Below are 72,089 nucleotides of genomic sequence, written 5' to 3' on the forward strand. Positions count from 1 at the left end.
TACCGTAGAGAATATTGTAACATCGCCTACCTTAGACAAATTCAATAGAATTAATGACTACCTGAAAGCATGACCCCATCCATCAAACCTGGTGTCTCTTCTGTGTGCTTTTTTTATATATAAGGTTTTGCTGAACAACTGTTTTCACCCTTTTGTAACTGTAACTCTTCCCAAGTGTCTCATATATTTGTTGGATGGTACTGCTAGTGCTCTGATGGTAAAAAGATGTTTTATATTGTCAAAAGTGCGATATACCCGACTATCGCATATTTTTTCTGAACGTGGCAGTATGTTAACGTTGTATCTTCCATTCCTGTAATAGCCCTAAACAAGGGCTGAAAGTATTATTAAATACCTGAAATGAATCAATATTGTACAGACAGCGTGGTGAATTTCGCCATAAGTATGAACAACAAGATTACCACGTTTGACGCCAAAGTGGACGGACTCGCAGTGCAGCTGAACAACTTATAGCATACATGAAGAAGACCTACGTCACCAAAGAGCACCTCGATATTTCACTAAACTACGTTCATCCTGACAAAAAGCGGGCACGAGCAAAAGGCCGAAGCGCTTCTCATTCAGTTTCACCTACTCGCGAGCGCCAGCGGAACCTGAACAAATTGAAGATGGCGTTCTCTATCAAAAAGCCAACAAACACGCTCTCAACTGCCCGCATCTAGCAGAGGAACTGTCGTTCATACCGTCCACGTTTTGCTATTTTGCAACAATTTTTCAAGCAAGACCCACCCCACCTCAGAACACTCCAAGAAACAAATACGCATAATGTGCGGCTACAAGGATACAACGCCCACGTCCAAAAAAAGCATACAGCAATCTTTACAAGAAAGAGTGTCATGGTACACGAATTAGAAGCAGTCAACACACTTATCGAGCACATCATGATAGAAGTAATACCGGAAAAGAAATCGCAAAACAGACTCATTGTTGCGAGCGCGTACAGCCCCCCATAAGACCAACTGCCAGAATTTGACCTTCTGGTTCGAGAACTGAAGGAACGCGCTGATGTCCATCAAATTGTTATGATGGGAGACTTTAAGACCCCTCACACGGCTTGGGGCTACCATACCACAACAAAGAAAGGTGCCCGAGTACACGACACAGCTCAGCAGCACAGACTGTCTTTGTGGAACCATCCACTCCACACAAGAAGAGTAGGAAAAGTTGTCGCCAGAGACACAAACTCCGATCTCACGTTCACGTTACATGTGCTTTCAGCGGAGGGGAGCTGTCTCTTAGAAACCCTGGGAAGCGACCACCACATCATTCAATTGATCGTAGCGCACACTCGCAAGCCCAGGAAGATTGGCACGGCCCAAATAATAGAGTGGGGTTCATTCTTGGGTGCTCTAAATGTGGAAGTCACCGTCGATGATGTAGACGATTGAGTGAGGAAGGTCCTCGACATTGCGGACCATTACACCAAAAGAAAGCAGCAGAATGAGGACGCACAAGCCGTTGGCACGCACTTCCTTCATCTCTGGGAAGCAAGATCTCTTCTCAAGAGATGGAAGAGGCAGAAGCTAAATAAGAAACTAAAGAAGAGAATCACCCTGCTCACGGAACAAGTGCTGGAATACGCAGAAACGTTAGAAAAACAGAAGTGGTCTGCATTTTGTGACGCACTATAGGGAACTTCAAGCAAAAGAAGGCGTGGCACACTCTGCGCGCTCTTCTCGACAACAGCCCTACAAGGACGGAGCAGCGACAAAATATTTGTTGGCTGATGCACAACTATGCCGGATAAGAGGAGGACCTCCTTCGGGGGCTCCAGAAGAAGCTGTCTGGAGACGCACCTATAACCATGACGGCACACGACAAAGCCTACTACGGAAAACCAAACCCCTAGCTTGTTGAACCATTTACACTGGCAGAACTAGGTGCAGCATTACCTACACTCACCAAAAACTCGAGCGCAGGGAAGGATCGCATTATGAATAAGCATCTCCGCATCCTTCCGCAGCAGGCCACTGGCGCCCTACTTGAGTATCTCAATGCTTGCTGGGAAAGTGGTGAGATACCGGCTACCTGGAAACATTCAAAATGACTATGATCATTTTGCTGTTGCTCTTCAACGTTGCATTATTCAGGTTACCCCGCCTCCTCTATGCTATACAAGACCTGCGACATGACTTTTATGTGGACGACATTACGTTATGCTCAAGGGCATCAAATACCTGAATGCAAGCAATGTGCTTACAAGAAACAGTAGATATCATCAAAAGATACTTGAAAAATTGTGGTCTCAAATGTGCTCCCGAAAAGTCAGAACACCTCATCCTGAAGTGTAGAAGGAGAGCGCAGCCTGCCGCCTACATTGAACCTGATTTCAGTGTCACCCTCAACGTAAAGCCCATCAAGAAAGTGGAAACATTACGAGTACTGGGGCTCCGCATCCACGAAGACGGGTCAGGTACAGCCACACTCCCTCGTCTACACGCGCACTATCTCCACTCACGCATCTCGTCAAGTGAATCATGAATCGTAGGAGCAGCCTTAAAGGTCAAGACACACTGTACGTTGCGCAAGTTCTCCTCAGCAGTCGAATAACTTATGGCACTCCCTACCTCGCTCTGAAGAACGCAGAGGTAGAAAAGCTGAACATCATTATTCGTAAGGCCACCAAAATCGCTTTAGGGCTCCCATTCAAGGCTTCCACTGGGAAACTACTGAAAATGGTCATGCACAATACCTGGCAGGAACTAGCCGAATCCCACAAGGCTAGCCTGCTAGAACGACTAACACTCTCACCCACTAGAAGATCAGTGCTACAACGGCTCGTCAACCTTTAGAGGCTACACAGACGCGGACCGAAAAAAACGAATTCCGCCAAACATCCGTGAATCTGTCTGTATTGCGTAAATTCTCTGCCTTATGCACCCCACACATCACAAGGAAAGAAGGCAGGCACGAGGGAATGCGCTACGACATTATCACCGCCAAGATGCGGACGCCAGATATACAGATGCAGCCATGTATCCTGGTAGAGACGTCTATACTTTCAGCATCGTTGATACTCGGGGCGTAGAGCTCACATTTGCCACAGTACGCACCAGAAGCCCTGCAACTGCAGAGGAGGTGGCAATTGCCCTAGCTTCCACAACATGCTTGGATGCAGCTGTGGTATTCACAGACTCTCAAGCAGCCATGCGAAACTATAGCAAAGGTCGTGTGGCTACCCAAGCAATTGAGATAATGAAGCGCCGAAGCACTCCGGCGGTGCCATTCACTTGTGTTACATAGGTTCCTGGGGACTAAGGGCTAGAGGGAAACAAGGCGGCTCATGCTGCAGCCCATGATCACGCCTACCGGGCTACCTCTTTCCACTTTCGGGACGCCAGGAATGTGTCCGCGGAGGCTGAGTCTGTACCTAAGACTTACTCTTCAACACTTTACCACCATAGGCTGGCACGCAGAGAGTATCCGCCACCACAGTCGAAGCCCAACAAAGAGGACAGTTATATACTGAGAAGACTGCAGAGCAGCACATACACACTCGGCATACTAATGCACCGATTGTACCCAACATTACATCAATATGTTTGCCTGATTTGCGTCATACGTGACACGTTGATCCACCTGATCCCCGAGTGGCCATGCAATACAAATACAGATCTATCACCTCCGCCGGACACCCGTGACGCTGGTAAAGAACATGAACACCTTCTCTAAACGTGGGAGGCCAAGCTCGCCTTAGAGGACCTGGACCAACAAAGACAACTGGTCGCCAGGGTCAAGGAGGCAGCGAAGGCCAGAGAGTTACTGGAATAAAGAGACCTCCACCTAAGGTGAATGTGGAACCTACACCGCTACACCGTTTCGAAAATAAACGTTCATTCTTTCCTTCCCTTCGTCCTCGTGACTTTTGGATTCGTAGTTGTTTTTCTGCAACCCCACAAAGATTTTTTTTTAGAACGCGGTTGGCAAGCGTCTAAGAATATTGTTTGGTAAGTGAGGAGAAGTGCTTGTAGACGATGAAATATGTGCTTAAGTCTACCTGCTATACCTTTTCCTACTGTTGGCACACATGACTGCGGAGTGTGATACTCACGAGTGTTTCTCGTCTTGGGGCCACCTGCCTATTACTAAAAACTTTGAATGCTATATACGGCCCCGCCGCGGTGGTCTAGTGGCTAAGGTACTCGGCTGCGGACCCGCAGGTCGCGGGTTCGATTTCCGGCTGCAGCGGCTGCATTTCCGATGGAGGCGGAAATGTTGTAGGCCCGTGTACTCAGATTTGGGTGCACGTTAAAGAACCCCAGGTGGTCTAAATTTGCGGAGCCCTCCACTACGGCGTCTCTTATAATCAAATGGTGGTTTTGGGACGTTAAACCCCACAAATCAATTAATCAATCGAATGCTATACACGGCCACATTCGTCTTACAGAAATATACGAAATATCTCGTTGTTGCCAGGCGTAGTAGATAAATTCAAAACTCCGTGATTTGAAACTACGCATTTGTTCGTCATAGTTGGAGAGTGTGGCATTCATCATACATGATGAGGGATTCACCACATATGTCGCACGTGGGTGCATCACCACTGGACAGAGTATGTGCATGTAGACTATCTATGTGTCCTATTCGTAGCCTGGTAATGTTACTTGTGGACGGCGTTACTTGGATACTGCTAGCCAGTTTTCAAGGCTCGGCTTGATGACAGGTAGTTTATTATGTGTTTGTGTGCTACATAAAAGCTGCCAATACACTTTGAGTTTACGTTTTACCAGAAGTTTTCTGTCTAGTGCAGGAACAGCTACGAAAGCACCAGCAGTGTTTTCGTGAACTGATGCAGCAAGCTGCCTCATCGATCAATTTCCCCTTATGTCACGATGCTCTGGTACCCAGACACCACGAAATGCTGTTTCAGTGTGTAGGATGTACATAGGCGTGAGTAATGTGAGGCAAGGTAAAATGTTTTATGTTTTTCCAGGGGTTTCAGCTCTTTTACTTCCTCTTGCAGTTTTAATTCCTTAATGCGTTTGAATGCCGAAAGCATCACTTGAGACTCTGTGGGAGATATGGCTGTGTTGGGCTACAGAGTGCCGAAATCCGAAAAAGATGGCTAGCATGCAGCATAAAACACGGTAGTGTGATATTTAGAGGCGTCAGTGAAAAATTTTGGACAAGTGTTTTTGTGCCGCAACTTACAAAAATATGTACATACATGTGCAATAGTGCATGTTCGGTTACTTCTACGAAAGATGTGTCACAGTCTATAAGCTACGTCTGCCATGGTGGGAGTTGCATCACAGGAGCAATTAGGTGTTTAAGCAGCGGAACGTTTGTTTTTTCAGTCACCTCTTTAATACTCCGGGAGAAAGGCCGTGCCACTGTGGGTAGATTGCGAAAGATTTGAGCACTGGACAGGTCCTTGATGGCGGAATATGTGGGTAGCTTAATAATTGGAGTCACTTTTATGAAGTACGTGAAAGACAAATTTGTTCAGTGCAGATGCAGTGACCAATCGTATGATTCGGCATAATAGCACTCAACAATGCTTGTTCTAAAGGTGCCAGTGTAAAGGCGGCTGCCTAAATTATGAAGAGAATTCAACATCTTCAGATCACTTAGCGTAGCTGAATGATATGCTATAGCCCCATTGTGAAGCCGTGAAGGTACAAGGCTTTTTAGAGAGTAATGAGGCACTTTCTTTCGCTGCTTCATAATGTGCGTGACAGTACCATCAGGATAATAATTGTTTTCAAGCATTTATTTTCAAGGTGTTTGATGTGTGTTACGATGGTTAGTTTCGCATTCTAAATTATACCTAGAAACTTATGTTCTGTGCTTACAGTTAGACATTCACTTTTTATGACAATCCAGGGATCAGACTTCAAACTTCTTTTTCGTGCAAGAAGGACACTTGTGCGTTTAAGACGACAGTCTTTCTTGGGGACCTTTGACGCCAAAATTTTGGTCTATCGATCTGTGTTTTTGTCTGTTTGTATACTTCTAATGGTACACTGAAAGGCACCCGATGATATCCCAAACGGCCAACCACATCCACAGCGTCCACCAACATTCCTCAAGATTCAGCGTTCATACGTGTGCGATTGTCGCTAAAAAGCAATGTGAGGCACCAATATCTTAGACACCATAACAACACGTCAATATTCTGCATGTGTGTCGTTTACGAAAAATGCATACATAAGTAACTCTCAGGACCAAAGCGTTTATCACGCTGCACGGACTATGCAACGTTTTCACGAAAAGGCAAGTGTTTCCAACGGTTTGCTAAGGCTACATGGTGGTGGCACCTACCCGATGCCTTGAGTTATACACCATATCACCTCCGAGATGGGCACGCACGCCGCGCGCTTAGTTTTCTAAGATAACTGTCAGATAGCGCTCATGTCTCACGTGTGACGTGACTTGGTGCGCTTGTTCCCCTATGCTGCACCCTCTAGGCACTCTAATGCAGCGCCTGCAGAATACCATTCACCAATTTGCTTGCGAAGGACATCAATTAAACATTTATTTCACTCTATCCAGACGCAAGACTATCGTCTTTCGACGACATTTGCAGTGTAACGTGCAGATACAGGGCCAATCCTTTAGTTGGTGCATTTTAACCTAATTTCTTCAATAAATATACACTCCTTGTTGAGATGAAGGTCAACCTGTCGCTCACAGATGCCGAGGGAACACGAATGTAAAGCAATATGGAAATCGTCAGCAAATGTGAAGGGAAATATGCTATGAGGAAAGTACATACGCGGCGAGCTTAACTTTTCAAAAAACAGCGTGCAACTCAGTACCCCACCCTGTGGTACTAAGATTTCCTGCACAAATGTTTGGGACAAGTGATTGCGCACTCAAACGCAGAATCTATGACCAGACCGATAGCATTGCATGATAATAAACATAGCACCACGTATACCTACATGCGAGAGGTCTCACAATATTCCGAAACTCCACGTACTAGCAAAGGCTTTCTGCATATCCTGGAATACAAATAGGAAAAAAGACAGATCCCACGTATAGAGCGATCGATGGAACGCGAAGCACGAAGGACAAAGGTTGGATTGTCCCTTTAATATCAGCACAACGACATGAGGTTCTAGATTCAGGTAAACAATAAACACAACTATAAGTGTCATGTGCACTCAGGTATCGAGAACACTAGGAAGTATTTTGTTTATAGTCGCATAACGATGGCATTACCAGCACCAGCAGTGGCAGGCATGTAGGTTATGCTCTAGATGACATTAATAGTATGGTTATCATGTTTGCGTTGTGCATTTGTGTTCGTCATTCATTCGCGTCACGTAATACCAAATTTTGTATATGTGACGCTGGCGAAACGGCCGCGAGGTATCTGCGGAGGGCCGTTGTAGGGCCTCCCCTCGTTGCACCACTTCACGTGGCGGAGGCTCGTGCCATGCTGCCCCCAGGCGTGCCACATCAGCATAGATTTTGCAGTAGAATGTTGAGCACCTCCTCCTAGCCTCCCTGAAGGAGGTGTTTACAAGACTTTCAATGTATATACATTTTTCTTCCACGCTGCACAATATCAGGGGTATGCTGGGTGGTGACCCCCGCAGTTAGCAGTGACATGGAAAATTGCAGTTTTTGAAGAGGTGTTCATTTGATGCACATTAGGCACTTGTGATTTGCCCTCGGCAAGCAAGGGAGCCATGACTATCCCGTTGACATTTGAAGCACTTTCGCAGGTTTGGTACGCATGGCCGTTCTCGGTGTTTAATGTTCGCTGTTTCAATGTGATCTGGAAGTTCACTAGACTGAAATGTAAATATAATAGGTTTTCTTAGTAGTTCTGAATTGTACCTTCTGACTTTTATTCTCTGGACGCTTACAACATTTGGCGCTTTCAATCTGTCGAGCAGTTCAGCTTCAGTTAGGCTCAGGAGGTCATCAGAGACAACACCTCTAACGGTATTCATAGACTTCTGTGAACTTAATTGACATGGTTGTTTTCAATGAACTTCAGTTTTTTTGGGGGGAGGGGAGGTTCAATTGCTTCCTGTTTCGCAGTTGAAGACATGACTGCCACTAGCCATCTTACAAGCCTGATAGCCAGAATCTGGTTTCTATGCTAGGTTCCTTGCTACCGAAAATAAAAAGATAGTTCTGAATTTTTTATGACTGTTCACTATTTATTAGCTGATAATTTGGAAAGGGTTTGTTGGTGTTTACAAAGAATTCAATGAATTCTTCGGTGCGCAACCCATTTGGGTTACGATCAGCTTTGAAATATGATGCGCTTAACATAACGGGTGGTTTAAGTTTGACAAAGGTGTCAGCCGCCCACCACCGCGCCCAACTTCCTGCTAACGCTAGCTGTAAAGTGGTTCTACAGCGTAATAATGAATAGTTTAGACTGGGCAACCACACAAGGTTAATTCTTACCACCAGGAAAGATCGGACATAGACGGAAAGGATAAAAAGATAAAAAGTGAAAAAGAAAGACGAAGAAAAGATGACTGCCAATTTCCCCAGGGGGGGGGGGGTCAGCCCAGGGGTGCTGCCGTGTGGCCGTAAAGGTCCAATCACGTGGCGTCGGCTCAACTTACAAGATCCGCTTTTTCCTGGAGATGGCAATGCCACGCACGGTTAAGCATGAGAGGGAGTGGAAACTCCCTTTAGCTCGGGTCCGTGGTGTCGCCACACACCAAACGCCTGCTTGTGCAGATGCACCCTACGGGGCCCTCCGCGGTGAAGTCCCAATACATACGAATCCTGAATTTTGTTGTTTTTAGCTTAAAATACATATATGGTGGTTCAGCGAAACGAATAATTTTTTCTAGTACAACGTCAGGTAGAGGGTGAAACATTAGTTACAGGTCTGTGACTGACCACAGTAACCATATCTCTCCGTAGTGGGAATACGACGAACGGAAGAAAGGACCTTTAACAATAGAGATATGTCTCATTTCATGTATGTCTTATTTGCGCTACAAACTATTCCTTATGCCCAATCAATTATAACTGACCAAATAGCCAGAACAGTGATAAACATCGAACGCTATCCTGTCCAAAATCTTGTTTTGCGATATTTCTGTATAGCGCCAGTAATGGTAGTTGTGAGCATAAGCGTGTGAAGGGGTTCCCTTTTGGTGGCTGTGGCGAAGGTTTGTCACAGTGGCCCGCCTCCCTACTATATCAATGTAAGGGGCGATTCCACACTCACCTTGATAAGGTGACATAGGAAAGCAACTGTTCTCTTTACCATGCCTCTCCCTATGCTCCCATTCATGCTTTTGTTCAGAAAAGAGTAACATCCTGATGATGGCGGTCACGGGCTATATAGGCATGACTTGTTTTAAACATTTCTTTTCTTTGAGGAAACTCTTGCAGTCAACATGTGTTCATACGTTACAGTGAAACACAAACTTCATATTGTAAACTTTGATTCAGGTTATAGTCATTTCGGTGATATATATAAGTTAGTGAAATCTCGGTACCAGGTTTCTTTGATAAATGGCCCTAGATGAGAAAGAAGAAAAGCAAGTCAAGAGGCAAATAATATTGTATTTGAAACAATAGCCTTGTTTTTATGTATTTTGTGCTTCACCCGAAGTCTAAAGTGGGGACCCATTATCTTTTACTGTCTCCCACCTCATGCTCACTGCTGAAGAGATGCTGTGAGGAATATCATTGATCTTTGCGTGCGATTGGCCGCTGATTTGCCATAGTGCATGATGATTTCATAATTGCAGCGATGAATATGATTGCAAACTTTTAACCTTACGCCAAATATGTCAACATACAAGCAGCATTGCATTTGAGTGATCCTGCAATGATCCCACTTACCTCACGGTGGTGGTAGATCTTTCTGCGTACGATGGATGTCTCCAGCTGACGGAAAGCAAGACATTATTTTTGTCAACAGCATGCGAGGTTTCCGATTGATAAATATTGTTCGCGTACATGCATATCTAACTTTTGTATTGTAACAACGCTACAACGTTAAAAAGCATGGTTTGCAAAAATGCTGGCGCTGGCATCACTGACGGAGTCATCATCATTAGTTTTGAGAAAAAAATCTTCTGCCTTGCCAGATCATTGAGAAATATGCAAATAAATAAATCATATTTATTTGCGGGTGTGTCTTAAAGGGGGTATCCCGGGCTTTCTGCGAGGCAAGCAGGCGTTAGAACACACAACCACGCGTCTGCTTGGAAATACAGTGAAAACGATTCATGCTATACAAACACACATGTCCTCTATACAGGATTCACAATACATCTTGTAATATAGCAGTACTGTTGTGTGTGCGACGTCCCTGCAATTGTGGACTGGACCCCGGGTCTTTCAAGATGTTTACGTCTACTTATTCAACCAACGCCTCGGCAAAAAGAAAAATTTCCGGGGTATTGATTGCGCATTTCGCAGTGGAGTTCCTGGAAGAATTCGGTTGACGGTTTCGTGAGCTTACCGCGCAAACACCACGACCGTGTGGCGGCTTCGTGTCTGCGGACTCTACGGTGGCGATACAGCTTGCGCGCCCTTTAGTATAATGGAATGGGAGCATCGGAGGACCTTTTGTGTGGTTCTAATCATGCAAGCTTGCTGCAGTGCCTGTACCGGGCTAGGCCTGACATTCCGTCAGCCTCCTCGGCTCCCAGGCTCATTACTGCGTTCTCCCTGGATGGTCTCCTGTCGCATTCAAAGACGAAGTGATGGTGACTGCGGAGAACTGCACGGGACACCCAGGTTGGAGGCGTCAAACCTCAATATGAACATCGGGTTTTCAGCCACTGGGAACTGGGGAAACGGGTTCGGCCAGGGGCTTTTTGGCGTAGCACTGCAAACTACGCGCGTCAGTCAGTAGAGACGGCGAGCTTTGTCTGAGCTTTGGGACTCCTGGTCGCGTATCATTCACGTGTCATTGGACAGGTCCTTCATTTCCCTCTACAAACATGAAGCTTATACAATTCGTCTGCTTTACTTTGCTTGAGAGAGGGTTCACCTATGGCGTTGGCGTCTGGGGCACTCGTCGAAGCTGACACACACCTTCTGACAAAGAAATATGTCGCGTAGACAGTGGAAAATTCGTTAGATGCCATGGAGGAGAGGAGGGGGTCTTACGAAAAGGAACCACAGAACCGTGATCGGGAGAGTAGATGGTGTGGTGAGATGGACATGGTATAACGACGTAATGGAATAGGAAGACATTACGGTGTGAAGAAATAGCGATGAGAGTCGATGAGACGATGACAGAGGCAGAGGCGGTATGATGAGGAAGTACTATTAAAATTGGGAGACGAAGAGGCGAGTTATTGGGACGTTATATGAGAGGGGACGGAGATAAAAAATACAAAAAATACCAGAAAGTCGATGATAACGAAGGCGATGAAGACCTTGACCAGCTGGACAACGACTTGATGGAAGACGCCCTGAGCCCCGACTCGAACAGCCAACTCTGAAGCTCCGACAACATGGACTTTTCGTGAGACGAACTTCATCTCCCTTAGACGAGTTCTGCGGGAAGCAATGCGGCTCAATTTGGGATGCCCACGTTGACTTAGAAAGTCGGCTTCAATCAATCAATCAATCAATCAATCCATGTTTCTTTATTAGCATCAGAAGTGTTCATTGTAAGTAAGTATGCAGGAGGAGGTCCCAAGGTAGTAAACCGCAGGCGGGACCTCCTATGTTAATACAATGAAAAAGCTAAAATATGAATATCGAAAGAGCAAGTCACGGAACATTTTGAACTTTTTTTTTACAAACAAAGCAAGATATCACAACTTAAAATCTAGCAGTTATACGTTTAATAGAGACTTTTTCAATTTCCTCTTAAAAACATGAATGTGCATTAAGTCTTTCACATCATGTGACAAAGAATTCCATATTGAAATTGATTAAAAAACAATGCTCATTTTTCCATAATTTGGCGAACTTTAGGTAATAACAGGTTATGGGAGACCGCGAATCTAGTATTATTGAATTATCCAACAAGGTAATAGGAAAGATGTCGATAGTGAGGGTACGGTGGAAAATTTTGAAAAACAAAACACACACATTGTAAACGTACATTTGGGAGATCGGTAATACGTCAAGCTGGCGAAAAATCTCATGTGATGGTGCTTGACGTTAAGCGAAAGTTATGAGTAGAATTGCTTGTTCTTGCAATACCTTTAGCGGCCAAATGTGCACTGGATATGAATTACCCCAAGATGTAATGCAATAACTGAGATGACTGTGTATGAATGCATAATACAATGCCTTAAGAGTTTTGATGTTAAAACACATACGTGACTTGACCAATGCCCTGATACCGTACGAAATCTTTTTACAAACAGAATTGATATGTTGCTGAAATTTCAGATGTGTGTCCATTATAACTCCTAAAAATGACGTATGATCACCTAAAGGAATAACTACTGAGTTCACATTAAGGGAATGAATAAATGATAGTTTTTTGTTTGGTGAATAAAAAAGCATAAAACAGGTTTTTCAAGGATTAATCAACAATCTATTACTTGCACCAGTCAACAAGACAATTAAGGTCAGCTTGAAGTCTTGACACGAGAGTCGCTAAATCCAAGTGATGAGAAAAGAGAGTCGTGTCATCAGCATAAAGTAAACAAGAAGAATAATTAAGGCAACGTGGTAAATCATTTATGAATAATAAAAATAATAATGGACCCAAAATTGAACCTTGCGGAACACCTCTTGTCATGGGGTTGGGACTGGATGTAAAATTATCGACCGAGACCACCTGCAACCTATTAAGAAGAAAGCTCTGTAATAGCGTTAATGCGGGACCAATTATGCCATGGTACTCAAGTTTGCGAAATAGGATGAAATGATCAATACTGTCAAATGCTTTAGTAAAGTCGACGAAGGCAGATCCTGTGATGTTACCATTATCAATGAATGATCTGATTTTGTCAGTGAAACAAGCAATTGCAGTATCAGTGGAAAGACCAGCCCTAAAACCAAACTGACAAGGAGAAAGTATGTTAAATTTGCTTAAATATTTAGATATACTTATTTCAATTATATTTTCTAAAATTTTATCCAGGAAGGGAAGGACAGATATGGGCCTGTAATTGCACATACAGAGGGTATCACCTTTTTTAAATACTGGCCCTACCTTCGCAACTTTTAATTTATCCGGGAAAACACCGTTCTTCAAACAGCGGTTAAAAACGTGGCTTAATACAGGAGCTACAAGATATCTTACAAGTTTAATGTGCTTTGAATGAATGGCTTCAATTAGCTCGGCTACATAAAAAATATGCAGCTTTAGTTACCTTAGACATCGCTAAAGCATATGATACCGTGGAGCACCATATTTTGATAGATCGATTAGAATACCTTGATTTTCCATCATACATAGTAGCGTGGGTTCACAATTTTTTTGCAGACAGGAAATTTTATTGTTTTAAAGATGGGTTTTCATCATCTACTCATACCCAAACGAGGGGAGTACCGCAAGGCTCGGTGCTTTCCCCGGTGCTATTTAATTTACTAATGAGCACCATTCGACGTAAACAGGATATAACAACTTATGTTTACGCAGACGATATCGCAATTTTTGCAATGACAGATAACATTTAGACCTTATATGAACGGCTGCAGACTTACCCTAAAATATTGGAGAGCTGGCTCGATGGCAACAGCTTTTTACTTATTCCGAGTAAATGTGCCCTCCTTGTTTTCCCGCTGCAATACCCTGTGAACATCTCTCTGTCTTACCGTCATGAGGATATACCACAGGGAAAATCTGTTAAATACCTTAGAGTAATTTATCACACATCGCTTAACTGGCGACCTCATATCGAATATATCGCCGGAAAAGGTGTGCAGGTCATTGGAATATTACGTAGGCTAAGCAACTGCCGCATAGGTATGAGAAGAGACACATTATTAATGATATATCGCATGTACGTTCGTCCCATTTTGGAATTTGGTTGTGTACTTTTCTCTGGAGTTCTAGCATAGAAGTTGCGGCCTCTAATTCTTCTGGAAAGAGAAGCTTTGCGCTCATGCCTTGGCCTTCCCAAAACAGTTGCCAACAATGTGTTGTATCTCGAATCGAGGGTCCCTCCGCTTTCTTGTTGAATTCGCCTTCTGACTGTTCAGACATTTTTAAGAATTTATGAATCACCATTACGACATTCGGAAACAGCCTTTATTTCCACCCTGGAATCATTTTTTGCTTCTAGATGGCCGCGATTTCACATGCCACAAATTATATTTGTGCAAAGTTCACTGGAGCCTCTAAACGTACGTATATGCGACATCATGCCGAGTCGTAATAATTCAGCTCCGGTGGAAATTCAATTCAATGACTTTTTTCAAATAATGCCAAATTACTTTCCCATAATATTTTGGATGGTTTACTACAAGATCACTTGCGCCGTATTACAACGAAAGTTAATATTGCTACAGACGCATCGCAATACGACGAAAAGTCAGGGGTTGGTATTTTCAGCTCGATTTCAAATTGGTTTTATTCCCTTCGACTACCCGATTTCATACCCGTTTTTGTGGCTGAGTTTCTGGCAGTAGTGCTCGCCTTACGCAAGTTAGCTACAACAATTACATCAGCTCTCATAATAACAGATTTCCTATCTCTCTGTGTGGCACTTTCTGTTGGTGCTGATAATCACGTAACAAAGGCGTTCCGTGCACTAGTACCTGCGCATTTGAGAAAAGTACGATTAGTTTGGGTGCCTGGACATATAGGTTTGTTTCTAAATGAAATAGCCGATTCCTTAGCTAAGTCGTCAATCAGCGAACCAATTCTACCGCTCTGTCCATCATCCGCTTATGTGACTGCTGTTCGACTCCGCAGACGTACGCTTATGCATGTCTTTAAAGGTTCAGCACTAACAAACTCTACAGAATATCGCCATTTATTATATCCCTGGCGAAGAGACTTTTGCTGCACTCGAAAACAAGAAGTAGCTATCACAAGGCTGCGTTTCCGGGTACCAAATCTATATTTCTATAAACACAGGTCTGCTCAGGCACCATCGCCACTGTGCGCATTCTGTGATGAACTGGAAACAATAGACCATTTCTTTTTGACCTGAAGGCGGTTTAACACACTACGAAAAACCCTATTAGAAATACCTTTGCGTGGTATTGGTATGAACTTATCTCTGCTGTCATTTTGTCTTTCGGAGCTTCCATTTCTGGTTTCTCTAATGCGACAGTATGCGCGGCCGTCCGGGACTATATTGATGAAGCTAATAGGTTGGCTAATAAACCAGTTTCATTATCGTGACATGTCCACATAACTATATATGTATAAAATCAGGTTATTGCTCTATTCTCAGAATAAATTCGTTTATGTAAATATTTGTATGCATTACATTAAGCACCACACTTTCCTAGGCTATCGGTAATCTTTCTGTTAAATTTCCGGTGGAGGCGGAAATGTTGTAGGCCCGTGTGCTCAGATTTGGGTGCGCGTTAAAGAACCCCAGGTGGTCTAAATTTCCGGAGCCCTCCACTACGGCGTCTCTCATAATCATATAGTGGTTTTGGGACGTTGAACACCACATATCAATCAATCAATCTTTCTGTTGAACCTCCATCATTCCAAATCTGAAAAGTAAATTTTAAAACCACTCGATTCTTGGCCGATCCCCCACAGTAGGTATGCGCCACTAACAATAGGAGAACAACAACAACAACAACAATGCGGCGCGTTGAGTCAATGCGTGGCTTCAATAAATAATATCTTCACCATTTTTGTCGTCCTGTATTTTCTACTTACGCTGGTACTCTTCAACTGTTCAAGTTAATTTGCCTATTTATCCTGTCTCGCATGTCGTTAGTGTTCTTCTCATGTATTATAACTTGGTGCAGCAGATATTTATGTGAGCTGCATGTGAGTACGCTATTTGTATTTGGTATTATTAAATGAAATGCGTCAGTAAGTAGGAAAAGGCCATAGTGTCTATTACTTCCCGGGCCCAGCACGGATCCTTGTGTGTAGAAAGTGGTTTAGACGTAAAGCGAAGAGGGAACCTAGAAAAGTGGTTGAGTGGTGCGCCCTGTCTTTGGCGGTTAGTCGGTGGTGGGGAACGTCTCATGTGCTCCAAGCATGCATTTACATCAGGCGTGTGATTATCGTAACGGCTGCGTCGTTTAAAACGAAGCACCCTTTACAAAATCATACATGTTTTTACGCATATTCATTTAAGACCACGTAGTGGGTGCATAGCAAGATTCCAAATATAACACCAGCTTAATTGGTCGTGATTTAAAGCATGCTACCAGTTATAGAGAAAGCAGCTATATGCGAAAGCTTCACTGGCACAGGCCAGTCTGAGTTTTATTGATTCTATTGTGGTAAATGCAGTAGAGTCCATCGAACCAATGTGATCAAGCACTAACATATGTACGGTCTACAGACACTAATATAAAATGAATTGGTAAATTACACAGAACTGTCGGGATTAGGCACATGATTTCTCACTATATGAATCACGCAGCGTGAAATCTCGATATGGCCTGATAATAATAGTTCAGAGCAGCCGCATTACTTTGTGTGGACGATAGACCTATATTTCATTTACGTCACTCTTTCATTCAACAATGCACAATGGGCAAGCGCACATGGCATATATAAATAGGAGTAACATGAAACGTGGCCGCTTTTTTACATCTTAGTATTATTGCGATTGTTTGCAGAGCATACCTTTCTCTATCTTAGAAAGCGTAGAAATACATGCAGTTGTAACTACTTGTGCATGTGGCACACATAATTCCTGAACAAGGACGGTCCCGAAATAATTTTTCTTGCATTCCAGTTCACAAAAATTTCTTCTCAATCACGATGAATAATTTATTTGCAGTTTAAAACACAGAACAGGAGATAAAATTCCCCAACAATGGGCCCAGTATTTAGGCTGGTCATTCGAAGGATATAAATGCGGTAAAGTGTAACGCCCCTTATCTATTTCATTGTAAGTTCACGTTTCCATGCACCATTTTCCAAAATGTGTGAAGCAGAAGGCTGAGCGATGATAACTAAACAATTTATGGCTGTGTTGCAGCTCTCTTGGGGCCTGCACTACATATTGGGTAAGAGGTGGCATTCATTTTGAGATTTTTGGAACCAGCTTTACACTCTTTAGAAACTATTGCAAAACTCTGTCGCAAAAGAACAATATAGTCTGAAAAGGCGATTTTGAAGCATATACGCCAATGCTGCCCCACACAAGCCTGAGGCCACTCGGTACAATATCTTTGAAATCATGGCACTTCATTCAAAATTATGGTTCCTCATCAAATTGAAGTATTGAAGTGACAATTCAATGCTATACCGCGCACCTTTTTCGTTTCGACGGTCATCACTTTGTGTGACACTGCCGTAATTTTGATGCCCACGTTTAGACAATTTATTATCACTAGAGGACAGAATAGAAGGAACATGGCTTGGACCATGTGGAGCATATACAGGTAACGGTTGTAAGGAATGAGAGCAAGAGACAATGTCCGTACGCTGGGCTGGCTGTTCTTATTCTGACTTCTTTTTCTTCCTCCTCTAGCCATGTATGCAACCATGCCTGGACACTGCTTCAATGATTATTGCACTTGGCCATACTGCGTGCATGAAGCCCTGCCAAAGCTGGCTCTTCACTGCAACACGTCCTCTCTTCGAAAGACATCAACTACCTTAGTTACAACTAATGCCTCTGCTGGGTGGCGTTAGCTTCCTCGCAGAGGTTGGTCATGGCCACGGTGCGTCTGGCGTTTAAAGTAAGGTGATGATGGCTCTGGTGCACGCCATTACTAGGTCATGCAGCTTGTTGTGCTTTGCTTTGAAAGCCTCGCGACGATGGCTCTGATGGGAGACATTTGTGCTTTAGCATTGGCTATTGTCTGCCCGCGGGCCCTGAGCCTTGAGCTGCCAACTTAACCGAAACCGTGCCTGGCACTTGCTATTGGCTGTGTCTGTAGGGTCTCTCACCTGGACGCCACGAGTCGCCTTGCGGAGCTGACGAACATTCTGGTGAGCGACCTAGGGTATCTCATTGCAGCCGCAGCACGCTTAGCAGGCAATTCAGCTGGCACAGTTTGGAGCACCGGCCTTCATTCGCGCCGGTGTTCTGGACAGGCAAACGCTTGCACAGCGAAGAATGAGCACAAGGTCGGACAAGCTATGCCGCTTGATCGTGATCCCATGTAGCAACGTCTATGCTCCTATAGACCTGGGACGCAAGGCTTCCGGGGTGGTCGATGCCAGCCACGTCTGCTCCGGGTGCATCGACGGCTTCCGTGTCGAGGTCCGCACACTCAGCCAATGAATGTGGTGCGCGTGGCCTCCGAAGCCATGGCTGCAACATGGGGGGGAGAAGGGGTGTATTTTGTTGGCATTGTTTGTTTGGTCCAGTTGAGCGAGAAGTGGATTGTCCTTTACGGCAGCAGTCATTGTGTTCACGTGTTTAAGTGATGATGAACGTGAGAGCAACTTCTCCGACTGACATCGGTGGAAAATGCTCTTAGTCTCCGGCTATATAGCATTCGCATCACGCACTGACGCTCACTAAGAAAGCTGTAATGGTGCGCAACATTCGAGGTCAGTTTCACCAGCAGGGAAGGCAATGGCGTTTTTTGCCGAGGAGACGTAGGGCACAGCTGCAGCGTCGAAGTGAGGCCCTTCCCTATATGGATGTCTGAGGGAAGACACAATGATTGAAGCCTTAGCTGCATGATCGAGGTTGTGAGCCGCGCAGCTCTCATGTGGGATAAAGAGTTGGTTGGCGTAACAGGAATAGCAGTTTTGAAAAAGCAAGCGCAAACACGCGTCAACGTCGCACATCATTCAAACCAGGACTGCTGTTGTGCACCTCCATAGTTGTTCTAATCCTTCGCAGCCACGGGTCGATGGCCACCAGCCATTTCAACCCTCGCGGGCGCCGAGAGCCTTCAATAAGTTGGCCCACAGCGCCCCATCGTCTTGGATTCTTCGAAACTCCATTAGCTCTGACGACACTGTAAATGGTAGTGTCAAGTACATGGGCCCGGTAGTGCGCACGAGGAAGCGATCTATCTCCTGGGAAAGCAAAGGTGTTGCCCGCATTACGTCCGTACGTAGAGTGTGCGAGGGGCGTGAGGAGCCAGGAGCGATGAGCGTGGAGTTACGGAAGCTCTGGTACTCATGGCGGCTGAGACTCCGTAGTTAGAAAGTGGCAGTTGCTCAGACAAGCATGCGGCCTCAGTGATGATCCTTGCAGCATCTTCGGAGGAGCCACCCGGGAAACTATTAGCGGTGGCCGAAGGATATCCTGCTTTTGCAGCAATAAGTGCAGCGATGTCCTGAATTATAGAAATGTGGGGAAAGCGATAATTGAAAGTCTCGGTAAAACACCGTCGAGCCAAAGAGGAGACCTTAACGCCGTCCCTGCATGGTGATTGAGGTGCCATCGGGTCAGCAGGTACCCAGGAGGCCTGTACGCCATCTCCCACTGGGCTCCCTGCGGCAGCATTTATCAGCGTACCCTGGCTTAAGAAGCATTCCAGAGTGCCGGCGTGGTGGGTCCGTAAAGTCGCAGACGCTGAAGCCCAGGTGGCTTCTGCGGGGAGGTTCAGTTATCGTAATGCACCAGAGTAGTGAGTGAAAGCAAGAGACAACGGTCGTACGCTGGGCCAGCTGCTTTTATTTTGACTTCTTTGTCTTTTTTGTGCTTGGACACTGCTTCTGTCATTATTGCACGGTCAGTGTATAAAAAGTTTACTAGCACGATACGGTTTATTGGTAGCGTAAGCATTGGACATTTGGAAAAGCAAACCTAATAGCATTTGTTTAGACTTGTTAATTACAGGATACAATATATTTTCTGAATAGCGTCATTTTTATAATCAGTTTCCACGGTAGAATGCGTAAAAATCGGGACAAGTACTGTTTTACTTCTTGAATTTCGAGAACGCACGTAGCCCAAGTGTTTACGTGAATCCCTGTGTCCCCAAGCGCAAATGCCATTAACCTGCCATCACCGGGATCAGATCGGTAGGTTTCTAGGCCGGGCAACTGGGGATACATATATAACCATTTGTAGGTTGCTTACTCCGATAGATAATTTTTATTCTTTTGTTGCAATGGACCTGTGTATATTTATTTCTATCATTTCAGTGTTGTGGTTGTTAATCATTTAAGCATAATTTTGTGAAGAGCTTACTATCTCACACCTGAACTGCATTAGTTCAGCTGCAACTGCGTTAGTTCATTTCAGATTGCGTAATTGTTGATGGCCAATACAGCAAAACTTAGCTTTTGAGTAAAATTTTTGTTTACGTGAATAGCAGTTAAGGCATAGCTTGCATTTGTGTAAATTAATTCTTTTTCAAATGGAGCCTAAAACACGTATAATGTTGTGCCTTTAGTATAAAGGACCATTTTATGAGGAAGAAATGCTTCATCATCTGCTTGCACACAGCTGTCTGCTCAGAAATAACACTCACAATACGGAATTTTATTCCTACATTTCTATTTGAAGGTTGGCGACTGCTCATCTTCGTAGATACTGCATTTCCTCTTTACACATAAGCTCAATATATATATATATATATATATATATATATATATATATATATATATATATATATATATATATATATATATATATATATATATATATATATATATACATATATACACGGTGGTAACAAAGGTTGACAAACGTGCGAAAACACAAGTTTCACTAACGCTTTGGCAGGTGGGCCTGCCTTCGTCCGAGTAAATCCGTGATCAATTTTTCCATAATCATTCACTCCGACGAAGGCAGGCCCACCTGCCGAAACGTTTGTAAAGCTTGTGTTTTCGCACGTTTGTCAACCTCTTTTCTACCGCATTTTCTACCGGATCCATTGAATTTCACCCCACGATATATATATATATATATATATATATATATATATAGTGCAGTAGATCCTCCGAGAGTGGTCACCACGTGATTTATTTCCACGTTTTGGCCTAGAGTCTGGCCTTCATCAGGATTAAAGGTACAGTTTGTTGGTGCTCAGCTTTATACAATCTCAAATCAGAGGGAAAGGAAAGAGGAAAAAGACAGAAAAAAGAAAAAAGAAGAACAAAGAAAAAAAGAGAAAAAGAATATAAGGTGGACTCCCCCCGGGCGCCCCCCTTCCACTCTTCCTTCCACTTCCCCCTTCATCTCTCCCCTTTCTCCCCTTCACCTTTCTGATATTAGTGGTCTGTGTATGCTTCCTTTCACTAACGCATTCTTCCCGACCAGACGGCGCCTCTTGGCACTGGCGGTTCGGTGTGGGGCAAAAAAGATCTTTTTTAGGAAGTTCTAAGCCTTTAACTACTCGGAGCCCCAACAACAATTCGTCGTAGAAAGAGGGGTACCGCGTATTGGGGCAGAGACTGGTAAGCGGGCATTTTAGGAAGTTTTAAGCCTTTAACTCAGTGGGGTCCCGTCAACATTTCGTCGTAAAAAGAGGGGTACCGCGTGTTGCGGCAGAGGCTGGTAAGCGGGTGCAATGCGAATTCCTGGCCCGCTTCTGGATTACGCGTGCAGTGGGGGCCTCGCGGCTGTGCACAGGGTTGCTGTTGGGCATGTCATGCATGACACAATTGATTGGGTAGTAAAATAAAACAGAAAACAGACGACAGCTGCACTTAGGAAGAGTTGTTACACTTGGAATTGTTTTGAGTTGTCCAGTGCCCTTCGCAGCTGCAGTGCCGAGAACTCAGTTACAATTTTCATTATTGCCGCTATTGTTTTCTAATGCTTTAATTGCTGCAAGTGTTCCAGGATTCTCATTTATTCCTCTATCGAGGGTGTTAAATCGGCGGATAAGGTATGACCCTCGTTGTTCACGTTCTCGATTTGATTTAAATCCCGTCTCTAAGAGCGTTACTGATAGTTTGTCGAATGCATGGCCGGGAAGATTGAGATGTTTTGATAGAGATAGACTTGGGGCTGATTTCGCAAGGGCTCTGTGATTATTGAAGCAAATCCTAAATGGTCTTTCTGTTTGTCCGATGTACTGCATACCACACACGTGGCGTTCGAGTAGGTATACCACATTAGAGGAATCGCATGTTAGGTTTCATCGAATGTTAATCGAAAACTTGGATAGTGTGCTGGTTGCTTTGTGTGTTTCTCGCATCACCTTACATACAAGACATCATGGCTTTATACAAGGTTCGCATGAATTATTGGGGTGTGATGTGTTCATTTGAGAGTGGACAAGTGTGTTTTGAGGTTACGTGGTCGTCTGTAAAAGACGCCTGGAGCGGATGGAAAGGCGCGTTTTAGACGTTCACTTTGTTCCAGGATGTTGTAATGTCGTTTAAAAATTTTGTTTACATTGGGAAAGTTTGTGCTGTAAGTCAAGCAGAGGTTTGTTCGTTGTGGGTCTTCTTGCGGTGGTCACTTCATAAGTAAGTTTTCACGCTTTAGTTTTCTCGCTTTTTGAACAGCGTCATTAATTACATGTGGGGGGTAGTTTTGTTTTTCAGGCATAAGGTTTAGCCTCTGTGAGCTCGTGTCAAAGTCAGCGTCTTTAGAGCAGATTCGCTTAAACCGGTGAGCCGGGCTGTATGGAATACTGTTTTTACTGTGGCCACTGTAATAGCAGTATACACCGTGAAATAATACACCGTGAAATCCTCTGCGAACATGATCTGTGTAATCATCTGCGAACAACCCGATGGTTATGTCTTCACTTACGTCATTAGCCATATCATTTATGTAAATCAAAAAAGGCAGAAGTCCCAAAACGGAACCCTGTGCTACGCCTGAAGTTATGTTTAGCAGATCTGATTTGCTGCCCTTTATTTCGACGTATTGTGTCCGACCTGTGAGGTATGAGCCGCGCTACAAATTAATTATTTATATTCATTTTCATTAGCTTAATAATCAAGTTGGTGTGCACAACACGGTCGAAAGCCTTCGATAAATCTGAACGTATAGCGTCGATCTACTTTCTGTTATTTAGTGCAGTCGAAAGTCAATAATTCTTTCTACCAATTGTGTAACAGTGGATAGGTTCCGTCGAAATCCGTGCTGATTAGAAAAAAACGCCTTGTTGTTTTCAAGAGAACCGTAGATTGATTTCGATATAATATGTGCTTTTGAAGCTTGCAGCCCATGCACGTCTCTGAAATGGGCCGGTAGTTTTCTAAGTGTTGCTTTCCAGCTGATTTGTGTACTGGAACATTTTTTGCAACTAGCCAATTATCTGGGATTCGTTTCTGTACTAGCGATGCCTTAAATATAATTTCAGGATAGCGGCCTACCCATTCCAAATACCTGCGTAAAAACGCATTTGGTATACCATCAGGACCTACAGATTTCTTAACTTTATTATTAAGCAAAAGTGCTACAATACCTTCATATGACACCTTTATCTCAGGCATTGTTGACTTGTATGGGGATTGTAGCGCAAAGGGCGAAAAAGTATTTGCAGAACTATCAGTAAACACAGATTGGAAAAAGTCTTTAAAACAAGTTGCAATACGAGAGGATTCCGTCACGAGTTCATCGTTAGCGACAACGTCTCTAGGACCCTCATTATCTTGTGACAAATGGTGCCAAAAACGGTGTGGGTCATCCTTCATAAAACCAATCAATGTAACATCATAGAAGATTTTTTTAGCAGCAGTCAGCTTCGTACGCGAGGCAGTGCTTATTGCGGAAATTTTTTCGTGATCGTTTTTTTAACTTTTTTCGTGCACGGCTAATTTCTCGTTTTAAATGTATGATTTCATGGGTCATCCATAGATTCTGTTTATTTTTGTTTTTCTTTTCTATTGGTATAAACCTACCAATGCAGTGAGATAATATATCCTTAAATTCAGCCCAAATTACATTGACGTCATTCGTCTCACTGAAGCTATCTAAACATAACGAAAGGTGATCGATAATGCTCGTGTCATCGGCTCTGACAAAATTTGCTGTCAGTCCTTGAGCACAACGTTGTATGCTTTATTTCTAAATAAACTAACTTATGATGTGCAATGCCAGCCTCTACTACGATGAAATGGCAAGTTGAAGTCACCAGAAATATTCATTCGGGAGCTGTGTATTTTCAGGCTTTCTAAGTAAAGCTGCGTATTTCCGAGATACGAAATAGGGCTGTTAGGTGGTCTATATACTGCACAAACAATTATCGTGGTTTTACCTACTTTAGTTTTGATCCAAACACTTTCGTGTGTTTGAATGCCAGCCATTTGTACACAGCATATATCAGCCTTGATCACTACATCAACTCCCCCCCCCCCCCGCGCATCGTGGTCCCTGCGAATGATTTTATAGTTTGGTGGCACAAGCTCTTGGTATTTTATTTGGGGCCGCAGCTTCATTTTGGTAATTGTGATGACGTGAGGATCATACTAAGCCAGGATGTATTCCAGGTCTCCAACCTTGTTATCCAGACTTCTTGCATTCAAATTGATCAAGCTTAATGTGCTCGAATCACATTCTTCTTCCCGTCAGCCATTCTTAACAGAAGCAGCCTGTCTTTTCGGACGCTGAACCTTCATGCGGCTGTTCTTTGACTGATCTCAGGTCTACACGTCCGAGTCTACGTGCAGCTTGTCATAATTCAAGCGTACATGGCGCCTACTATCCCTTTGCTGTTTCGCGGAATCCCAGAGCCTTGCCAATGTTTTCTTCGAAGTTTTATTCGATATAGAGATGCCGCTGCCTTTCAGCTTTCTGCAGTGCTTGTAAACTTCATCCTTTTCCCTGCAGTCATACAGCCTGAGAGTGACAGGTCGAGGCCTAGAGCTTTTCTTCCCTATCCTGTGTATTCGTTCCACGGTACTCAAGTTTACACCAAGCCTATTCTAGAATACGTTTATGAGCACCTTCGCTTCAAAGTCGGCAGCAGATTTCTTGTCGGTTTCCAGTACTCCAAATACCATTAGTTTATTCCTCCTACTTCCGTCCTCGAAGCTCTTTATTTTTTCCTGCTGCTTACGAAGAGCAGTCTCTAATTCCTTAACTGTTTTTTTTACAATTGAGCTATTGTACGCGCCTCTTCTTTAATCGCTTTAAGGCTGCTTTATTTTACCTTCATTCGCCTGCTCAAGCTTTCTAGATCAGCTTGTATCGCCTTTTGCCTATCACACAATTCTTTCAACATTGATTTCGTTTCTGGCCTGGGGTTCATTTCTACATTGCTGGAGAGCAATAGACACAATGATGCAAAGCCAGAAAAAACCACTTTGGGGCACGGTAGCACAACAATAAACTGATCATCATTTTTGTAGCCACAATAATCGTAATAACTAACCTGTTCAAGGAACAGAAGGCGATTAGGCGACATTGCATAAGCTGTTCCGCTGTGCCCACTGAGGCCGTAGGTTGAAGCTGGCTAATTTATAGGGTCAGCCATGATATATATATATATATATTGTACCGGAGCATAGCAGCGCAAGCTCTGTGCCAGCGTGAAGGAAGACGTTGACGTCCGTGTGTGGCTCGTGCTTACCGGGTTCCTGCTTGTACCAGCTCGTTGCGGCTAAGGCTTCTCGAATGATAACCTGTGTTCTTACGTAACCTTTCTCTTTGCATTTGCTGGAAACGTGCTGGGTAACGTAATGTAACGAAACATGCTGGGTAGCTCCGCAGCCGTAAGCTACCATCTGAGTCCACGATGACTGAGCGCCTCGATCCCCCACAAGCCTCATCCACCGTGCCACCTGTCATGTGCCCTGGTGCACTTCGTCTGCGTGACCCGCCAGTATACTACGGCACTGAAGATCAAGATGTCGAGGACTAGCTGGCAGAGTACGAGCGTGCCAGCGTGATTAACAAGTGGAATGACCCTGCGAAACTGACTCACGTCATCTTCTACCTGACGAATTTGGCCAACCTATGGTTCACCAACCACCAAGCCAACATTCCCACCTGGTCAGTTTTCAAAGAGGCCGTGACCTCGTTTTTCGGTCGTCCAGCCATGCGCAAGCTTCGCGCTGAACTGAGCCTGTGCGGATGCTTTTGGCGAAATGGTGAGAGCTTCGCGAGCTACATTGAGGATGAGATCAGCCTCTCTATAGACGAGTTAATGCAAGGATGACGGGGGCTTACAGAATAAAGAGTATATTGAAAGGCATTGATGACGACGCTTTTCATATGCTTGTGGTCAGTTCACGGCCGTGACCCACAGACCGACACGGCCGTGATTCAGCTATGTCAAAGTTACGATGAGCTGCGCAAGCAGCGTATTTCTACACGTTGCGCTAAAACGCAAATAGCGGATATTTCGGCTTTGAAGTGCAAAAGCAGTGGCCCCGACGACAGTGTGTTAATGCCTCAAATTCAACCGTACATCCGGGAGAAAGTTGCTCGACAGCTCTCTCTTGTCTCCACCATCAACAAGACCCCCAACATCACTGGACCACTCACTTCGCCGTGCTATTCCGACGCAAGTTGCCGAGGCTCTCGCTTCGCCCGCGTTCCCAATATCAGTTGCTGCACCGCTGACTTATGCAAAAGCCGTCCGCCAACCTCCTGCGCAACCGCCGCTCCCTTCATACAGCACGACATTCATAGATCTCCGTCGCTCATCCAAAAAGGTTATCGTCGCCGCTGCCATCGTCATCTCTGCTTTTTCGGTCGCCGCAGTATCTCCTTTGTGCAACTCTGTTCCCGATTCAACTGCCCTCTGTATTCCGTCACAAAAATGCGCTCGTCGCCGGAACCTTGTCGTCCCGTTTGCCGTCATAACACTTGCCGATGGCTCCAGTGCCGTGTACATGTGCTATTCGTTCCGTTGTCCTGCTAACTTATTGCATTGATTGATATATGTGGTTGAACGTCCCAAAACTACCATGTGAATATGAGAGACGCCGTAGTGGAGGGCTCCAGAAATTTCGACAACCTGGGGTTCTTTAACGTGCACCCAAATCTGAGCACACGGGCCTACAACATTCCCGCCTCCATCGGAAATGCAGCCGCCGCAGCCGGGATTTCCACCCGCGACCTCCGGGTCAGTAGCCGAGTACCTTAGCCACTACACCACCGCGGCGGGGCTACCTTATTGCATGGCGAATGTATTGGGAGTCTCGACAGTTATGACATGTTTCCTTTCGATGCCCCTTCTTATACGACGCCGATGTCCGTGGATGCTGTCACAGCTGCCCCAAGCCCTCACTACCTGACGAAGATAATCTGTTGCGCAGCATAGACACCGGTCTTACGCAAAACCAGCGCAATCAGCTCATTCAACTACTTCCCCGTTTCCGCGCCTCCTTCGACCACGGACAACCTCCCTTGGGACGAATGTCAGTTGTCGCTCACCATATCGACACCGGTCATCATAATCCACTTCGTCAGCGCCCCTACCGCATCTCGCAGGCTGAGCGTGACGTCATCACTCAACTAGTTGACAAGATGCTGCAACGTGGTGTTATTCAACACTCACACAGTCCTTGGGCTTCGCCTGTTGTGTTCGTGCGAAGAAAGGTTGGCTCCATCAGGTTTTGCGTAGATTATCGTCGACACACACAAGGGTGTTTATCGCCTGCCACGCATTCATGACGCGTTCTATTGCCTTCACGGTGCGGAGTTTTTCTCTTCACTGAATCTGCGCTCTGGATGTTGGCAAGTGCCAATGGCCAAACCAGACCGTCCAAAAACGCCGTTTGTGACCCCTGACGGCTTATATGAGTTTAATATAATGCCCTTTGGTCTTTGCATTGCGCCTGCGACTTTTGAACTGATGATGGACAATGTCCTCAGGAGACTTAAATGGAACATCTGTCTTTGCTCTTTAGATGACATAGCTGCATTCTCGGCGAATTTTGAAACCCAGTTTTCCTGTCTTGAACAAGTTCTCCAGTGCCTTACGGCAGTCGGGTTGCAACTAAACTTTAAGAAATGTCGTTTTGGCGCCCGCAAACTTGCAATTCTCGGCCACGTCGTTTCAAAAGAAGGAATATCGCCAGACCCTGCCAAACTGCGTGCCGTTGCCGAGTACCTTAAGCCTACTACCCTAAAGGAGCTCCGAAGTTGCGTAGGCTTGTGAGCCTGTGTTAGCCTTAGCCTATATATATATATATATATATATATATATATATATATATATATATGTATATATATATATATATATATATATATATATATATATAGGCTTGTAGGCCTATATATAAGCCTACAAGCCTAACACACTGTTGGTGACTTACAGGGATGTTCAAAATGCTTGTCTTACTAAATCAAAACTATTCAATTAGTACTTGATTCATGTTCATATTCAAGAAGATGACATAGTTGTTCAAATGTCATATAATTATCTACGAAAGTGAAAGAATGTCAGAGCACTAATACGTCGTTTCAGGAAAATGCGCAGCCACGTAGCAACGTATAATATCCGAGACTTTTACATTTTGTAGTATTTGTGCGTATCTTAATTCATTACTGTTATGCTACTCCTAATGCAAATTTTCAAGGGCATTCGTGCTTCTATGCTTCCTGTAGCATTAAGTTATGGATAATAGGAGTGTAGGTGCACACCATGACTGCTATCTTGCACCCTTGTGTTTTTCCCGCATCAATCATAGAGTTTTCTAAAATTAACTAGAAGGTACTATGGCGCTGCGACCGATCAGTGACCAAGGGAATGATGGGTAGTACACAGATCTCCCTAGACTTCCTACTTGCGGGTTGCAAATTGTACTATTGGCTACATTTGTTACTGTGTATCGGTTTGCTTTCGAAATAATAAACGAACTCTTTAGAACTTTGTGACTTTATTTGAAAAGGTACGCCTGAATGTCTAAAGAGGTGAAGCACAAGCGCTGAACATTTCCTGATTTTTGTTTCGTGAGAAAACAGCCCCAAGTCACAAGAACACACAGGGAGCCAGAAGTACGAAGATTACACAAATACGTGTACTCTCCATCATTCTCATGTTCAATGAAGCGCCTTGCGAATGAGCTGACATAGACACTAGCGTCTAATTTCTCTCGAGTCAATCTTTAGGAAACTATGATATGCACAACTTCAAATTGATTGATGAAAACAGCTGTAGTTGAAGCTTGGTTATCAATTTTTCTCGTTACAGGTGACGATTGGAATATGGACTGGGGTACGTCGATAATTCGCTGTATGCTACGTGCTGGTCCTAGTAATTGATTAAAAAGGTGCCCAGCTGCAGTAATAACTAATTGATGGTCGGCTACAGTATGGCTCTTTCGGTTAAAAGTCGGCGTGGTGCGTGTTTCTGTGGAACAGCGTTCCAACCGTATTCTCAGTTGAATAATTGATATGTGGGCTTTAACGACCCGAAACCACTATATGATTATGAGAGACGCCGTAGTGGAGGGCTACGGAAATTTCGACCACCTGGGGTTCTTTAACGAGCACCCAAATCTGAGCACACGGACGTACAGCATCTCTGCCTCCATCGGAAATGCAGCCGCCACAGCCGAGTACCTCAGCCACTAGACCACCGCAGCGGGGCTATTCCCAGTTGACAATCGGTGGTGTGTGTGTGTGTGTGTGTGTGTGTTTGCGTGTGCGTGTGTGTGTGTGTGTATGTGTGTGTGCGTGTGTGTGTGTGTGTGTGTGTGTGTGTGTGTGTGTGTGTGTGTGTGTGTGTGTGTGTGTGTGTGTGTGTGTGTGTGTTCTGCTCTGCCAATATTGAGTAGTGCTATTGAAGCTTAGCATAGAAGGAGCGAACGTTACGCAGCACAAACCTATTTCACCCAATAGTCCCTGGGCCCCTGTATATTATTCTCGGGGCTATTGCTCACACATGTGACCCTCGAAATAGCACTGCCAAAGCTGTGATGTCGACTTTCGTGCTCCCGTGCAGCAGAACAGAAAGGAAGGGACCATCCTGCTCATTAAAGAGATAATATATAAAGGCGGCTTCGTGGAAGTCATCGGCGTATTTCAAAGTGAACGAAAGAGACTGAATGTAGCCTGACTTCATTGTCCATTAAAAACCTGGAAATATGAAATATGAAGGAATACATCAACACGTACATCACACACAAAAATGAACACTTGGTACTAGAGAATCTAGTGGGACTTCAACAGCTGAAAAAAATAAGAAAAATTGGGACAAAACAAGAAATACAAGGCAATACGCTTTGGATATATGAAGAAGCATAACTCTAAAGGTCATTACATGATGTGTCGAAAGACGCACAAAAGTGTGATTTATTTGCTTGGCTAATAAGACAGAAATAGCTGTTTAACACTTTAGAAGAAAATGCGCAGTTATTTTGTTGGTGACCTTTCTGGTGCAATGTTATTGCAACTACACAAGTGCAGAAGCTTCGGAAGCTCATGCTTTAGTATTTGTGATCCGTAATAGGGGCGAAATTGTGGTGCTGTCTATTTCTTCACATTAGGAACTAAATATACCTGTATCCTCCTTTCTAAGCAAAATAATTGAGCTAAAAAGTGGTCATTATTTTTATTTCTGGTTTGTATGCTATGAAGAGGTGGTAAGGATACATACACGAAAGTTGTAGGATATATGAGATTTACAAAAAAGCAATGGTGAGAGATGATCGAAAGCCACGTTATATATGTGCTGTAAAATTTTTTTTTCGGAAGTGAAGCTAGTATCTCTAAATTCGTAAAAGTAGTAGCCCCACACAAGATGACAGTATGGTACGCGCGCGTAAAACAGTGAGTTATAAGTGCGTAGTTTCAAATTTTCGGGAGGACTTCGTCTGGTAAGATAAATTATTCCTACAATGCTAAATAATTTTTTGCTAGGTAGCTAGTGTGGTAATCCTGAGACGTTGTTTTCGAAAATATTACTCCAAGCATCCTAAATGATCGAACGTTTTGTTTTTTGGCGCCATTATGTGAAAAAGCTGGATTGGTAACCACATCCCTGTGTTTTAGCCGGATAATTACAGCTTTAATTTCAGTGATATTTATCTCTACTGCATTGTAATTGGTCAACTTACTCAGTTGCAGTAGTGTTTCGTTTGCTCTATTAATTATATTGAATAATACTGCACCGGTGAATAGCGAGTCGTGCCTTCTGCGTTAATTACTAGTTAGAAGGTTTTATCAATATACACATTGTCATTTATATACAGAGTGAATAGAAATAGATCAAGGATAGTTCCTTGTGAAACATTCGACAAAATTGCTTTTATGTCAAAAGAATGGTTATTTGTATTTACAAATTTGTGCATGTAACCTAAATGACAGCTGAGGAAGCTAAACAATTTACCTATTAAGTGACCATCGGTAGCATATTTGCAGAGGCTGTCAACGAGATATATTTTTTTGCAGGCTACGTGTGCAAGTCTTTTGTGGATACTCAACTAAATTTGTTCAATAGATGAATTTACCTATTCTTGTGCACCCACATGCATAGCTGAGTTAAGCCAAATTAATTTTCTTTTATCAAAGTGGTGTGCAGTCTCGTCGTAAAACACTTTGCACTTATTACACCCGATTAACTTCACTGCTTTTACGCCGCTCTCTAAGGGTTGCTGTTTCGTAATGTGTGGTCGATTACATTTAAACCGATTTACAAGCCACACGTCACTTTTATGTCAATATGCAAGTTTGTCATCACGAGCATACGATTCAATTGAAGAAGCTTGCGAAAGAACAGTAGAATTCTTCAGTAAAACAAAATATGAAAATAACCAGCCCCAAATAAGCACACAACAGACAAGAACTTATCCCCGGATTTTAACTGAAGAGGTACAAAAGCGCACTTTATGTGAAAATCAATATTTTGTTTATTATACAATATATAGGCCTGTGCACTACAATCCATTGACCAAGAATCATGAGGGTTTATTTTTCATCAAAATTTCTGCTGCTGTGACGCAACCGAGTCGTTTACAGCGTCCTTTAATGCAACGTTCATGCTTAAGCGCTTATATTTAATAGTTTCTTTTTGATGAATATTGAGTGTTTTTTGCCACTAACATTCGCAATGTGACATGCAGAAGATTTCTGAATAAGTCTTTCATTATATTAATACTTTTCTGTGATTGTTTGCCCGATCACCAATTATCAACAAAATTCTCACGGTCCGAACGTGAACGGGCACTCTATTTTCCCAAGAACTTGTTGAGCACGTATTCTTCCACTGCGCAGTCCTGACACAGGGATTAATGTTGACATGTTTAACACTTTTTGCCAGAAGTAATCAGATAACGCGCCACAGCTCCTCAGTCGTTGAATTGTTGAATCGGGCAGCGCAAACGCCGACCTATACTCACACACTACTTCATCAATATAACAGTTTTTTTCTATAAAAAAACCCTCTGTTCACTCTTGTGTCTTCAGAGTGCTCCGAAACGCATCGTTTCACAACTTGATATCCATTCGCATCTCCAGAATCTCGCTACTTAGTCCAATAGCGGTTTAGATATCTGATTGATTATTGATTTGTGAGGTTTAACGTCCAAAACCACCATATGATTATGAGAGACGCCGTAGTGGAGGGCTCCGGAAACTTCGACCACCTTGGGTTCTTTAACGTGCACCAAAATCTGAGCACACAGGCCTACAATATTTCCGCCTCCATCGGCAATGCAGTCATCGCAGCCGGGATAGCGGCTGAGATATCTATACTAATGATTGCGTTTTTACTACTTTCTACCATTTCATTTGAACAACCTTGAGAATAGCAAGCGCCCCGCCGTGGTGGTCTAGTGGCTAAGGTACTCGGCTGCTGACCCGCAGGTCGCGGGATTGAATCCCAGCTGCGGCGGTTGCATTTCCGATGGAAGCGGACATGTCGTATGCCCGTGTGCTCAGATTTGGGTGCACGTTAATGAACCCCAGGTGGTCAAAATTTCCGGAGTCCTTCATTACGGCGTCTCTCATAATCATACGGTGGTTTTAGGACGTTAAACCCCACATATCAATCCATCAATCAATCAAATCAATGAAAATAGCAAGCCTCAGGTGCGTTAGACCCTCACTATTTATCCTTCAAGTGACAGCATTGTCTTGCCATTTGCCCTCACACTTTTTTTGCTTGCTCACTTTATCGTGGGTTGCCCAACAGGCTTCGAACTATAACACCCCAGTCTGTCAGACGTCTCCTAATTTTATACATTTTAACTTTGTTAATAATACTCCACCTCCAATGTCCAACACGAGCACGCTTCTGTTTGTCACGCTAGCAGTTGTATAAATATAGATATCATGATCAGCATGATTACGTTCACTTCAGGACAAAGGGCTTTGCCATGATCCTCTAGACAACGCGGTCCTGTGCTTGTTGCTGCCGCTTTATACCCGCAAACTTTCTAATTTATTCTACCCACCTTAATTTGTCTCCCCCTAACCCGATTGCCCTCTCTGGGACTGTGAATCAAGGCAGTCACACAGTAACGTCACACACACACACACACACACAGACACACACACATATATATATATATATATATATATATATATATATATATATATATATATATATATACACTACTTGCAACGCAATTTTGGTAAAATACTTCCACACTTCATATTTACATTTTCCAGAAATAAAAAGGCCGGTCGCTTGCTACTACCCGCCAGCATACGGTGACTGCAAAGGACATTTAACGCGTTATTTCTACAATGACTCAAACCAGAAATGCAGAACATTTGACTATAGTGGGTGTGGAGGAAACGGCAATAATTTCGATACACAAAGAGAATGCAGATATTTGTGTGGAGGTAAGTAAATTCACTGCTGTATACCTACTCAATTCTATTGAAATATTGCTTAAATAATAATAGGCCCAGGTACGCTACGTCATATAGATATTATTTTACCTCCTCTGACGCGTCTCTTGGAACATTACCATTCCTAACAAGCCGGTCAGTTTAATGTAAGTTCTGTTGTTATGTGGCAGTCAGAGACAGTTTCGGCTCTAGGAGTTCTGGGAATATCATAGGTCAAGACCGACGAAAGAAGACGACGACCAGAAATACAGGAAACTTACCTTAAAAAGCATGAGCGCTACTTTTTAAACTAAAGAGATACTCCAGAAGAGTGAACCTTCTCATCTAAATATTACAATAAGTTCCCGTAGTTCAGAATGGTATGGGAAGCTGTAAATATTGTGACAAGTTTGGCCATTTACATTGTCAAACGACATAACTAATAATAGAGAACTGTCATTCTGATAAATCATTGTGTTGGACGTCTTAACATATTTCATGCGTTTAGCAAAGGAGTTTTATTCGCTCAAAATATTGATGTTTTTATTTATTTATATCAGAGTGTTCGCCGTCAGGTTGTTACAGGGGTGGTGAATATTTGTTACTAAATTAAATTTGAAAAACAGTCTGTATGACATGTCGAAGTGCACTATTCAAGCAGTATGAAATTGTAATACTCAGTGAAAAATAAATACAATACAGCTGTCAACTTATTAAAGCGTCTTCATAACGTTCATGTAGGAGGAGCAACAGCATTGCAGAATTTACATAGAAAAGTCAATTGTCAGTCCTTTAGCCCAGGATCAACAAAATATTGCATAAGCCCTACCTCAAAATAGTTTAACCAGATACAACGCAGTAAAAATGAAGGTAGTGATTTTAAATATTATGATCATCAATATCATCATCATCAGCCTGACTACGTCCACTGCAGGACAAAGACGTCTCCCATGTTCCACCAGTTAACCCGGTCCTGTGCTTGCTGCTGCCAATTTATACCCGCAAACTTTTTAATCTTATCTGCCCACCTAACCTTCTGTTTCCCCCTAACCCGCTTCCCTTCTATGGGAATCCAGTTTCTTACCCTTAATGACCAGCGGTTATCCTGTCTGCGCACTACATGCCTGTCCCATGTCCGTTTCTTCTTCTTTATTTCAACTATGATATCCATAACCCCCCTTTTGTCCCCTAATTCACTTTGCTCTCTTCTTGTCTCTTAAGGTTACACCTAAACCTATCATTTTTTTTCCATTGCTCACTGCGTCGAATATCAAATAAGTTTTTTGTGAAGAATGCTTTGGCTTTCTTAAAGTACCTCATATGTGTATTCATAATTTCTCCGACAATTCTTTTTCTAGGTGGCGTTCAGTGCTGATCTATATCAATATTTAGTTATCTTTTTACAGTAGAAAAAAAAACGAATTTGCTTGGACAGTTTTTGACGGTATGCAGGAGTTGTAAGTCCCAAAATACGTATTGTTGCTGTAACTGTTTTGTTCCAGGAGTGTGTGAAAAGGAATAATATCGCGTCTACTTTCTGTAGTTTATCAATTTTATCAACCCATGTTCCGTGGTGTCCCATGTCAAACTTGTGGATTCAACGGGTTACCGTCCCTACCCACATGCTCTGTTAAAATTACCTGAGTTGTAGGTTTCTTGAGCTTGCAGTGTAAATACCGCAGGGCTTTTTTCACTCTTCAGCAAATTTTGACAACGTATCAACTCAATAATTTGTTTTGTATTTGGTGTCATGCAAATGTACCTCTATTAGTTGCCCCAAGTCCGTTAAAAAACACGCATGACGCCTAGTTTCAGGAATCGCTATAACAGGAAAGTTAAACGTGGCTTCGCTTAGGTATTTAAGGGTTTATCTCGCATTGTTTCTTCAAAAGGAGAAAGGAATGATTGCCCCAGCAACAAATTTTCTTCACATAACGGTGAGCAGCTCGAAACTTCTAGTGCGTACTTCATGGCGAAAGCACACACAAGATTAGCCCACACAGCACGAGCGCGGAAAAACCACTGTCACAGCTCGGCACTTGAAGCACGCTGCTCAAACAGAAAGACGAACGAAACGAACGCACAAGTATATATACACTGGACAAGCGCTAACCACTGTCATAATTCTTACTTGTTCGTATGTGAGCCATGTTTCCTTTTGTATATGCGCCCGTGGCAGTGAGCGGCGTGAACTTCTTGATCTCCAGAATCCTGAGTTAGATCGGGTAAGCGCGCAAGCAGCAGAGACGATGCCCCATAGAGGCGCGCACTCAAATAGACGTGAGTAAGGTCCAACGTGAGCCCGTTACGACATTTCTTTCCTGATGACGACAACGCGGTGAAGTTGAGGAGCTCTGAGGTCACACCAACAGTGGTGCGCATCAATATCTTGTCGTTAGCAAGCTTCACAACGTACGTTCCATAGCTTAGCAGATTGAGTCGTGCGCTGCAGAATGGGGGGGTCGCTGGTTAGACACCCACCGACAGAACTTTTTCTTCTGTTTTTTTAAAATCCTTTGGTATATATTTGCATCAAATTCTTCATGACTTTACGTCATCGCAGTCATAGTGGACTCATCATAAAGAACTTTTGTTTTAAAAGTGATGTGGAAGGGTTGCTCTTCTGCCTCTCTGCATTACCGGCGTCCCCCAATGACCTGGCGGTATTTTTTTGACGAGCTAGCCCACAATTGCACTTATTCTGATTTTTCATTTCAGCTAAATACGACCCAGAAAAGGACCCGTGTCTGCGGCCACCTGGTCATAGATGGTGTCTGAATGGGCCAAAATATGCGGGAATGTGGTATTTTGACAAGGAAACTGAAAAGTGTGTCCGTTTCACTTATCGCGAATGTGCTTTGGTTCGAAATGTGTTTCCATCATGCGACAAGTGCAAGAAAGAATGTCAGCGTAAGTTTCCAATCTGGAGGCTTTTCCTTCCTAAAAGATAAAAATAAGAAGGATCTTTGGGACTCCAGAAGTACCAAGATACATAATGCAGTGGATGAGGAAATTGAGAATGTGTATATAATTTAACTTATCAGTAGAAGGCAAACACTTCGACAATCGGTATCAGGGTTGTTGCCTGCAAGTAGACACTAAGCCCTGTAAAGCCCTAAGTAAAGTCTGGCTTTTGAGACATCTAAGACAATTGTCCGTTCCCTATTTGTTATTGCAGAGTTCACCCATATTTTTGTCGTTTATGACCATGCTGGTAAAGTCACACAAGACCTTAGATAAGATTGTGCATAGTTGAGTTCACCGAACGCTGGTGTCATCGCTTTTTGTTTCTGGTAAACACGAACTGAACTTCGCCTGCAGGAATTGTTCTAACATTTCGAACAGAGAATTTGGTGGCTTAAGAGTGCAGGACGTCTTTCGTACCTTCGTTTACTGTTTGTGCTGCAGTTGCGCTCAACTTTGCTATAGCGTTAATTTAAACAAGCTCTACACAACTCCACAGTAGTCTGTCCTTGAAAATATCAGCTAGGCCTTGAGTAACTTGGAAATAAAGACCCCGAACACAAACAAATCTCTTTTCTTCAAGCCACATACTCCTTTACCCACCAGTTTTTTGGCTGCCTCAAAATAATAACAAACCTTTCTACATCACCTTAAACCATATTCACTATTGAGGAAAATGATGGCACCTAAAAGAATTACAATAAATGGCAGCCGGAAACTAACGAAAGAGCACAGGAAGAATTCCCGTTGATTACTTTTAAACCAACGAATCGTATTCTATTAACGAAGTTAAACTTGACCATGCATGAATGCACTCATTCCACCCATCCGCTATAGGCTAGTTTCATCAGATACATGCAAATGAATTCAACCTACATTCAGTCCACGCAAAACATAGGTGACATTTGCGGAACCACACGAAGGATTTTGAATTGGAACTTGTCTGTTGAGGGGGTGTTTTTTTTTTCATTAACGATTTATATAAAGTTCCTTCATTCTTACTATATCGGGAAGTGCCTTTATTTTGCTTAATGTATCATTCATCAAACCTAAATTTATATAAAAGTAGAAGAATCGGAAGAACCTCTAAGCTCTTATTATTTATTGCTGGCTCCTTGTACCAGATATTGGGGTATGTTATAGAGGCTTTTTCACTAAACGTTTGAGGAGTGCTTAATAACCGGGTAAATGCAATAGTTGTTTGATTCTTCTCCATTTATTTTGTATATCCACAGGCATTTTACGTCGGGTAAAGGCGTAAATTAGCACCGCTGTTAAATTAGGGCCGTTTAGTTAAGTTTTTATTAGTAGAGCTAGGTGGTTATTTTAAATGATAAAATAAATATATTTATCAGAAGAAACCGTTACAGCTGCGAGGTGTAGTAAACATTGCTCGTAGTAATTACTGAGATGCAAGAAGCTCAATGAAAGGGAACAGAGAAAGCTAAAGCAGAGTTCCTATGAGTGCAGTAACAAGAGGAGCAGAGTGACGTCACTGCTTTGGTCAACGATTACAAAAGTGTGTTTGTTGCAAGTGGATTTGCACATTACACTTTTTATAATAGCCAGCGCTGCTCACGCATCCACTCAAAATCGGTTGATGGCTCTCATGATGGCCTTTCCTTATAGTTAATATCTCAGAAAGATATCAGTTACACTCACCCAAATATAGGTTTCTTGTTTCGAAGCTGAATATAGTTGACTTTTGAGTATTTCAGAATTATTGCTAGACGCCATCTTATCGAAATCTCCAGGATCCCATGGATTCTCCACATGAGCGACTTCAATATTTTTCTTTGGCATAAAACCTGAGTCCACTAAATAAAAAGATTTTACCCTAAATTTTCAATGGGTTCTCCATTCTTAGTGTAAGCCATATTGCGAGGCACACAGCTTCAGAAGTAATTCGCAGGTGATAGAACACATGTTGAAACGTTTTGATTTGTGAGTATCTGGTATGCCAATATAGCCTTTTCAAATTTAGAGACAAAAACTTTTAGATAATGTTCTATATGAAATGCGATACTTAGTAAATCTAATCTGCACTGATTATCTTCGAAGTATCTCGGTACGCAACACATTGTGCTAGGCATTGTTTTTTAAGCGACATTATTAGACTGACAGTCGAAAAAATGATGAAATGTAAACAAGGGCAGATGTTGGGAGGCACTTATAGCATGCAGTTTATAGATTTAGGTTACAAGAAAGGTGGATTTGCAGAACAAGACGTTGCTTTCTAATATATCGTGTTATCACGCAACTGTTAAAGAAAGGGGTAATGCACACTATATGCTATTTCATAAATGCCGAGTTAAATCATCCAGTATTCCGAAAACACCCACGCTTCCCAATAAATGTATTCTCTTCTTTCATAATACATGTGCATAAATATTTTCAGTAATCATCTTTTTTCTTTGTTCCAGGTCACATGCGAAAGCTACAGACCTGCCCAGAGTAGCAACCGAAATCGATTCTAAGCTGCAAATCACAAGGCAGACTTTTTGTTTCAGGGAGAACTCACTGACACGTTTTTTCAGAGTGACTAGCTTAAACTATCGGAAAATGCCAAAACCAAAAGAGTAGTTCTTCTAAGATCTACCTCGCTTGGCTATTCGTAAAATAAAGTTTGTTTCATTAAATTAAAACGGTTCAATTTCAATCTTGCTTGGTCTAGCCTTGTACTTTTCTGCAAGAATGTTTTAGGGTGACGTTTTACGTAAGCACACGTCATTTTTTTCAAAGCAGCTTGGCAAACATTTATCAGTCATGATAAGTCGGGCGAAGTGTGTGCAGAAGAACGATTACATGCCAAGTTGAAACTGTTTACTATTAAAAAGAGTAGGCTCGCATTACTGCGGATCACGACACTAATGAATGTTTTTTCTTCTATCGAAGCGGTTTCGCTTTCCCTGCGAATGCAAACGCAACTTGCAACTGCGTTTGCTTTTCACGATCACCCTGTGGCACCAAGTTGAGGTTGCTCGTGGTTACCTGGCAAGGTATGTGAATCTGAATTTCGCTGTACTAAAGGTGGGCCACGGTGGAGCAGTGGCTATGGTCATGGTCAGTAGGTCGCGGTTTCGATCTTGGTCGAAGTGGTAGGTTTTAATGAAGAAAAAAAATGGTAGTTATATTTACCATATGATGTCAGTGCACTTCAAGGGACACCATAAGGTAGAAATTCCTAAAGCGCTCCGCTATGAAGTCTCTCATAATCGCGTCATGGATTCGGGATGTAAAACACCAGGTTTATTACACCACCGCCATACGAAAACCACGAAAACTATTTCTCGGAAATGGCGAGTGTTACATACATGGTGTCTATCTTGGAGGTGCTGGGTTATCAGAAATCCAAAGTAGGAAAGAGCGTTTCCGTCAAAATACAGTGAAATGTACTACCCGCACAGCGGGGTATGAACTTTGTTCTGATGTTTTAAAAGTTGCCCTTACAATGTTTTTTCTTTAATCTTACAGCTGCACATACTACTGCAGACCACCATAATCTTTATGAGAAATGAAAGAACGGACTGCCTCCAAACCCTATTTGCTGAAAACAAATTGCAGGACAGGCAAATTTCTCGCCAATGATGCCCTAATACTGAACTAAGAGAGCTCAGGCTTACTTGAGCTGCGTGTATGGTACAAAAGCTTAAGCATACTCCATAGCTAAGTGACGTGAACCTGAGATGACCACTTTATCCAAAAGGCAAAAAAAAAGCACCGCGACAAATGAACAAAAATTTTAAAGCAATCGCGTCCGCATGCATAAAATTCATTGAGAAGAGAAGGATCACTAGTGCTTTGGAGTCATTTTAGGCGAATGCATACGGAACACTGCGAGCGTTTTGAACTGACGTAGAGCACATTTAAAAAAGTGGGATTGCGCGATGAACAGCGGACGCCCGCAAGATGGATAAACTAGGCAAGTCTGCCCCCCACCCCCCTGTATGCGGCTCAAAGGGGACCACCGAGAACATGAACGACAAGGTACCGCAAACATCGAGCGGACCCACCTGCTTACAGTAGCGATAGCTCCATGACCACGTTGCATTGTAAACTCACCTTTGTCGCTGGTGGCATGTTTTTTTTTTTGCGACAAATGTGCCCTACACCCCAGAGCCACGTGTCACGGTTTCATGCGTTAGGCACACATAGCTGTAGTAGTGCCGAAATATCGCGCATTCACACAAGTTGTGACTGGTGCTTATCAATAACCTTCGTCTAAGGTTCATTGCGAGCCTTTTAAATTTGCCCTAATATAACCGTTCCCACTGTACCGCGAACAATCCTCCTGTGTGCCTCTGAGCATCATTGCCTATTGACCTAACTCAATGGAGGTGCAAGTTTACTGCAAGGATAATGAACAGTCACAGTGGGAAAAACTTTGTTGACATGTTTAAGGAAAATTATACAGGGAGGAATATATATTTTATAGAATCAGTACTGAGAGCTTCCTATTGATGAGTGAAATATGTTTGGGCTCTTCCGAGTGTAAGTATGTTCTTCTTTAAGCCTAAAGCCTTTCTTTTTCAACAAAGTACCTACAAAACAGTTCGAACGCTCACCATCATATTGCTACACAGCATTTCAGGTAACAATATTTACACTGGCAGCTATGTTACGCAATTGTCGTTACAGAATTGACTCTGTTACGCTATATGCAATCAGTGCCAGTATTTTGTCTGCCACTGTCACAACCACCGCAACTCTTAGTCGCAGTACTTCATCGACAGCAAGTGAATCGGATAAACTGATGGCTATTTTTAATTACGTCATAGCGCAAACACGTACTTGTGTATTAACCGATGTTTACCTTCTCAAGAGCAGCCTTCTGGGATACGAAGCCTCCACGCATGTAGTAACGACTTTACCAGGCGCCGAACGCCTATACAGCAATCCCTGTGAGTTGGATCACCGCATTATGCTGCCGTGGACATCTGCCCGCTAAGGAATAGAACTCGACGCCCAGCGTGATCACGCAACCAAAGCTGGACATGATGTGTCGGACGATAGTGCATATACCGTTCTTGAAAAAGGGCTTGGCGATGTTCTTACCTGCGTACACTTGGCGCTTTCAAGGATCCTTCTCTACAAATGCAAATCACCAGGACAGGATACTTCAGAAAACTGATTCATCATGTGACGTCTATATGCCACCACATCTTCACAGACAACAGGAGGTAAAATCACACGTCATTACAATAAATGCCCTCTATACTAAATGTAGAAGCAAAAATGGACCATCCGACTTGTCACTGTTTCGTTCAACGTAACGTGCCCGAAAACGTCAAACATGTTCTGTGTGAATTCAGGTGATGCGCTTCAGAGAGGCAATTTTCGCAGGCGGTCACCAATAGGACTCGTTCTCAGAACTACAACATAAACTAAACGCATTACAAAGCTGCTTCTGTGCATTACGAGCCATGAGAGCACTGTTGACTTTTATTCAAAGGTTGGCGATGTTAAACGGTGCCCCAAATCACGGTTCATAATCTTCACTTTTTATTTAAAACAATTATCTCACAACTATTGCCTTCTTCAGCTGTAAGTATTCCTCTGTGACTCGTCAAATATGGCTAAAACGCAATTCCTATTTTATAAGCAAAACTTCTCAAGGCCAAGACTTTTCATTAACGCGCGCCGTAGCCGCGATGACGATTATCACCACAGACAAGAGCAGGCTCATGCAGTATATGACGTCTCAATATGTTGTACGATGCTTTTTATATAACTGGAAACAATCAATAACCACCAGGGTAATGTGCACAGACCTCGTTTTCGCCACCGGCAGGCCATATTCAACACCATAAAGTGGTAATACTGAAGGCAAAATGAAGGTCCCAACTCAACACAACATACCGTTTATAAAGAATAAATATTGTATAAAACTCTGCACCACCTTTTCACTCATTTGCATGGGTGAATAGTAAATTTCGTAGCTGATTTGCGGTAACACCAAATGATCCCGCTGCTTTGCCCACATCTCAGCATTGACTTCAAAGATACGCCGTTCTCTTATTGCAGTACAGACAGGTTTTTGTGGGCCAAATTTTCTTTTAAAAAATAAAAATAAAATAACAAACAATGCATTACATGGTGTACTGAAGTATTGCAGGCTACAGAAATTAAAAAAATGAATAGGACAACTGTGAAGTGGTAATTTTAAACAAGAACAACTAGAGAGAATAACAACGTAAAGTAGAGCACACAGCCACCATTGCCCCCCTTCCAAAGCAACGAGCGAGGCCCTCAACAATATACTGCACAAAACCATTCCTTAATACACTAATAAATATTTTGATTTGTCCTGACTTACAAATTCTTGACTTACAAGTTTTTTAGTAATATTTTCTTTATTTTGTTTTAACATTTTTATCTTCATTTCTAAATCCTCAGTCTTCCTTGCTTTTTCCTTTCATGTCCTTCGCTCCAGTTTCTTGCGTCTTACAATCTAGGCTGGCATCAACTGGCTTCAACCTCCTGATTTCGTCAGTTCACTCTTGGTCCTCTATTTTTATGTGCATTTTACTTTTCTTTCGTCCTCTTTCATACCGATCTCCGAAATTAAATTCACAAACATATATGATTACATAAACATCAAATACACATTCACTCTAATGGTTTTGTTCCACGGTTACCACTGCGGCGCCGAACTTTTAGAGTGAAAAACTAGAATAATAAGATTGTAGTAGAGCCCAACCGGCGAGCAATCTCAAATCATGACTGGTAGATTGTCACTATCTCTGAAGAGCAAGGTCTATAACAGCTGCATCTTCCCGGCACTTACCTACGCTGTAGAAACCTAGAGGCTTACAAAGAGGATTCAGCTTCAATTGAGGACGACGCGGCAAGCAATGTCAAGGTAAATGATATCTGTAACCTTAAAAGACAAGAGAGCAGAGTGGGTCAGGCAACAAACTGGGGTTAGGAATATCTTAGCAGAAATAAATAACAAGAGATGAACACGGTCTGGGCATGTTGCTCGTAGGCCGAATAACTGCTGTTCATTAAGCGTACCTTACTGAATTTTTAGAGAAGGCAATCGCGCGACAGGGATACAGAAAGTTTGGTCAGCGGATGTGAATGAAAAGCTGGCAGGTAAGCAAACGGTGAGCACAAGACCGGATTTATGGGTGGATCATGGGAGAGTCCTTTGCCCTGCAGCAGGTTAAGTCAGCCTGATGATGTGATAACACATTCACTAATCTACCTTTATATGTTGTCTTATATACGTCAACTTTTAAGTACATTATAATACATGTACATTCAATAAGCATGCACATGCCTATTGTACAATAATTAATCCACATCTCTATTCCCTTTTCTCTTGTTTTTTTCTTTGATGGAACTTTATGTTTACACGAATATTTATAGAGTTTATGGTTCTCCTTCACGTCACTTTTCGATTTTTAGCACTTTTTTCATTTTCTTGCTTTTTAATTCATTTCTTGTTCTTACCTTTTTGTCTTTTTTCTCTTTTCTCTCTCAATCACAGTTTTTTTACAGATTGTTTGTACTTTTCATAATCTTTTCTTTTTGTTTTCACCAATAGTTATTCTAAAGTAGATGAAATGATCACCAAAACGATCGTGCCGTCAAGGTCATTTAGTAAATTTAGAGTACATAATGTCAGTTGTTTTGGAACGTAGAACACCCACGTACAAGAGAAGTGCTTATTTTATTATTTTGATCTCAAACAAGAACAGTTTTTCTAACCAATGCAAGCAACGTTGCTCGGTGATTATGACACCTTGTAAGGTGGTTGTTATAAATGCATAAGGGCTATTACATTGAGACACACAGACCTTCTAGCATTTTAACCGTACACGTCTTCGTGTGAGGACATTACATCTAGTTTCAGCGGCTCTGAAGCCGTTGCTAAATATTGGGCAGAAAATAAGCCGATTCCTCTTCAAGGTGGCGCCCAAGATCCTATCCCAAGCTTCAAAACTCAATCTGCTAATATATTCGCGATTTCCCTAGTGAATACTCTATATGCTTGTGAAATGCGCCATTTTTACAGCGCATACGACTGCACCGACTGGACAGATCTCGTTTAAAGGTCGAGAATCTATTTGGTGGTGTGAATCTCTGGCTTGCAACCCTATGGGCGGAAGGGCATTGAGGACTGCAAAAGAAATAAAAAATGATAGAAATAACACCGAGGGTTAAAACAAAAAAAACAATGTAGAAATTCAGCCTGGGCAACCGAGAACATCGCGGAATACGTCTTTTTGGTTGTTCCAACTAGATCGTGCGCACAGTTTCGCTAGCTGTTTTGTTCAGTTTCATTTACGACAGACTGCTGCCAGAACATTCCGTGTTACAATGCCGATCTGAGATGTCCTCTCTCCGCAAATCAGTTAAGGGACTAACTATGGGTAGCACTGACATATTTGACAGGCTTTATTATCTCAGTATGAGCTTGTTTTCTGCTGTTATGGCACGCCAGCTTTTTTCTTCGACGCGCTCATGTTTCCCTTTCTCGCCCGCTCTTCTCTTGATGTAATGTAGACCGATATATATATATATATATATATATATATATATATATATATATATATGTGTCTGTGTGTGTGTGTGTGTGTGTGTGTGTGTGTGTGTGTGTGTGTGTGTGTGTGTGTGTGTGTGTGTGTGACGTTACGATGACTGGGAGGCGTGGCCCGGCTCATGTACCAAGCTTATTCTATTAAGAACTTCCTCTTCCTCGGCTTCACCTACCAATGTCACTGGTTACAAACTAGAGCAAATTCAAGAAGATAATAAACAAAATAATGCCCGAATTCACAGTTTCACGTCCCGACGGAGTTTCACAATCTCACCAAATCTTCAAGGCCGAGGGAGCAGTCTGGTGAATTCTATAAAAACTCTGGTGGGGGAGGTTGACTGTTGCGTTCTGGCCTACAGAAACACGGCTTGAAGGTAGAAATTACTTGTGACACAGCAATTCTTGCGAAGGATGAACAAGGGTGGAATTCTTTAAAGCATTTGAGGGTCGAATGTTGTAGGCACCGAGCTCTCCGGCGTTGACGCTGCTTCCTGTCTCGTGGCCGAGACAAAACGAGTGCTTGCCGCCTGCATGTGCGAGAACCGAAGCTGATGATACGATGCTTGTGATCCTTGTGTACACTTGCTAGCTGCATGTCTCTTTCATAGCTTTCTGTGGCCTTTTCTCAGTTTGTTGAATCGTAGCCAATATCTTGAGAATCGGTGCAGACAACTTTTTCGACGCAGGTTTCGGTTAAGATGGTTTATGCATTGACTTTGTCTTTGCTTCTCAAATTGGTGTGGTCTCCGGTTACGCCACAACTGTACTCGTGATGAGGTTTCACTTGTTCGCTGTTCTTGTTCGAGTAAGCGTTGTAGTGCCTGGGGTTCATGGAGTTGCCTTTGTTGAAATTGCTCGTTCTGTTGCGAAAGTTAGTCAGATGGTTATCTTTCAGGAACACGAGTCTTCTTTTCTTTGCGAGATGATGTGTTCAGCTGATAGTCTATATTCGACACTGTACTGCTGGGCTTGTCTTGCGATGAAAGCAGCGTAATAAACTGATAAGAAAGCTCCCAAGATGGTTGTGAGTCATCATTGATTGTAAATGCTTCTATCAGTTGACAATGCGCCGGCGTTGATGGATTCGCAATTTCTGCAGTACTTTGACTCGCATGTGTGTTATCGGCTAACGATGATAGCACAACAGACATGGCTTCAGGTGGTTCTGATGGCGTATGTTTTGTTTTTTCTTTTGCAGCGTGATTAGGCGGAGATTGTCTATCAAAAGGCTCTTGTCCGGAAAGTCAGAGTGTGGGCTGGTATTGTGAGGATTCACCAGCTTGTCACGCGTAAATGCCGTCACATGTTCGAAACCGTCTGGGCCTTGTGTGTGACATTAAGCATCAAGTGATTCGGGTGGTTCAGGAACATCTGAAGCGTTGTGGTGCAGTGAACACGTTGTAAATGTCAATTTCATTGTTCTTGAGAAAGCTGACCTTAGGTTCAATCTTTTGGCGCACTGGTCTAGATTCCTTTCGGTATACGGAGGCTTTGCCTTGTGTGTTGCGACTTGCAAGTTGCCAGATGGTGTTTGAAGACGTGAAGTTCTTTTGGAAGAGTCATATGATGGTACAATGGTGGTATATTTTCTTTGAGGTCTGGTTCGGAAAGTAGGCTTACTGCGGGAAGACTTCGCTTAACTGTGATGGGTGAGTTGAGAAGCCTTCCGCTGAAGTGGCGTGGACAGATCTTTATCGTACTCTTTGAAACGGGTGATTATTTCTTCTTTGATCTTTTTCCAAGACTCATCTTTTTCGAGAACATTGGCGAGGTAAAATTTGAAAGCCTCACCAGGGACGTAGTCGTTAAAGTTAATCATCATTTCCCATTCTGACCAGGATGCAGTGGCGGCGCGGAGCTCGCATAGGTTGAACGAGTCCTGTACGGGTTCGTCGTCCACTGATCCGGTGTACTTGGGGATGTCAAGGTGAGCTGATGGTGCTGTCATGATGCTGGTCATGATGTAGAGTTGGAATGAATTTGTGTAGTCCACGTTTGGTCCCTGCGTCTTGCTGAGGTGTTCGATGATGATTGCCGGTTGATGAAGTGACTGCCAGGTCTTCATACTTGCGACTTGTGTAATGTTACGATGACTGGGAGACGTAGCCAAGCTCATACATCATGTTTATTGTATTAAGCACTTACTCTTCCTCGGCTTCTCCTATGATGCATTTATACGCCACATTCATATATATATATATATATATATATATATATATATATATATATATATATATATATATATATATATATATATATATATATATATGATAAGATGGTTTTATTTACAGGAGGTGAACGATGGTCGTTTGCGGCAGCACACTGCGATCGTGCCAAGACTGTTCGTCTTCCACTGCTTCTCTTCTCTACCTTTTTCTAGTCTTTTACATTCCCCCGCAAGCAGACGAAGCCCGTAGGGCGAGTTATGATGCACAAGGAGGGTAGAAACGTTTCAGGCGAGCAACGTGAGTGAGCTGCGTTCTGCTCGATCGTCGACCATTGGACAAAAGATGAGCTATTACGTAAGTGAGCTGGCTTAGACGCTGCAAAACTACAAATGGGCCTGAATATCGTGACAGAAGCTTTTGACACAATCCACGCTTGCGTTGCGGTGTCCAAAGTAACACAAAGTCACCTTTTTCGAATAAAACCGGTTTCTGACGGTCGTCGTATCGTTCCTTCGAACGACGTTGAGAGGCCAAAGTACGAAGACGAGCGATTCGACGGGCTTCTTCCGCGAGGCACAGGGTGTTTGATACAGAGTCGTCATTGTGAAGAATGAAGGGTAAGAAAGTGTCTAGAGGGCTTAGTGGCAACCTGGCGTGTAACAGATAAAATGGGCTGAAGTTCGTTGTTTCATGTTTTGCCGTGTTGTACGCGTACGTGATAAAAGGCAGCACTTCATCCCAGTTCTTGTGATTGGAAGAAACGTACATGGCAAGCATGTTGGTCAGCGTTCTGTTTGTCCGTTCAACGAGGCCATTCGTCTGTGGGTGATATGGTGTGGAATGACGGAACTGTGTCGTGCACATGCGTAGTAATTCTTCAACGGCATCGGCAGTGAACTGGCGGCCACGGTCGCTGATAATAACACGCGGTGGGCCATGGCGACAGACCACGAAGTGAAGCAAGAAGTCCGCCACGGATGCAGCGGTAGAAGAGGGAATAGCTGCGGTTTCGGCATACCGCGTAAGATGATCTACGCAGACGATTATCCAACGCTTCTTATTGTTAGATAACGGAAATTGACCCATAATGTCAATTCCCACTTGTTCAAAAGGTGTGCTTGGTGGTGTTAACGGCTGAAGGGGACCTGGTGTAGCGGTGGCCGGGCGCTTGTGACGTTGGCACGTCTCGCAGTTAGCGACGTAACGCTTCGTCGTTTCGTACATCATGTGCCAGTAAAAGCGTTTCTGTGTGCGGTTCAGCGTTCTAATAAAGCCGAAGTGACCCGACGTCGCATCGTCATGCATGGCACGTAGAACATCGGAGCGAAGGCTCTCGGGGACAACTAGAAGAAAAAGTGCTCCAGGTCTGGTGTAGTTATTTTTATAGAGCAACTTGTCTCGGACAGTAAAGCGACCGCTGTGTTGGGAGGCACGTGCGGCGGCAAAAAGAGGGTCCAAGTTGAGATCGTTGCGTTGTTCTCTCTGGAAATCAGCCGCGTTGGGGAACGTGCTTGTCACAGCAGCAAGACAGTCGTCAAAATTCTCAGCATCGCAGTCAGTAGTCGCAAGAGGAATCCGGGAGAGGCAGTCTGCGTCAGCGTGACGACGGCCACTCTTGTACGACACCGTAAAGTCATATTCCTGAAGTCGCAGCGCCCAACGTGCGAGGCGGCCAGATGGGTCACGCAAACCGACCAGCCAGCATAACGAATGGTGATCGGTAATTATCTTAAATGGCCTCCCGTAAAGATAACAACGAAACTTCTTTACAGCGAAAACAGCTGCCAGACATTCCTGTTCCGTAACTGTGTAATTGCGTTCTGATTTGCTCAGGCAACGGCTGGCATATGCCACGACATGCTCTGCGCCATTGTGACGTTGTACAAGCACCGCGCCTACACCGATACCACTAGCGTCCGTGTGGACCTCAGTCAGCCAAGATGGATCGAAGTGACGCAACAGTGGTGCTGACGTTAGTACAAACTTAAATTGTGAGAATGCGGCGTCACACTCTGGCGTCCAGTTGAAGGTTGCATCCTGTCGCAAGATGTTTGTCAGCGGATACACGATCTCCGCGAATAGTGGAACAAAACGACGAAAATATGAGCATAGGCCAACAAATGAGCGAAGGTCTCGTGCGGACTGCGGTGATTTAAAAGAGCTCACTGCTTCTATCTTGCGAGGATCGGGTCTGACGCCATTTTTGTCGACCAAGTGCCCCAGCACGAGAGTTTGACGTTTGCCAAAGCGACATTTTTTAGAATTCAGAACCAGCCCGGCTTTTTGATGCTGTCGAGAACAAGACTGAGATGGTTGTTATGTTCCTCAAACGTACGGCCAAAGATCAAACATCGTCAAGGTAGCACATGCATATCTCCCATTTTAGACCACGTAATACTGTGTCCATAAATCTTTCAAAGGTGGCTGGAGCATTACAAAGGCCAAAAGGCATGACATTAAATTCAAATAAGCCATCCGGAGTTATGAAAGCAGTCTTTTCTTTGTCGCCGGGTTCCATAGGTATTTGCCAATAACCTGACCGCAAATCAAGCGTCGAAAAATAGGAAGCGGCATGTAAGCAATGTACGACGTCATCAATCCGAGGTAAGGGATATACATCTTTCTTCGTCACAGTGTTTAGACGCCTGTAATCTACGCAGAATCTCCAGGAACCATTCTTTTTCCTGACAAGAATTACCGGGGCTGCCCACGGGCTGAACGACTCTTGCACGACCCTTTTGTTCAGCATGTCCTTTACTTGTTCGGCGATAACTTTGCGCTCAGAGGATGACACTCGGTAGGGCTTTTGGCGGATGGGGTGTGCAGAGCCAGTGTCTATTCAGTGACGAGCGCGGGACGAGGGTAACTGAGGGGTGCATCTCTATGTTTGAAGTCGAAAGCAGCAACATGCCGGGAAAGGACCTGCACCAGCGCTTGCCGTTCCGTCGTACTGAGAGTCTTGCTGATCGTAGTGAGCATTAGATCTTCATTATGGCGAATATCACAAGTAGAGGAAGAGGTGGGGAGGTCCGTAGCTATTGCTGCTATCGCGTTGCATGAGGCTTCATCAAAGAGAGCTATCTTCATCCCGCGAGGAAGCACAACCGGCGTGGCAGAACAGTTCAGCGCCCACAATGTTGCTACTCCTTTTGTCATGCACACCACAGAACAAGGCACATGTCCTTCTTAAAACAGTTCTTGCGTAGAGGTCCCACTACGAGGTCAACACAAGCATCATCAACCGCTGTGGAAGAGACTCTAACGGGTGTCAAGCACCAAGATGGTGCTATCACTTCATCAATCCCACTAAGTGTGTTCCTGTCTTCGCCACGGTAGTCTTCGTCGGAAAGCGACGGTAGAAACAAATTGTTTAGTGATATTTCCCCACTACCACAGTCAACGGAAGCACCGCATTGCTCCAGGAAATCGATACCAAGAATGACATCGTGCGAACAACGAGATATAACCAGAAATTCCGATACAAATACTTTTCCAGCCAATGAAACACTGACAGCACATACACCAAGAGGATTAAGCCACTCGCCGCCTACAGCACGAAAGGTGATTGTATCGTCCCATGAAAACATACCTTTGCGACCTAAGCGGTTTCTGAAGGCGAGGCTCCTCACAGACACAGTCGCCCCAGTGTCAACTAACGCCATCGTCGGTATTCCATCAATCAACACATTCACTTTGTTTTTCATCATAACAATAGGCAGAGGTATATCTTGAAAAGACCGTCCGGCGACCTCACCTCCATTGGCCGCGGATGCTAGTTTCCCGGCGGCGGAGAAGAACGACGCAGAGGAGACGGCGAGCGACGAGAACTGTTGGATGGTGGTGTCAAACTCCGCTCGGATGCTGGCGAATCACTGCGTCTGATCTCGCGCGAAAAACGGTCCCTTGGAAACGAGTCGCTTGTTCGCAGGTCATATGAAGCACCGGGTCTTGGTGGCGAAGACATGGCTGGTGTCCTTCGTGATTGGCGGCGTTGTTGGCGGCAATACCGTGCAATATGCCCACTGAAACCACAGTTGTAGCACACGGGAGGGTCACGGTTTATACTATATTCAATGGGACGAATCCTGGGCCGCTGCTGTCGGCGAGGAAGTTCGTTATCACGCGAAGAACGGGTTTCTGCCACTCTCTGGAATTCATTGTATTCGTAGTAGGGTTGGTCGTAGGGTTGGTACTGTCCTTGCCGCAGCGGGGCGTAGTCCGGCTGAGAGCCCTGAGTATAAGAATATGGCTGTGTTCGTCGTGATCGTGCGTCATAGGCAGGGCATCTATCGTATAGACGTGGCTGATACTGAGGTGTGGCATCAGAATCCTCAAAGCCCTCCGCCACTCGGTGCGAGGAGAATGAAGCAACGTTTCGCTCAAACTCTGGCGGCTGATAGGGGGGATGAGTGCTTGGGCGGTTTCCCACTTGCGCGTACAGGCCGAGTTCTTCACGTACTATCTGCCGGATTGTCGTTGCAAGATCAAGCGTCTGGTTGCTGTCTATGCTCGCGATGGTCGTCACATTGGGTAGCCTGCCGAACTTTGGCGTGATGCGCCTCGTCTTGAGTTGCTCAAAATTGCGGCAATGACGAATGACATCGGTGACAGATGTCAAGGTGTCTTTCGCAATGAGGAAACTGCAAACATCCTCGGTGATTCCTTTTAAAATGTGCCCGACTTTGTCTTCCTCAGACATTCCGTAGTCAATGGTCCAACATAGCTTTATGACTTCCTCAATGTAGGTCGTGCAAATATCACCTGGCACTTGAGCACGTTGCATTAGCGTCTGTTCTGCTCTTTTCTTTATCGTTGTTGGGCCACCAAAACGCTCTTTGATTTCAGAAACAAACCTGTCCCACGTCGTTAGCATTTCCTCCCGATTCTCGTACCACATTAATGCCGTATCCGTCAGAAAGAACTCGACGTACAAAAGCTGAGAAGCGGCATCCCATCTGTTAGCGGCGCTCACCCGTTTGTAACGGATGAGCCAAGATTCGACGTCTTCATATGGTCTGCCGGCGAAGGGACGAGCATCTCTCAGTTGTGGAGCCGAACTGGTCGGCGCAGAAGTCGAGAGGGCTCGATGTTCATTTGCGTTGTGGGACATGTCCAGACCAGATGGATTCGGTGGAAGTCCAGCAATGCGACGGCTCCGTCGAAGAACTTGCAGTTCACCTTCCTTCTTCGGGTGTCGATTACCAAGCACGTCCACCACAACTGTAACAGCGAGCTGTGATAAGATGGTTTTATTTACAGGAGGTGAACGATGGTCGTTTGCGGCAGCACTCTGTGATCGTGCCAAGACTCTTCGTCTTCCTCTGCTTCTCTTCTCTACCTTTTTCTAGTCTGTTAAAATATATATATATATATATATATATATATATATATATAGGCAGGCATGGTGGTTGAGTGACCGTAGCGTTGTATATAGTCCAGTAGATCCTCCTTGAGCGGTCACAACGTGGTTTATTTCGACGTTTCAGCCTAGAGTCTGGCCTTCATTAGGATTAAAGATACAGTTTGTCGGTGCTCAGCTTTATACAATCTCAAATCAGAGGGCGAGGAAAGAGGAAAAAAGACAGAAAAGAAAAAAAAGAAAAAAAAGAAAAAGAAAAAAAGAGAAAAAGAATATAAGGTGGACTCCCCCCGGGCGCCCCCTTCCACTTTTCTTTCCACTTCCCCCTTCATCTCTCTCTCCCCTTTCTCCCCTTCACCTTTCTGATATTAGTGGTCTGTGTATGCTTCCTTTCACTAACGCATTCTTCCCGACCAGACGGCCCCTCCTGGCACTGGCGGTTCGGTTTGAAACCGCTGTTTGGTGTCACGCAGCACGTGAACTTATTATGAGCGTGACGCCAAATAGCTTATTATGAGCGTGATGCTACGTGACGCCAAACATGCGCATAAGAGTATTTTCACACTCGTCGTTTGGCTTATAGATGGCGCTGACTGTCACTCCTACTTCTAAATTCACATATAAACCCAAAAATTGGATGGAGGGAAGGCCGCTGTGGTAGCTCAGTGGTTAGAGCATCAAACGCGTTATTTGAAGGTCGTAGGTTCGGGTCCTGCTCACGGTTGGTTATTTTTTCATCCACTTTTCTTTCTTCTTATTTACATTCAATTGGTTCTAATAATTTCCCCTGTACATTCCTTGGCATTACTGTCTGTTAGATCTCATTAATATTGTGTTAAAACACAGAAAAACAAGCCCTTAGGTATACACTTCTTTCCCTTATTCTATTGAACAAGGGTCTCGTAATGGCAGACTTGGTGTGTTTAGGTTGTATAAGAGGGACAATTAATCAGCTGCCCGCTCATAATAGGTTCAAGTGCTACGTGACGCCAAACATGCGCATAAGAGTGTTTTCACACTCGTCATTTGGCTTATAGATGGCGCTGACTGTCAATCCTACTTCTAAATTCACATATAAACCCAAAAAAGTGGATCGAGGGACGGCCGCTGTGGTAGCTCAGTGGCTAGAGCATTGAACGCGTTATTCGAAGGTCGTAGGTTCGATTCCTGCTCACGGCTGGTTATTGTTTCATCCACTTCTCTTTCTTATTTACATTCAATTGGTTCTAATAACTTCCCCTTACATTCCTTGGCAATACTGTCTGTTATATCTCATTAATATTGTGTTAAAACACGGAAAAACGAGCCCTTAGTTATACGCTTCTTTCCCCTATATATATATATATATATATATATATATATATATATATATATATATATATCTATATAAAGTGAAGGTATGGAATATGGCACAATGGGAGCGTTGTCAAAAAGGATAAATATATTTATTTACCGAAAGTTTCGGGAGGGGTCCTCCCTTCATCAGTGGATGAGTTATACTGACATGAACTTCCAAACTTCGTTGCTGCCGCGTCCCTCTCGCCTTGAAAGATGTTTGTGAGAGTGAGAGGGAACTAAAAAAAGGAAAGAAAGAGAAAAAAAGAAATAAGGGGGAAGAAAAAAGACGGAAAGAAAGAAAACAAGGAAAAGAAAGAAAAGAAAGAAAGTAAAAAAGAACCACTGTCAACACTGAGAACAAAACCAACTGTCCGTGTACGTCCACATCCGGTTTTTATCACGTGCTGTTCAGTTCTCGATGTGTGTCGGGCCACCCAAGATATTCGCCGTGGTGGCGGGAGGGGTCCGTGACGGCGTGCGTAAAGAAAGGGTTTCCCCTAATGGGTCGGTCGGCTCCTTACCTTTAATCTTCGTCCATTTCCCTTCAATGGTCATGAAGTGGTAGGCGAACATAAACATAAACACTTTCAATGTGCATGTGAAAAAAAGAAAAAAAGGGGAAAAAAGAAAAACAAAAAACAAGAAAAGACAGTGTACGCGTCTTATATATATATATATATATATATATATATATATATATATATATATATATATATATATATATATATATATATATATGTTCTCACGGTATTAAAATCAATGCAAGTAACACTGTATCGAACAGCGGAACAGCTTCGATCGAGCAGCGCGACTTTGTGGGTTCGTCGTCGTCTTTCTGCAGTCCAAATCCTTTGACTCGTACAAGTAATGGTGACACTAGCCACGCAACAGCCAGAAACCCACTACATGCTCTTGTCATTACTCTCCCTCTCGAAAAGCGTCGACTCGATGCTTTTAGACGTAAAAAGGCAAGAGCAAGGTTTCAGCGTGAGTAATACGGCTTCATCCTAACCACGTGGACTATGCCCGGCTGGGTACCACGACTGGAGGACCGCACGCTGTGTTATGCGATAACTTCGTAGTTTACATTGCTTAGTCGCTGAAGAACGCGGTAAGGGCCGAAACAATGACGCAAGAGTTTCTCAGAGCGGCCGCGTTGGCTTACGGGACTCCAGAGCCATACCTTTTCTCGGGGTTGTAGGTGACTTCTCTGAGGTAAAGGTTGTACCTATGAGCATCGCACGTGTTGTTGCTGAGAGCGAATGCGCAAGCGAGCTAATGTCAAACTTCTTCGGCGCGCTGCGCATACTGGTCAGCATTTTGGGTGGTAGTCGTAAAGGCGTCAGGTAAAAGCATGGCGTCTAACATCGTAGTAACTTCGCGGTCATGAAACAGGTAGAAAGGTGTAAATCCTGTAGTTTCTTGCACGTCGGTGTTATGTGCAAAAGTTACGAAAGAGAGGACAATGTCCCAGTTCCTATGGTCCACGTCGACTTACATGGAAATCATGTCCTGGATGGCCTTATTGAGCCGTTCTGTTAATTCGTTAGCTTGTGGGTGGTAAGCTGTCATTCGGTGATGTACGGTGCCACTGAGTTTCACCACTTCTCTCAGCAGTTGGACTATGAAGGCAGTGCCTCTGTCTATTAGAACCACGGTGAGTGCCCCGTTGTGGAGGATGACAGCATGAATGAAGAAATCCGCGACATCGCTTGCTGTACTGCACTGGAATGCTCGTGTTCCACACTAACGAGTTAAGTAGTCAGTCGCAGTTATTATCCAGTGATTCCCCGCTGAAGATTTCGGAAATAGACCTAGCAGGTCTATGCCTACTTGTTAAAATGGTTCTCAGGGTGGCTTCACAGGGTGTGAAAAGAAGCAGGGTTCATGGGCGGAGTCTTGCGAAGCTGGCAGTCTGGGAAGCTTTTGACGTAGTGCTTGACGGCGCAGGACAGTTTGGGCCAGTGTTACGTGTGGCAGATACGATGCAGAGTACGCGTGAACACTAAATGTCCTGCAGATAGTTCGTTATGGCACGCCTTGAGGATATCGTCTCGCATCACAGATGGTACGACCAGTGGGGTGGTTCGAGCGTTAGGATCAAAGCTCCGCTTGCACAGGACGTTGTTATGGAGGAAAAAAAAGATGAAATCTCGCGCCTTAACGTTCGTGGTGGCTGGTCAAGCTTGTCCTCGAGATAGTCGGTGATCTGGTGAAGTTCTGTGTCATCACGCTGTTTTTGAGCAAAGTCGGAGGCTGTGATGGCCACGAGGAAACCTTTGTCGTCAGTTTGGTGAGGAGAAATTGACTCGACTGGGGCACGTGATAGGCAGTTGCCCTCGATGTGCTTGCGCCCTGACTTGTAAACCACCGTAACGTCAAATTCTTGTAAGCGGAGACTTCATCGAGCAAGCTGACCTGAGGGGTCTTTGAGGCCTGGAAGCCAGCACAAAGTCTACTGTTCGGTGACTACTTTGAACGGTCGCCCATACATATATGGTCGGAACTTGGCTATGGACCACACGACAGCTAGGCATTCCTCTTCTGTCGCGGAATAGTTTGTTTCAGCCGATGATAACGTACGACTAGTGTAGGCGATCACTCGCTCTATACCTTCCTGCCATAGCACAAGGACTGCTCCGAGGCCGACATTACTTGCATCTGTATGCACTTCAGTGTCGGCATTTTCGTTGAAATGACCCAAGATTGGAGGAGTGTCGAGGCTTCATCGTAGCTTGCAAAAGTCTTCGTGTTGTTCTGGGGCCCACACAAAAGTAACGTTGTATCTCGTAAGTTTTTTTTTTGAAAAGTTTGAAATAAAGTGACGAGAATACTCACAAACGCCCAGAAAACGTCATCCGTCATGTTTGTTCGTCGGAGTTGGGAAGGCAGCGCAGCCAGTGTTTTCTTGGGGTCTGGGCTAATTCCGTCACTGTGGATGACATGGCTGAGAATCTTGAGCTCTTCATAGCCGAAGTGGCATTTTTCGGGCTTCATCGACAAGCCAGTTGTTCGTATCGCCTCAAGTACTGCACGAAGAAGCTGAAGGTGCTGCTCAAAAGTCGATTAATAAATGACGACGTCATCTAAATAGACAAGACACGATGCCGCTCGAGACCGGACAAAAATGTGTCTATCAATCGTTGAAAAGTCAAGGGAGTAGAGCGCAGTCCAAAATGAAGCATTTTGAATCCGAAGAGCCCGTCAGGATTAGTGAAGACGGTCTTTTCCCGGTCACGCTCATCAACCTCAATTTGCCAATAACCACTGCGTAGATTCATGAGGGAAAAATCTCGGGTGTTTCTAAGGCGGTCGAGTGAGTCGTCGATACGAGGAAGCGGATAATCGTCTTTCTTTGTCACCATGTTCAGTTTGGGATAATCAACACAGAAACGCCTTGTGCCGTCGTTCTTTTTCACCAACAGAACCGGTGATGCCCATGGACTTGTAGATGGTTGAATGATGTCGTCAGCAAGCATTCGTTGCACTTCGCCATGGACGGCGCCTTGTTCTCTGCGAAAAACTCGATAAGCATGTAGTCGAATAGACCTTTTTCCGGGCTTTGTTATTATTCTGTGCTTTGCGATGGGTGTCTGATTTTGTACGTAGTGGCAAAGCGATCACTGAAGAAAAGCAGGATGTAGCGAAGGCTCTCTTGCTCTGAAGTCGACAGTGCACAGTTCAGATAAAGACTAACATGAGACTGTTTGTCGTCGGGAGGACCGAAAGAGAGTTGCGCGAGTCATAAGCTGGCTTTCGAGTCTCTGATATCTTTGAATTTAGTGATGACACACTGCCTCATGAAGTGCTTGTATTTATGACTGCAATATGTTAGTAGAATTTCCGCAGGCTCTTCTCTCAGATATATGAGACAACAGGCGACGCATGCTTGACGAGACAAAAGCACGGACAGATTGCCTTCCACAACTCTGAGAGCCGTTCGGTTTATGTCCCTCAGCACGTTAACCAGAACATTGTAAGGGGGTGACCTGTCACTTAATCGTCGGGTACACGCAAGGCCATCATACGCAATTCACAATCGTGAGAATGTTCGTACGTGAAAGTGTCACCAGTGATTCTCGGGGATTTAAATTAGCCCCATATTCACGAAGCAATTCTCATCTCAAGATAACCTGCTTGCAGCATTCCCGCAGTCCGTCGAAAATCCCGATAAAGGTCGAAGCGCCAATATGTACTCGGGCGATGCACCTCCTAACCGGCGTCACTAGATGACAACCTGTGATACGGAGCTGTGGACCGTTTGATGGTGTCACCAATTTTGGGAGAGCAGTCACGAAGTCACCACTGATAACGGAGTAATCGGCGCCAGTATCCACGAGTGTGGTGTCCGGAGTGATTGTCAACGGTTACAGAAATATCGGCGGGAATTGCTGCGTCGCATTCTGAAAATTTCGTGACAGAGATATCGGCGTCGTCAACGTGTCATGATAGAGGATGTTTGTCAGTTCGGTAAACAGCGGCGCCACCCCCAGAGGCCGCTGGCCTCAGTTTTCCTGGCGTGGGCCAGGACTTGGCAACCTGTTTCGTACACCAAAACGTGGCGTAGCGCCTAGGCGAGCCGAGGCACCGAGGAGAAGGTGAGCGTGGTCGTTGGCTTTGTGCAGGAGGAAACTGCTGCTGCGCTGCTAGGTATTGCTTAATCTCGCGGGGACGCTCTAAGTTGCTCGGTCAACGCTCGTTGGGGTGACACCCCTGAAGGCCCATCCTGCAATACGCACACTGGTGGTGCAGATGGCCCGCTTCGCCGCAGTGGTAGCAAAGGGGCTTCTTGTCAGAGGTGCACCATACGTCATAATTACGGGTGACTTCACGCGGAACGTCATATAGGAAAGTGCTCTCGTAGGTATTTACGGGTGCGAATTGACGGAGCGATGGTGAAAAAGTAGAGGGTGGCTGGCGTCCGGTAGAAGGTTGAGGACTCCTCAAATCTTCGGGGTAAGACAGATCAGGAGCTTCCGCACGCATTGGGAGCAATAGTTGGGTCCCATTCCTGAGTTAATCGCGAATAATGTGTCCCAAAATTGTCGCCCTTGGGTGAGCAGAAGTGGGACGAACTTTTTCGAGCTCCTCGTGGACCACACTCCGTACAAGCTCGCGGAGTGCTGATAAGTCCTGTCCACGGGCGAATGGTGACACCGCGGCGACAACAGGTCGGCGGTCGTACTGTAGAAAGCGTTGTTGAAGTGCCCGTTCCATAGTAGTACCTTTCGCGATTAACTCTTCGACAGTAGTTGGGGGCTTGCATACGAGTCCAGCAAACAGTTGCTACTTGACACCCCGCCGGAGAAGTTGCAAGTTTTTTTGTTCCATCCATCCCTAGGTCAGAACACTTACACAAGCGTGACATGTCTTCGACAAACATAGCCACGTTTTCATTTGGCTTATGAACTCGGATCTGCAGAGCCTGCTCGGCTTATTCTTTTCTTTCGGGATTTCTGAATGCCTGGCATAGCTGTCGCTGAAATTCTTGCCAGTTGGTGATAGACGGCTCATGGTTTTTATACCAGGGGCGAGCATAGTCTTCAAGTGCGAAATAGACGTAGCGAAGCTTCTTGGTGTCATTCCATTTGTTGGCGGCGGTGACCCGATCGAAGCGGTCTAGCCAGTCATCTACGTCTTCAAATACATCATTATGAAACGGCTTCGGGGGGCGTGCTGCGTAGACGACGCTTGGGGTGGATGTGAGCTGATTTACGTTGCTCTCTTGCGTTTGACTTGCCGTTGTGGTGGTCATTCTTGCTGAGCCCAAGGCACCAAATTCAGGAGGTAGTCCTAGCAAGTGGTGGCTGGGGCAAAGTTCTAGGTTTTCCTCCAGAATTGTTGACATGTTGGTACAAGCTTGAAGCAGCTTGAGTTAAAACTGGCAAATTGGGATTGGACCAAGCACCTCCACCAATTTTTTATTTACTTATTTATTTATTTATTTTGAATACGTCAAAGGCCCCAGCTGGGGTAATACATGAGGTATGGGTAATTATTACAGAATAAAAAAAATGATTCGAGGGCAATCTTGAATTGATGCGGGTCGGAGTGGTGCACGGTAGTTGTAGGCAGGCGATTACAGTCCCGTGCGGTTGTCACAAAAAAGGAGCGAAGATGTGCGGTGCTTCGGACTGGTGGGGGATACACTGCGCTTGAATGGTTTTGCGGCTTGATGAGTGATGGACTGGCAGGATGGCTGGAACTTCGATGGGGGCATGAGAAGATTTGTGAAAAAGGCATAGTCGAGATATGTGACGCCATAATTCTAGATTAGAAAGGTGAGCACGAGTTTTAAGTTTGGAAACACTAGAATGGTAGGTTTACTCAGAGTAGATAAAACGCGCAGCACGGTTCTGAATCGATTCGAATATGTTGGATAAGTGAGATTGGTGGGGATCCTAGACAACATGCATACTGTAATTTTGGACGAACAAGTGTGACATACGAATAATTTATCTGATGGGGGCACCAGTTTTAAGTGTCTACATAGAAAACCCTGAGCGTGATTCGCGGAGTTGGCTATGTTAGTCACGTGGGCTGACCAGGAAATATTGGTCACGGTAATAAAGTCAATGCAAGTAACACTGAAGCAAACAGCGGAACAGCTTCGATCGAGCAGCGCGAGTTCATCGTCATCTTTCTGAAAACCAAATCCTTTAACACGCACAAGTATTGATGACACTAGCCACGCAACTGCCAGAAACCCACTACATACTTGTGTCAATATATAGATATAGATATAGACTGCAGTGTGTGTTTGTCGCATTTTAATATTGTGCGAACCCAGGGATGATAATAAGTGTGGATAATGACTGCTGATAGTCACAAATTACGCACCATTATTACCATTGCACTATTCTGATTTTACATAATATTTAGCGCCATGTGAAATTCACAGAGTCCATGTGCAACACGGTAGAAATAGGGTTTATTGCGAACACGACACTTTTTACGGACACAGTAGGTATGTATTCCAACTATGGCCCTTAAGCATATTGCCGCATCCGCCGGAAGAGAAAGACCAAGGCCTTACAGAACACCTTTATTTATGGTACTGCATGCTTGCAGCACAAAGCAACGGTTCCCCCAGCAACAGAACAAGAGCCAGAATATATACGCCCACCAGCCACTCACGCATGTATGATAACATGGTGAAGTCACTAACACTGTTCATCGGTGATGCCTTTCACGCGCCGTAATACAGATAACAACACAACACTTCCTTCATCACTAGATCAAAAACAGTCGTAACACCAACGCTCAGGAGGCCGCCTTTCCCGGTTGCTCCGTCTCAGAGGAATTGCATTGTTATCGGTTAACCCCGGGTCCGGCGGCCTTTGTTCCACCTGAGGGTCCGGTTGCACCACAGGCAGTGGAGGAGAGGTGACCTCGGAGGCGTGTGGCAGGCATATTTTCCGACGTGGGGTTCGGTCGTCGAGCACAGAATGTCTTAAATAATCAGCATGTACAAAACGCACTTGGTTCCCAATAACAACCAAATACGTAGTTGGAGACTTCACTCGCGTAACTTTTCCCGGCAGCCATTTCACCGATTCTCCTCGCACGGAACGAACCAACACATGGTCACCAACCCCAAAATATCGCGGCTTCGCTCTGCGCTTATCGGCTGACTGTTTCATCCTGCCCCGCCGCGGTGGTCTAGTGGCTAAGGTACTCGGCTGCTGACCCGCAGGTCGCGGGTTCAAATCCCGGCTGCGGCGGCTGCATTTCCGGTGGAGGCGGAAATGTCGAGGCCCGTGTGCTCAGATTTGGGTGCACGTTAAAGAACCTCAGGTGGTCAAAATTTCCGGAGCCCTCCACTACGGCGTCTCTCATAATCATATGGTGGTTTTGGGACGTTAAACCCCACGAATCAATTGTTTCATCCTTTCTACTTTCTCGGTCATGGCCTTTGTCAGATGCGGCCGCACCAAAGACAACCTGGTACGCAACTGTCTTCTCAAAACAGTTCAGCTGGTGTCTTTCCAGTGAAGTTATGAGGCGTTGTGCGATAGCATAACAGAAAGTTATCTATTCTGTGCTGAAGTGTTCTTGCACTGCCTTTTTCCTTGTCCTCCAACAACTGTTTAAACAGGGCCGTCTTAGTTGTTTGTACCGCCCGCTCTACCGCCCCGTTGGACTGCGGGTGGTACGGGGGTGTGAACGTGTGCTTTACACCTTGCGCTTTTAGAAAGCTTTGGAATTCATCAGCCCGAAATTGCAGCCCGTTATCTGTTACTACTTCTAAAGGAAGTCCGTGCGCGGCAAACAAAGGCCGAACCACTGCCACTTTCATAGTAGCAGTGGTCGTGCTACATACCTTAACTTCTAGCCACTTACTGTAAGCATCATCTGCTAATAGGAACATTTTGCCTTCCTTCTCGGCGAAATCAAGATGCACCCTTTCCCATGGGTGTTCGCACAATTTCCACGGGCTCAAAGGCGCTAGCTGTGCTGCTGTTTGTACGCTTTGACAAACGCTGCATTTTCTCACGGTTTCTTCTAATGCATCATCAATTCCTGGCCACCAAACCATTGACCTTGCAACCATTTTCATCTTTGCGATTCCGATGTGTTGTTCGTGCAGAAGATTCATGACAACTCTCTGCAAACAATTTCGAATAACTACCCTATTCGTCCAAACAACGCAACCAGCATCAACAGAGAGTTCGAACCGTCGCACCCAGAATGGTTGCAGCTCTTGAGCGACAGCTTTTGGCCAGCCGTGCCAAATCAAGTCGCGCACTACTGATAGTAGCTTGTCGCGCGTTATTTCACGCTCTATATCTTTTGCTGTCAGCGGTAGTTCCTCCAGAGTGTCAAAATAAAAAATCTCTTCATTTTGCTCAGAGGTCTGGGGCAATGGCAGTCTAGATAAAGCATCTGTGTTACTGATTGCCGTGCCCGGCTTATGTGCAATCTTTTAGCTGTAGTTAGCTAGGAAAACAGCCCATTGGTGTACTCTAGCTGTGGCTACAGCACTAGCTTTCCTTTTCTGGTCGAAGAGCACGGTGAGAGGTTGATGGTCGGTAAAAACCTTAAAAGTTCCACCATACAAGTAGTTATAAAATCGCTTCAGACCAAACACAATGCTCAAAGCTTCTTTCTCTATTTGGCTGTAACTACGCTCCGCATGTGATAGTGATCGCGACGCAAATGCTATTGGCTTCTCTGTGCCACCCACAACATGCGACAAAACAGCTCCCAAACCATACTCGGAGGCGTCACACGTTAGCTGTATTTCTTTGTTGACATCATACAACTCAAGCACAATTTCGTTAGTAAGCATTTCCTTACAGGTTCTAAATGCCTCATCACATTGGCGTGACCAATCCCATGCTGCTTCTCGATGCAACAAGTTATGCAGGGGCTCTAAAACCGTAGCCAGATTTGGTAAAAATTTTGAGTAGAAATTTACCAAGCCCAAAAAGACTTTGAGCTGAGTCACGTTGTCTGGTTTTGGCGCCTGCTTGATGGCAGCTACTTTATCCGCCGTAGGATGCAACCCATTCTGGTCAACTTCATGACCCAGGTATCTGATTCGTTCTTGGAACAGCTTACACTTCTCAGTGTTGACCCGTATGCCATGTTCTCTTAGGCGTATGAGCACCTGCTCCAACCTGTCATGGCATTGCTTTCTATCTGCACCAGCGATGACAACGTCATCTAAGTAACAGGCCGTTCCTGAGAGGCCGTGTAGGATCTGATCCATCACGGCCTGGAACACCGCCGGCGCACAGGCTACGCCGCATGGCAAGCGCCGGAACCTGAACAGCCCCAGGTGGGTATTGACAGTGAGCAGTTCTTGGGCTCGCTCGTCCAATTCGAGCTGTAAGTACGCCTTGGACAAGTCCAGAACTGAAAAGACAGTTCCACCATGTAAAGTTGCAAAAATATCCTCTGGCAGAGGGAGCGGGTACTGGTCTACCTCAATGGCAGGATTTACTGTGACACGGTAGTCACCACATAGCCGAAGCTCCTTCCCATTTTTCTTGGGCACGATCACCAGAGGTGTCGCCCACGCACTGTGCTGCACCCGGTAAATGACTCCAGCTTTTTCTAAGTTTGCCAATTCCTGCTCGACTTGTTCGCGTAGCGCATACGGCACTGATCGCGCCTTACAGAATACAGGTGAAGCGTTTTCTTTAACAACAATGCTCGCCTTGAACCCTCTTATCGCTCCGTAACCCGGCTCAAACACTTCGCGGTATTTGTCAGTCAAGGGAGTTTCTCTTGTCAGTGCCTTCACTTGCATAACTTCATGCCATCGGATTTTTATTTTATTCATCCAGTTACGGCCAAACAACGTAGGCATTCTTGCACATTTCGTCTCTTTGGCAATTACTAGCGGCAAATGAAAGCACTGCTCGTGGTATTGCACTTCAACGTCAATGACACCTTTCGTATCAACGGGTGTACCATTATATGTAACAAGTCTGACATCTGCTTGCCTGAAATTTGCCCCAGGAAAATACTTCGCGCACTCTGCTTCGGACTTAATAGAAACTGCCGCTTCCGTGTCTAGTTCCATGGGTACCTCTTTCCCGTTTAGTCTTACATTTATTACAATGGCATGGTTGCCCGAACCGTTATCGGTGTGACAAAGCGTTAGCAGTTCAGTGTCCGACGAGTGCTGCTCTTCTAGCTGATGTACAACCCTGCTTTTACACATTTTCGCGACATGGCCCTTCTTTTGACATTTATAACACCTGCTGTTCAGAAAAGGACAACTTACAGGTGCGTGTTGTCCACCGCATCGCTGACAGATAGTCTTAGTTCGTGTCACCGATGTCTTAGTGTTGCCGGAGCCGTGGCCGATGCATGTCCCACATTGTGAGCTCCGACGCAACGCTGCTGATTGGCTCTGCCAATGTATGTCACTGCAGCTGGCTGACTCTTCGGCGGTGTTTTCCGCGACCATTTCCACGGCGTCTTTCGCTGCCGCTTCCATGGCCGTAGCGGTGTTGCAGACGCGGTCCCAGGTGAGCTCGCTGTCGCTCATGGCCAGCAACCGGCAACGTATGGCTTCAGAATGAAGGCCTGCTATCAGGCGGTCACGAAGCGCTTGTTCCAAAAAGGCGCCGAAGTCACATAATGATGCCAATTTCTTCAGCTGTACCACAAATTCTGCGACAGTTTCTTGAGAGGCTTGCTTCCTTTGGTTGAAATGGTATCTTTCCCTCACCACTGACCGCCTTGGAGAATACTGCTTCTTCAGCGCCGACACGACTTCCGGGTATGACGACGTGCTCGGCGTCTTGGGTAGTAGCAGACTTCGGAGCGTCACGTATGCTTCTTCTCCGATGGCGCTCAAGAACAGATGTAGTTTCTTGGCCTCGGCAATCTCAGTGACTGTGGTGTAGAACTCGAATCTTTTGACGAACACGTCGAAGCTGCCGCTGCCGGGAGCGAATTCCGGTAGCTTGCTGAGAGCCATTGCCGTCTTCAGTTCTTGTCCAATGCCATCCTCGTCCCTACTTTGTGGCATCCGCCGGAAGAGAAAGACCAAGGCCTTACAGAACACCTTTATTTACGGTACTGCATGCTTGCAGCGCAAAGCAACGGTTCCCCCAGCAACAGAACAAGAGCCAGAATATATACGCCCACCAGCCACTCGCGCATGTACGATAACATGGTGACGTCACTAACACTGTTCATCGGTGATGTCTTTCACGCGCCGTAATACACATAACAACACAACGCATATAAAAGTTCAAATCACGAATGAGCCAACAGCTCACAGTAATGGAACAAGCATGTGAAGCTATTACAGTGAAACCCCTCTTGCAATCTTGGAATGGAGTGCGCAAGCATTCATTTAAAGCGTCTCACTGATACTAAGCCTACGAAGTCAAGAGATTCATCCAGTTTTACTAGTCGCTCCCCCTGAGCTACATGCAATGCGAGAACAAAATGACCCAGAAATAATCAGAAATAATTTTTCTTTGAATTAAAGTACACAAGCGCGCCCTCTTTTTGCAGATCACTAAGTTCTTGCAGGCGATGTAAGAAACAAAAAGGAAACATCCGGAACAATGTAGTCATTCTCTAGGCAAACACAAAGCTTTTACTAAAGATCGTGATACGTTGGCCGTGAGAAGGACAAAGTTCAACTACCTAATATATTTATCTTCTTGTAATCAACCACAATTAGCTTAGTAGCCAAAAATTGTCACGGAACATATACCCTCTCCACCTCTCCTTCACCATAAATGCATTGTTTCACGGTAACCTTACAGATGCTTTCTCGATTCCCTCTAGTAATCTCACTGTTCGCGCTTACACTTTACATTACATGAAAGTAAGAGTCAGCGATGCTGATCAAAGAATTTGTAGCAGTATAGCAGCACGTTTGTTACCTTCGCTATGTGTCGGGAAAAAATGAATATTTTTTCTTAGTTTAATTGCCCAATGCGCGTCCGCGTTTCGAAGAAATTGCAGGATATCTGACGAAGAAATATGGTATCAGCTGATGAAGCCGTTAAGATGCATATGGTAGTCTAGTTAAGCCATGTTGGGGGAGAAGTAGAATATGTTTAAAATTCCCGGCATTTTCTTCGAGAACATCACACTACTATATCTTTACTCCAGCATAAAAAATCTAAGTTTTATTAGTTAGAGCGCGTGATTTCTGGACTAAACATTCCAAATAAAAATTTTTCTGCGGCTTTCACAATATATGATATCGGCGTATTTTTAAATGCAACCTTTTTATGAGAGCTTTCATTACATGAAGAGGCCAGATTTGTAGTGCATTCGCCCTTTTGAGGCGCACAAGGATGCAGCCTAATTATACCACATGCTCAGATACGTCAATCACTAACTAGCCATAGGTTCGACACTATATGAGTGTCCAAATATTGAAATAAAAACATCTAATAACGAATTGAGTGAAGTCTTGCTGAACTCGGCAGTCAGAAAGCGTATTTTAAATGCCGAGTAAATATTACCGAAATTTATCTACGAGCACTGATGAAAAGCGCTAAACTAATTAGTCAATGTTCTTTTCCATTATTTATTACGAATATTAGGGCACCGGAAGCTTTTGTGTGATTATCGATGCTGTGTGTATCGCATTATGTGAATTTGCGCGCTAAAAATCACTGTCGCTAGAGTTACAAGTGCCCTGTTACCGTCTTAAGATTGATGTTTTCGTAAAGATAGCGCACTGGGATACATAAAAGCGTGATGTAGGTACTACAATTAAATATATTTTCTCCAAAAACGAAGCACGAGTGTGCCCAAAGTATGCCACGCACACAAGTGGCAAAAGTTCTTTGTACTTTTTTAACGATTTTCTCCAGTGAATTCGGAGTAGTTATTTCAAATCTTGAATACCACTTGGCTTATGGAATACTGCAGACTTTGAAACTGTAGTTTGTGTAGAAACACTTTTTCGCATACCAGACTGCTGCGCACGAAGAGTTTTGAGCTTGTTTAAACAGTTATTAGGGCAAAAAAACGCCAGGTTTGCGCGGTTGCCGCAGCAGTAACAGCGAAAGCTAGAAGAGCGGCCTTTCAGAGCCTTCTCAAAACACTCATTGGGTAACTACTGCAAACACATTTGCTTGGTACCCACTGGGGCAATATTATTAATCTTTCGGGTACTAGGAACCCATTTTCTATGCCATTTCTTGTCATTCTTCTGAGAAGCGTGGTATCTACTAAACACTTGCCAGGAATTTTGGACCAATTGTGCGTGCAGTGGCTGACGGCGATCAGGAATTATGGGTAAAGTGGGTATGTGCCACAATTATAAGAGAACAAGAACAAGCTCTTGTGATAGTTTGGAGCATAGAACGGCCCACTCGTTTCGCAAATTCGAAGTTAATTAAACCACTTCAAGCGCATCTGTAAGGTTAACGTGACCCAAGGCATTTATGGCAAAGGGGGGGGGGCGTAAGTTCCATGAAAAGGTTTGAGTACTGAGCTAATATTGGACGAATACATTGAGCTAAGTATATTAGGTACTTGAACTTTCTGATGAGTTGCATGAGAGACCATTGTGAATTATTTTTTCTGTTGGGTGTAGCTTTGTTTTTTGGTGTAGTGACTTTTCAGAACACTCGTTTTTTTTTCGAGTTATTCCTGATCTGCTAAGTACTTTTGCTTAATTGTATTTTTTCTTTGTGTAATGCGTTTAATAAAGTACCTCTGAGTATGCAGAGTACCTGTTGCAACGTCAAGGGAGTCTTATAGGACCAGTATATATTTTTTACACATGCAATGCAACATAGCGACCTTGCCCAGCAATGGTGGACTAGTGACTAAGGTACTCCACTGCTGACCCGCAGGTCACGGTAACAAATTCCGGCTTCAGCGGCTGCATTTTCAATGAAGGTGAAATCGCTGTAGACCCATGTGCTCAGATTTGGATGCACGTTGAATAACCTCAGGGTGTCGAAATTTCCGGAGCCCCGCACTACAGCGTCTCTCATAATCATGTGGTGCTTTCGAGACGTTAAACACCGCATAGCAATTGTTAGGATTGGGGTATCACAGAAGGGTTTCGGGAATCGTATGCCCACTGCACATGGAGCGACTTGTGGACTCATAGAACATTGCTTCCTAAATATTTGTACAAACGTGTCGGAAGTGCTAAGAGGTGTGGCACGACGTCAACAAGAGAACAAAAATACATCCAAAGGTAAAGGAACACGGCGATTCCAGCGGCCAATTCCTGGTTAACGCTACGACCGAGAAATCTCTCATGGGAAGCTGATAAGTGGATTTGAGGGACAGAGGATGCTTAGCTAGCTGAAGAGCAGGCAAACACAAGAGCAGAGGACGTGGTGAAACAAGAGCAGAGGACGTGGTGAGGGAAAGGTTGTTGCTGGACCAGCCGCTGAAATTGGGCCGTCGGGTTTCAGACCCGAGCCAGGAAGGCTTCATCAAGCTGAGCCCTTTTGCCGTTGCGTTCCTGTTTGAGAGGACCATAGTCATCCCTTTAAGAGTTTTGTCCCAAGGCTGGCGGACTCCTTTCTGTCCTTTTCCTGTCCGCTGGGTATTTTTGGTCTTTTTAACCTTCAAGTATGCTAAACCAACTAGCGCAGTCAGCCACTTTGCCGCAAAAACGCAAGAAACAGACGTAGGGCTACGGGCCCCAGCTGTGTATTGAGGGGCTAGCCAACTTGCTCCATTGTTTCTCTGCTCCCACTCCACTGCTTATCAGCGTACAAACAATACATTGTAGTTGGAGGGCTGGAATATCCACTTTACGGCCAATTAGGGCATCTGCCACGTGCGGCTATTTTTTTTGAAATGCATAAATATCTTTACACGGTTTCACACTTTAATTCTTATTCAAAGGTTTTTTGTGGGCGGAAACCCACGGCTTTGCCCTTCCTCAAAGATCTGAGCCTCCTTTCGGAGGCTCAGATCTATAGAGCCAAAACAATGTAGAAAAGGAGCCTGCATTACCCAATAGTATGGGTTAATTACCTTCATATTTCCGTCTTAGTTTTATGTTCATCACTTCTAAATAGTGAAATATCTATTATTGGGCTGTTTATCTAATTTCCAAAAACCGTTTGGGCGTTTCTCGTCAGTAAATCAAGCCACAATCACAAAGTTGCTTCTTTTGTGTCCAGAGCACCAAATGAAGTTTGCGATCTCGGACATCAGGAAAAAATCAAAATTCGCGTAATCATGAAAAATATTGAAGAACGCAGCACACCCACACCTCGAAAACTTCCTGACAATCTCTCTGCCTTCGGCCTACGAAGTGATGTGTTCTACAAGAAAAACTCGAATGGCAACGGGAGAACATATGTGCTAGCATTGTATTTTTACATGATAGACAACATTCTTAGCACCTGCTATGATGAGCCCAAGTATGGTCATTTAAAATGTTTCAAAATTCTCACGAGTTTCCAGCAGGCGTGCTACTGGTCCAAACTTGCTTCGCACGTCAAGCCATATGCTGCCTTGAGTGTCATAAAGCATGAACATTTTACTTTTTTCGAATGGCCCTGAAATTTCGATCACCGAGACACTCTTCAGCGACAATGAACCGCAGCTTTTGTCGGCAGAGTTCAGCGCTTTCTCCCAGTAATATTACTACTCCCATGTCTAGAGCTATCCCAGGTACCCTTAGTCTAACAGTGAACGCGACGGCATATTGCGGACGACCAAGGAACTTTAAAAGTAGTCTCCGGACTGGCCCTCGGCTCTCTTGTCGCACCGCAATGCACCTGGCATTACCAGCTACAACCCTGCTCAGTTGCTAATGGCACGCCGCCTGCGGCCTCACCTTCCTGGGAAACAACCTCACTGCTTCCGAAATCTCGTAGCGATGCCGAATTTAAGAGGCGCGACGCAGTGTCACTTTGCCGCCAGTGTCAGGATTTCAACCGTTCACACGCTGTGAAGAATGTGTCCCCTTGTGAAGGGTGAGAGAGTGTGATTCAGGGTGCATAGTGTACGGACACAGCACCTGATTCAGTGCAGCGTCCACGTTTTTATGATGTATGGACGGACGCAAGGGCTGTCGTTCGCAGCCGCAGACATTTGGTACCTCAGTGGTTTTTTGACAGAGGCGATGGTGCACATCTGGTTCCACAGCAGAGTCCGCTGTCAGTTGTTGGTGACTTCTGCAGCACCAGTTCGCTGCCATACGAATCCCCAAGCACACTGCAGACTGCCACTCACCCAGTGCCTGAGTGTAGCGGTCCGCCACCTGCTTTGCCACCTCAGGTTGCCCCAGCTACCCCTTCAAGACCGCAACCATCGGGTATGCACGCTCGGTTGGGATTTTGCATTAGACAACCTGTGCGGCTGAGTTCTACGATGTGTCACGGCATACAAGTTCTATACCTGTAAGATGCCATGGCTTGTGTTGTTTCGTTTATACCAAGAGGAGCAATGTAGATGGTGCGTGGCAACTGTGCTGAGTTTGGGGCGCCCTTTATGTCACAGTATACCTAAGGCATGTTGCACTAATAAACAGAGTCGCTCGTATTAGGAACGTGGAGTGTGAATTTCATCGAAGCAGCCCTTGGGCTTCGGCCTGCGTCTCTGGCTGCCTTGACTGGATTTCAGCCACTACATCTACGTCTTCTTGAGAGCGGCTTTGGTTCTAGCCTAAGCGAGACGGTGAAGAAAGAGTATTAGAATTAGGCGACACAACAAGATTATCAACGCGTAAAATATTCATATAGAAGATGGCCCAAGCCTATCTTCGCTATGGTCCACCTTCACCTAAACTTCTGCGTCACCTGAGTCTGAAAATAACGAATTAAGTTATGCAAGAATCAACAGGTCTGATTCCCTTTTTATTCAGCGTCACCTTGTCACGTTTAAAAACTAAGGCGAGTGTCCTATCTGCGCCCGTCACAGCGACAATAAACAGTCGGCGCAAATATTTACTCTCCCTGCCCCCCCCCCCCTTTCAAGCGTTGTGGCATCTTTGACTACGATAAGGAACTATGTGATAAAAGCAGGCACTGCCACGGGATTCAGGCACGGTGGGGTTCCTGGAGAATGAATACGACACGGCGCACAGACAGCATGCTTCCGTAATAAACAATATTTCAAACCACCACGCAAATTCACGTCTCATACAACACCCGGCTGGAGGTGACGACCGTGACCTAGTGAAGCCAACAACCGTATTCGCAGACGACCGGCAAACCGGCAATGCACCTCATTAATGGAATGGCGCAAATACAACCGATAACTGCAATCAGCGTGACAATATGTATCGCTCCAGGTGTTGCAAGAAAAGATGAAACACTGTAAGCACTCATCAAGGGGACTGATTTCAACATCAGTCGAACTTGGTTCATTGCAAGAGTCGGCGAGTGCACCACCATCACACGATCTCCGCGGTGAAGAGCAAAAAAAATGTCTGATACTGATCGAAGCACTTAACGGGGGCACGCAAAGCGCGAGGGAAATGCCTATTCACTGATTAACGCTCGGAGTCTGTTGTCACCAGTAATTGAAATTACGCCGCTACGATTTCGCAGCGTGCACAAAGCACACCTACCATGCCACTTAAAATGACAGAGCACATCTCCCGCGAAAACCGCCAGCGAAAAAGACTGTGGCAAATATACTAGTAAAACTCAACCTTCTACTTACTTTCTGTTATCTAGAGCAGAGATCTCTCAGCTGCGAAGCTG

General features: G+C 44.5%; 1 protein-coding gene across 1 annotated transcript; it reads left to right on the plus strand.

Moving 5' to 3' along the window:
* The first annotated feature begins 16,921 nt into the window (after positions 1–16,921).
* Positions 16,922–39,184, plus strand: LOC119168508 (kunitz-type serine protease inhibitor A-like). Its single transcript, XM_075865378.1, has 5 exons — positions 16,922–17,040; positions 28,999–29,022; positions 33,420–33,596; positions 36,303–36,494; positions 38,972–39,184. Exons 1-5 carry the CDS (start codon positions 16,980–16,982, stop codon positions 39,004–39,006), a joined length of 489 nt encoding a protein of 162 aa, XP_075721493.1. The 5' UTR covers positions 16,922–16,979; the 3' UTR covers positions 39,007–39,184.
* The last annotated feature ends 32,905 nt before the right edge of the window (positions 39,185–72,089 follow it).

This window comes from Rhipicephalus microplus, chromosome 6 (assembly GCF_043290135.1).
Source record: "Rhipicephalus microplus isolate Deutch F79 chromosome 6, USDA_Rmic, whole genome shotgun sequence".
Taxonomy (NCBI): domain Eukaryota; kingdom Metazoa; phylum Arthropoda; class Arachnida; order Ixodida; family Ixodidae; genus Rhipicephalus; species Rhipicephalus microplus.

What these genes read in the sequence shown, in the direction of transcription:
- LOC119168508 (XM_075865378.1), top strand. Translation starts at nt 16,980, where the DNA reads ATGATAACTAAACAATTTATGGCTGTGTTGCAGCTCTCTTGGGGCCTG. An exon ending in GGGCCTGCACTACATATTGG is followed by an intron (nt 17,041 to 28,998) that starts GTAAGAGGTGGC and finishes TTCTCGTTACAG; the next exon opens with GTGACGATTGGAATATGGAC. An exon ending in CGATTGGAATATGGACTGGG is followed by an intron (nt 29,023 to 33,419) that starts GTACGTCGATAA and finishes TACATTTTCCAG; the next exon opens with AAATAAAAAGGCCGGTCGCT.